At 32.3% G+C, this 72,089-nt stretch overlaps 3 protein-coding genes and 1 long non-coding RNA gene across 4 annotated transcripts; 2 read left to right on the top strand and 2 right to left on the bottom strand.

Moving 5' to 3' along the window:
- The first annotated feature begins 25,045 nt into the window (after positions 1 to 25,045).
- LOC132736882 (uncharacterized) lies at positions 25,046 to 30,694 on the top strand. Its single transcript, XR_009626644.1, has 5 exons — positions 25,046 to 25,137; positions 27,911 to 28,013; positions 28,656 to 28,815; positions 29,435 to 29,543; positions 30,616 to 30,694. It is a non-coding gene; the product is annotated as an uncharacterized LOC132736882 (long non-coding RNA).
- Positions 30,695 to 31,591: 897 nt separating this feature from the next.
- Positions 31,592 to 44,270, top strand: LOC132736885 (kinetochore protein NDC80 homolog). The gene is made up of 12 exons (XM_060724098.1): positions 31,592 to 31,819; positions 32,556 to 32,644; positions 34,163 to 34,173; positions 34,997 to 35,088; positions 35,468 to 35,612; positions 36,354 to 36,559; positions 37,811 to 37,960; positions 38,662 to 38,751; positions 40,212 to 40,304; positions 40,978 to 41,108; positions 42,988 to 43,090; positions 43,696 to 44,270. Exons 1-12 carry the CDS (start codon positions 31,607 to 31,609, stop codon positions 43,777 to 43,779), a joined length of 1,407 nt encoding a protein of 468 aa, XP_060580081.1. The 5' UTR covers positions 31,592 to 31,606; the 3' UTR covers positions 43,780 to 44,270.
- Positions 44,271 to 46,197: 1,927 nt separating this feature from the next.
- On the bottom strand, positions 46,198 to 51,842 carry LOC132736887 (uncharacterized). Its single transcript, XM_060724100.1, has 4 exons — positions 51,709 to 51,842; positions 50,541 to 50,610; positions 50,140 to 50,247; positions 46,198 to 46,330 (listed from the first exon to the last, which is right to left on the bottom strand). Exons 1-4 carry the CDS (start codon positions 51,813 to 51,815, stop codon positions 46,277 to 46,279), a joined length of 339 nt encoding a protein of 112 aa, XP_060580083.1. The 5' UTR covers positions 51,816 to 51,842; the 3' UTR covers positions 46,198 to 46,276.
- Positions 51,843 to 61,917: 10,075 nt separating this feature from the next.
- On the bottom strand, positions 61,918 to 63,222 carry LOC132736886 (uncharacterized; the record flags this gene model as incomplete). The annotated part of the gene is given in 1 exon segment (XM_060724099.1): positions 61,918 to 63,222. A coding segment is annotated over 1 exon segment (1,056 nt). The 3' UTR covers positions 61,918 to 62,081.
- Positions 63,223 to 72,089: the final 8,867 nt, after the last annotated feature.

Here is a 72,089-nt window from a genome sequence, read left to right as displayed (position 1 = left end):
AAGAAACATCACAAGCTGCCCACAAGACATCAAGGCCCAGGCCTACAAGACCTTTGTTAGACCAATCCTGGAGTATGCAGGCACAGTCTGGGACCCACACACAACCACCAACATCAACCAGCTGGAGCTGTCCAAAGGCGAGCTGCCCGATTTGTAAAAGGCGATTACAAAACTACCAGCAGCACCACTGCAATGATGACAGACCTAGCATCGCCGCTCCAATGTCAAGCTAGTGATGGTCTACAGGATCACGCACAACCTCATAGCCATCCCAGCTGCACAGTACTTCCATCCCCTGACACTTGGTTGCCATGGCTACGGACACAGATTCCATGTCCCATTCTGCCGAACAGACACCATGAAGTTCTCCTTTGTACCTTCGGCCATCCGCCTGTGGAACCAGCTTCCAGAGCACCTAGCCACAGCAGTCAACCTTGAGGCCCTCAAGGGAGGACTAGTCATGGGGCCCTAATATGCCGGAGTTTATTTTATTTTTAACATGTTCTTCTTTTAAATCTGTACTTAATCGCCGCACAACACTCTGTACATGCACCCTGTACGTCAATGCTCCAGAGTGGGTTATGAACAGTATTGGAAGAAGAAGAAGACCCCAAATCGCATGATATACTGTCTAATAGCACGATTAACTGTACAACAACAATTAAACACGTCAACATAGGCATGGCTTTCACATACTGCACCAGAAATTACAGACACTTGTGGTGTGGAGCTTAATTAAAACGCCTTTAAAATCCAAATAAAATGTATATTTGTCAATCCCAGCACATATACTGATCGTATATATCAAAAAACTTAATATAAGCCGTTTTGAAAAATAATTTCTTCTGTGCGCAACTCCTACATTCCTCACGGAATTTTGACCAAACATTCACAGAAGCTTTGTCATCAAGTGTCCTGTCTTGGCTTGATCATCTTCCAGTGATTTTTTTGCGATTTGAACACTTCTATTCTCAACTCCTACTACATTTCCTTAGCGATTTTGACTAAATTTTCACAGAAGGTTTATCACGTACCAAGTGTCGTGGTGCGTATTGCCGGGGTTTGAGAATATTTTAGGCAGAATTATTGCCCTTTGTTTTTTTAGACATAGAATATATATGGAAATATAGACACTTGTGAGTGCAACATATCTATGATTTTAGAAAGTATTCAAGCTATTATATATTGGACTGTAATTTCATAGATATCTTTTTATACATTATATAATATCACTACAAATTCCAAAACAGACCAACATTTTGACAGCCTAGAATTTTGAGTTACGGTCGAATCACTGTTATGACACTGATAGCTCCAATTAGATTTCTACTATGTTAACATAATACAAATGTATATATAAAAGCATAATAAATGATGCAGTATATATTGTAAATTATAAATAGGAAAAAGTACAAAGAAAATAAAATAACCAAGCATCATATAACATACAAATGTACTACTATTACGTAATGGATAGATTATGTTTTCTGCATGTTTGTAATAATATGCATCTAATAATTAAGGTAGTATTAATTAGCATTTAGCGAATTTTTTCTCTAATTTGGAAATGGTGCCGGTGTAACATTAAAATTTGACCCTGTTGAGAAATGACCCTGGGGTCAATTTTCAACGGTCACAGGGTCAATTCTCAACGTTGAATTTTGAACCACCTGTTGAATTTTGAACCACCTGTTGAAGGTGTTGAGAAATGACCCCGGTTCATAATTTAACGTTTAAAAATGACCCCGGTTCATAATTTAACATTGAAAAATGACCCTGAATGTTTATTATATTAGAAGGCACAGCATCTATAAATACGTTTTCAATCCTATCTTTTTAAAGGCGCCTAACTGAGCTACAAAAACAGACTTTGAGCTGTCATGGTCAATTGTGAAAAGATAACATTTGAATTGCATAAGAATTGTGAGGAAAATTGATTATTTTTGCACTTCTGCATCAGAAGCTTTTGGTTTTTGGCATTCTTTGCAACATTTAAATTTAGTTTAATCATATTTTATTGCTTTTCTTTATGTACAATATAGATACAATTTCACATGCAATACAAAGTTATTTTCAAGAATTTACATGTATGATGCAGTTTTTAATTATAAAGCAATAGGGTCGGGCCACAAGTTTTAACAACATTAGAGGGTTGGCCCTTCCCAATTAGTCTCAATAAAGGTAAAAAGATGTGCGTGAGTCTCGTTATAGTATTGATATTGATAATAGTATATATAAGCAATCAAAGAAAAATGTCTGGAAATAATTAATATGATGCTAAAAAAACAGTGACTAAACATGATTTTGAAAGAAAAAAAAAGACAATAGAGAAAAAAAATGAAAAGAGTAGAAGAAGCCGTGTGTCGAAGTTCCCGCCCGTCCGTTTTATCCTTGGTATGAATATAGTAAATAAGGACAACAATCAAGAGCACTCTTTAGGAACTAGGATTTAAACATTTTGAAACCTTCTTGATCGTTTGATAATAATTTGAACATGATGGAATAACATGTTATTTTCTTCATCACTAAGGTTATTGATACCGAATAATAATTTATAGGCACTTAAAGGATGGTAAGTACGTGTATTAATAAATAAGGTACACCTCTGATCAGTATACAGTGGGCATTAGAAAAAGTAATGGTCAGCGTCTTTAGAACGAAAACCGCATTCACAAATTGGATTGTCGCGTAAATGGTTATAGTGTAAATCGGCATTAAGATTGCTACACTTATTTCTAATTCTTGTGTGGTAATTTAAAGAAACCTGTCACCTGTAAGAAAGTATGACTGAGCTTGAGGCCGAGAAAAAATAATTCTAAGTCTGGCTTTGAATGCTGAAAGTGACTATTACGAGTATCTAGGTCTAAACTATTCCATACTTTAATAGAAGAGGGTATAACTGATTTCGAATAAATTTCTAATCGTCGGGCAACCGTTGCATAATTCTCGTTGTTTCTTAAATTATATGTACTATTATTACCAACTATTTCTGGGAAGATGTCGCTCAAATAACAGGGAAGCTCGCCTCGACTATGTTTAAAAACAAGAATCAATTTTTGCATTTTCTTTCTGTCGCAGGGTTAAATATTCTGGTGGTACAGAAACAAAACTCTGGGCGTAGGTTCGATATTTTAATCCAAGTAAAAATGGTCTAAAAAGATAATGAAATAATTATACATCATATACAATACATTACATATAAAAACAAAATACAATGAAATAACAATATATACACAATCGACGCGGAATAAGAAATACAATAAATAAATTGGATCTTAATAATATTATTTCTTACCACAGCGTCTGTTGAAGATATTTACTTATCTAAACTATTTCAATATAAATTGAAATAAAGTAAATAAAGATCTATTAAATAATTGCAAATGAATTAACTAAACGTCTGACTGGTAAGACATGACTGTAAAGAGTGAGCGGGACAGGAAAAGCAAACAGTGCGCAGAAGTTAAGAATATTTAAAAGAACCAATAAATATCTTTCTCACATAGAAACATATACAACAAACAAAACAATTGGACAAGTACAACACAGAACGAGTGACCAGTGTTCACGATATTGCACGGGTGAGCTCGACAATGTACATCAGTGACGGAAATTGTCGAGTTTCACCGATTCAATACCGGAAGTTAAACATATACGATAAAAACTAAACGCAACCGAATAAAAACGCGCGTGCACGATGTTTCCGCTTAAACAAAACTATGGAAAGCCACAACTGTCATTACCAAATAATTTCAATCTGTGACACTTCTATCTGCAAGTGAGACCCAGCCAATTTCGCGTATGAGATTTACGATTGATACTGATCTTGTTAGACCAGTCACAATTCGCGCAGCATCGTACTGAATGCTTTCAAGGACATTCTGTTCATACAAAGTACAGCTATCCCATACCAATGAGGCATATTCAATTATCGGTCTTAAATACGATATGTAAATTTGATTAAGCGTTTTCCTTTTAAGTTTAAACTTAAGCATTCGCATTGTACCTAGAATTCTAGAAGATGATGTTGTTATATTCGAAATATGTTGATGCCATGTTCCATCACATAATGTTACTCCTAAATGCTTGTGTGAATGAACGAAATTAAGATGTGTATTTTGAAAGTAGATGTCGGGGGCATCGCGATTATTTTTTGACAGTGAAAAATACATAACTTCCGTTTTGGCAGCATTAAATTGTATTAACCATTGTTTTGCCCAGGCAGATATAATTTCAAGATCGCGGTTGATAGTATAATTTCAATATGATTTTTATCTCGTGAACTTACTGCTAATGATCTGTCATCTGCAAATAATCGTGTGACACTTGTAAGTGACTCTGCTATGTCATTCACATAAATTAAACATTTAAATGTGACAAATTAACCTGACTGGGCACAAGTTGGAATTTTAGCTCATTCGGGCTAAAAGATTAGAAATTGTAGATTTTAATGGCAACAAAAGTGAGTTACTCAACACGTTACTACGACAATGACAGATTGAAGTATTTACTATGTAATTATGGTTATCATGTCAAAAATATTTTGAAGAGGCTTCAAAATAACACCTCCTAGCATGGGATTCGAACCCACTGCCTCCGCCAATGCAGAAAAAATGCTAATTACTGTAAATACTAAAAATGCTTGCTCAGCCTGTTCACATTGATACAGTTACTTACAAGTAAACATTCTTTTATGGTTCCAAGCCTATGCATTTTCCACGAAAAAACTACACATTGAATGTTTTCTTCGACAGACTGAGCTTGCAGGCAGTGGTGGGAATCTTGGCTGCCGTTCATGCGCTAACGGAAGGCGACAGTACGATGGTGACACTACGACAGTACGATGGTGACACTACGACAGTACGATGGTGACACTACGACAGTACAATGGTGACAGTACGACAGTACGATGGTGACACTACGACAGTACGATGGACTATCACCATCGTACTGTCGTGCATCGCCATCGTACTGTCGTACTGTCACCATCGTATTGTCGTACTGTCACCATCGTACTGACAAAAAATCATGCTTCGCGTTTTCCGTCCTCAGAGAAAACGCGACGGCCCTAACAGTACACCGTACGAAGGACAATTCATGTTTGTTTATAGGGGAGTAAGACTCTCGATTCATATATCAAGGAATAGGGGTTGGAATTGATGTCCTCGGAGTAAAGTAGCTTAAATATCATTGAATAGCTGCAGTTGATAAGCTGGGCACCATTTGACAGACGGGGTACACCATTATGTAAAGGTAATCTTAAAACAAGGTGGGTGCCAAATACTTTCTTCAATTTTCCAAACCTTAAATAACATATTTCACTTAAATTTTCACCGATGTATTAAAAATAAGATCAATTTTAAACTACAAAACAAAACACAAAAAAATCAAGCCCCAACTTAGGATGCTGCGTAAATGGGATAAGAGTAAGGGGCAGACACATAATTATGACATTTGCCGTCTGTATAGAGATATCATTTAATGTCAGCGAAATAAAAATGACTCATTTACGCTCGTTCATTAATGACCTGTTTCATGCGACGTCTCATAACTTAAATACTTCGATTTTATTGCACGATTTTAATATATATTCCCCAAATGTTGCTGAACTGTATTTTTTTTTCATTTGTTTTACCTACATAAAGAACGATAAATTAGATTTAAAGTTAATGCAATCTGTGGAAACAACGGACGGACGCACCAACAGGCTTTAAGTTTACCCATTAATGCGTTTTTGACGTTTCATACCTCCATGCACTTTAACCTTAAAACTTACATTCCAAATATCAAAAAATTGGGGTCACTTTTCAACGTTCAATTACGACCCGGGGTCATTTTTCAACACCTTCACATTACTGATCAAAATTTAACGGGTGGGTCAAAATTCAACGTTGAGAATTGACCCGTGACCGTTGAGAAATGACCCAGGGTCAATTCTCAACGTTGAAAAATGACCCTCAGGGTCATTTCTCAACAGGGTCAAAATTTAATGTTACACCGGTACCAGACTTATTGGGAAAAAGATGCGTTATTTTGACTTAAATTGGAATTTTTTATGCATTTTTTCAGCTACAAAAAAGATTTAAAGTCATCATTGATAAAGACAGCTAACAGCTTCCACAGTCCAGGGGTGATTTATATGAATATGTTGGATTTAAATGATTTCAGAGAAAGCACTTGGCCTTGTTGGAATTTTGAACAGCCATTTTGGGAATTTAAACATTGGAAATTGGGAATTTTAATGTCTATTTTCTATTGGGAACAGTACCGTTTTAGGGTAGTAGTTATATAAAGAAAAAAAACACTGTCAAATTTGTAGAAGCATGTACGATACATATCAATATTAATCTTCAAATTATATGTAAAATATTCCATTATAAGGCCACAATCACCTAAAAATGTTCGAATTTCTAAATGTTGACGAAATGCACCAGGGCATTTCATGACGAAGCTTCTATGAAATGTAGAAACCCTGGCTTTGTCGCATTTATCATTAATAAAAATGTTATCATCATCATCATCATCATTTACTCTCTTAATATTCTATAAATATAATTCTGCATGTATGATAATTTTATACACATGATAATCATTTTTGTGCCTACTTGTTGATGTGCTTTTAAGGGTATTTTTTAAACAGTTGCATTTATACAAAAGAGTTTATATTCAGAACAGAGATTCGTCGGGAAGTCTTACATGAAGAGAAAGAAGAAATATCCAGTATATAATTAACTGACATGTCAAAGATCAGAAAATGAAGAACTTTGTAGGCTATGCAACCTTGAATTAATTTATAGCATACAGAATTACTACCATTATAATAGATTTTTTTCTTTTTTCTTTTTTTAGTGCATAATTATGTCACTGTAAAGTATAAAAATTATTGATAGTACTTGCTTTCAAGAAATTTTATGTAATGTTCATATCAAATAATTTTTTATATGTTCAAGAATTTTGGTAAAAGTTTGTAGCTAACGTATACAAATTAACATAACTGTTACCGATTTTTATTTTTTAGCAATGTTCTGACTTATACAGCGTTTTGGTTGATTGGTTTTGTCGGTAAACAGCTTTTTAGCTAATGATTTTTATAATTTGTACAACAGACACTTTCCGTGGTACTCACATAAATGTCATTTAAACAAAGTTATTTTAGTAATAATTGTTATTTATTTAATCTTTGTGCATTAAATGTCGTTGATCATCATAAAAAATAACATATTTGAAAAAAATGCCTTTGTAAATGATTGATTTTGAATAAAAATCCTAAAATTTTAAATCGTCATATCAAAGTCATTTTTTAATTTTTTGTCATCAAACTTTTGGAAAATAACCATACTTATATTATCTAGGGAACCGTGTCTCAAATTTTTTCTATCTTTTCTCAAAAAAATATTACGTAACGTCAAACATTTTATGCGACTTTTTTCACCATACATATTACGTAATTAAAGATAATTAAGTCGCCTATTGAGCAAACAAAAATCCCTGACACGGTTCCCTCCGTAAATGAATTTCCTTTCATGTGCTTTAAACCGCATGTTAATTGCTTGATTATTAAAAAAGTTATGCCGATTCAAAGTTAGTCCGACCCGCATCAAACGAAGTGTCATAAATCGGCTATTCTATCTCGGACCCCTACGTTTCACGCTAAATAATTGCATAATACACAAATATCGCACCAGAGAGGGTCACAAGTTGCGGTAACATACTCTAACAACATTTTATGACCCAGTGACATCTGACCAATTAAAAAAGTGCTGATTAATATCAGTTTATAGCAGAAATTTCTTCAATTCTTAACGTGATTTACTGCCCGTCTGGTATCAGTCGCACATGTCACGTGACTTTCGGTAAAATTTGAGGCACTCAGTGGGGGGAAATGGAACGCATTTGCGCACCGCTAGCGGGGTATTTAATTGTTTCCTTTTGAAGTTTATTATTATTATCATCAGCATTATTATTGTATTATACCAGTGTCACTCTGCCTGTGTATTCGTGTATGAAATTCCGTTAAAATATAAAATAAAATAACAAAAAACTAAGCTTCTGACAGTCGTTTAAAGTCCATGGTAGATGTACAAATAAGAACGGGATATTATATATTTTTTCCACCAAATTGATAATGCTTCACATATTTTAATAGAAATAAAAGGTATTACTCGATCATTATGATCTGGCCTTCTTGACTTCTATTATGAATATCATCTATGCACGGCATAGAGATCCAGTTTCTACCGGGATAGACAATAAATTTCATACTTTGTCCCAGATTTTTTAGTACTGTGTCCGAATTACTGGCGAACAATTTATTTTCACTGAGAATATATTTTAAAATCTTTTTTTTTTTATTTATAGAGAAATAATCATCCTTAGACAATCTAAAATGGGTTAGAAATTTGTCAGGGACACCTTACCACAATTAAGTCACACAGGCGTTCACATAAAAAAAATGTCTGTTTTTGTTGTTGTTTTACTTGACATTGTTAGAAAACGAGGTTGAATGTAAAGTAAGCCCTTGAATCAGTACAAAAGTCTATCAACTCAACGTAATATCTATCAGATTAACGGGACAGACAAATTATTTTCACACATTATGTATATTGTAGCAACTACATTTTTAATCAACCCCGTGGTCGTGCGATTTGCCGCTATGCTTAATTATTTATGTTTCATACATTATGTTACGGACATTGGCCGACAATTTCTTAATTTATAAAAAAGGCTAAATGTTGAGATATTCATAAAAGATGTACGTTAGTTGTACGATACATGTATTACGAGAAGTATGGACCAGTATGGACCTGTAATTCACGGATATATGGAACTACCGATTTCCCTCATTGATGCCTCAACAGGGGGCGGAGCGTTATCGATAATCGACAGGTTACGCGAATAGCAGATACAAATAGTATAGGTTCCGTTTTAAAACACATTTTTTGGACTAACTGCTTCCAAAATTAAATCACGAATGTGTTCAGAAAAGGTTGATAAATCTACTTAGCAAAAAATCTCATTTTAGGTATTTTCAGTGATAATTGACTCCGTTGTCACCTTAACATAATTAAAGCTTCTTTAATTGCATGTATTTATGATGGGATGGATTGACAAAGATAAATAATTATGATAATAATAATAATATAATAATGATGATGATACGCATCATCATCATCACCACCACCACCATCATCATCATCGCGATGACAATGAGAATAAAATCATTAGAAGAAAAAAAAAGAGATTGTATTTACAAACAACCGATTCTAGTGTACTTCGTTCGTTCGATTAAACTAAGTGTACAGTGAATTTAAAGTATAGAAAATCAAGTGTAGAAAGCGGTAAGTTCAAAACATTATTTGTTAGTTTTGTTGTCGTTTAAGGGACATCACGATGATATGTTGTTGAAAGACAAAATTTAAAAGGTAAAAAAAATTTCTAACTTCCCCTATGTTTTTTAGTAATTTCGGCTTTGATCCTTCTTGATGGGAGGCAAAGGTTTCGCTTTTAATGTTACAATTTTTTAAATTTTGATTGTGCACAAATTTCCTTTGCCAATTTATCTTTACTTTTTGAAATTAAAAACAAAGCCATTATATAAATTTTTGGGGTTATGGGTTGCCCAAATTTTTCAAAAAAATAAAAAAATTGGTGAAAATTTTTATTTATTGCAAAATTTCATCTGAAAAGTTTTTTTAAAATTTAGATCCCCTGCACAAAACCATCTGCTTGGGCTCCTCAGTTTCTAACTCTAGTAGGGTACAAATTAAAAAACAAATCCTGGTTTCTTCCCCAAAAAAACAAAAGTATTAAAGGGCCCCGGGATGTTTCGGCCCTTTTTTTGAAAAGGGAACGTGAGCCCTACTATAGTATATTTCAGAAATAATGTATCCCAAACTGTGATTTTTACTGGCCCAGAGCAACAGATAAGGTGCGTAACATACAATTGTACTACTATTACGTAATGGATAGATTAAGTTTTTTGTTTGTAATAATATGCATCTAATAATTAAGGTACTATTAATAAGCATTTAGCGAATTTTTTCTCTAATTTGGAAATGGTGCCGGTGTAACATTAAAATTTGACCCTGTTGAGAAATGACCCTGGGGTCAATTTTCAACGGTCACAGGGTCAATTCTCAACGTTGAATTTTGAACCACCTGTTGAATTTTGAACCACCTGTTGAAGGTGTTGAGAAATGACCCCGGTTCATAATTTAACGTTTAAAAATGACCCCGGTTCATAATTTAACATTGAAAAATGACCCTGAATGTTTATTATATTAGAAGGCACAGCATCTATAAATACGTTTTCAATCCTATCTTTTTAAAGGCGCCTAACTGAGCTACAAAAACAGACTTTGAGCTGTCATGGTCAATTGTGAAAAGATAACATTTGAATTGCATAAGAATTGTGAGGAAAATTGATTATTTTTGCACTTCTGCATCAGAAGCTTTTGGTTTTTGGCATTCTTTGCAACATTTAAATTTAGTTTAATCATATTTTATTGCTTTTCTTTATGTACAATATAGATACAATTTCACATGCAATACAAAGTTACTTTTCAAGAATTTACATGTATGATGCAGTTTTTAATTATAAAGCAATAGGGTCGGGCCACAAGTTTTAACAACATTAGAGGGTTGGCCCTTCCCAATTAGTCTCAATAAAGGTAAAAAGATGTGCGTGAGTCTCGTTATAGTATTGATATTGATAATAGTATATATAAGCAATCAAAGAAAAATGTCTGGAAATAATTAATATGATGCTAAAAAAACAGTGACTAAACATGATTTTGAAAGAAAAAAAAAGACAATAGAGAAAAAAAATGAAAAGAGTAGAAGAAGCCGTGTGTCGAAGTTCCCGCCCGTCCGTTTTATCCTTGGTATGAATATAGTAAATAAGGACAACAATCAAGAGCACTCTTTAGGAACTAGGATTTAAACATTTTGAAACCTTCTTGATCGTTTGATAATAATTTGAACATGATGGAATAACATGTTATTTTCTTCATCACTAAGGTTATTGATACCGAATAATAATTTATAGGCACTTAAAGGATGGTAAGTACGTGTATTAATAAATAAGGTACACCTCTGATCAGTATACAGTGGGCATTAGAAAAAGTAATGGTCAGCGTCTTTAGAACGAAAACCGCATTCACAAATTGGATTGTCGCGTAAATGGTTATAGTGTAAATCGGCATTAAGATTGCTACACTTATTTCTAATTCTTGTGTGGTAATTTAAAGAAACCTGTCACCTGTAAGAAAGTATGACTGAGCTTGAGGCCGAGAAAAAATAATTCTAAGTCTGGCTTTGAATGCTGAAAGTGACTATTACGAGTATCTAGGTCTAAACTATTCCATACTTTAATAGAAGAGGGTATAACTGATTTCGAATAAATTTCTAATCGTCGGGCAACCGTTGCATAATTCTCGTTGTTTCTTAAATTATATGTACTATTATTACCAACTATTTCTGGGAAGATGTCGCTCAAATAACAGGGAAGCTCGCCTCGACTATGTTTAAAAACAAGAATCAATTTTTGCATTTTCTTTCTGTCGCAGGGTTAAATATTCTGGTGGTACAGAAACAAAACTCTGGGCGTAGGTTCGATATTTTAATCCAAGTAAAAATGGTCTAAAAAGATAATGAAATAATTATACATCATATACAATACATTACATATAAAAACAAAATACAATGAAATAACAATATATACACAATCGACGCGGAATAAGAAATACAATAAATAAATTGGATCTTAATAATTATTATTTCTTACCACAGCGTCTGTATGAAGATATTACTATTGGAATTATTTCAATATAAATTGAAATAAAGTAAATGTAGATCTATTAAATAATAGCAAATAAATTACTAAACGTCTGACTCGCAAGAGATGACTGTAAAAAGTGAGCGGGACAGGAAAAGCAAACAGTGCGCAGAAGTTAAGAATATTTAAAAGAACCAATGGATATCTTTCTCACATAGAAACATTACAACAAACAAAACAATTGGACAAGTACAACACAGAGCGAGTGACCAGTGTTCACGATATTGCACGGGTGAGCTCGACAATGTACATCAGTGACGGAAATTGTCGAGTTTCACCGATTCAATACCGGAAGTTAAACATACACGATAAAAACTAAACGCGACCAAATAAAAACGCGCGTGCACGATGTTTCCGCTTAACAAAAACTATGGAAAGCCACAACTGTCATTACCAAATAATTTCAATCTGTGACACTTCTATCTGCAAGTGAGACCCAGCCAATTTCGCGTATGAGATTTACGATTGATACTGATCTTGTTAGACCAGTCACAATTCGCGCAGCATCGTACTGAATGCTTTCAAGGACATTCTGTTCATACAAAGTACAGCTATCCCATACCAATGAGGCATATTCAATTATCGGTCTTAAATACGATATGTAAATTTGATTAAGCGTTTTCCTTTTAAGTTTAAACTTAAGCATTCGCATTGTACCTAGAATTCTAGAAGATGATGTTGTTATATTCGAAATATGTTGATGCCATGTTCCATCACATAATGTTACTCCTAAATGCTTGTGTGAATGAACGAAATTAAGATGTGTATTTTGAAAGTAGATGTCGGGGGCATCGCGATTATTTTTTGACAGTGAAAAATACATAACTTCCGTTTTGGCAGCATTAAATTGTATTAACCATTGTTTTGCCCAGGCAGATATAATTTCAAGATCGCGGTTGATAGTATAATTTCAATATGATTTTTATCTCGTGAACTTACTGCTAATGATCTGTCATCTGCAAATAATCGTGTGACACTTGTAAGTGACTCTGCTATGTCATTCACATAAATTAAACATTTAAATGTGACAAATTAACCTGACTGGGCACAAGTTGGAATTTTAGCTCATTCGGGCTAAAAGATTAGAAATTGTAGATTTTAATGGCAACAAAAGTGAGTTACTCAACACGTTACTACGACAATGACAGATTGAAGTATTTACTATGTAATTATGGTTATCATGTCAAAAATATTTTGAAGAGGCTTCAAAATAAAACACCTCCTAGCATGGGATTCGAACCCACTGCCTCCGCCAATGCAGAAAAAATGCTAATTACTGTAAATACTAAAAATGCTTGCTCAGCCTGTTCACACTGATACAGTTACTTACAAGTAAACATTCTTTTATGGTTCCAAGCCTATGCATTTTCCACGAAAAAACTACACATTGAATGTTTTCTTCGACAGACTGAGCTTGCAGGCAGTGGTGGGAATCTTGGCTGCCGTTCATGCGCTAACGGAAGGCGACAGTACGATGGTGACACTACGACAGTACGATGGTGACACTACGACAGTACGATGGTGACACTACGACAGTACGATGGTGACAGTACGACAGTACGATGGTGACACTACGACAGTACGATGGACTATCACCATCGTACTGTCGTGCATCGCCATCGTACTGTCGTACTGTCACCATCGTATTGTCGTACTGTCACCATCGTACTGACAAAAAATCATGCTTCGCGTTTTCCGTCCTCAGAGAAAACGCGACGGCCCTAACAGTACACCGTACGAAGGACAATTCATGTTTGTTTATAGGGGAGTAAGACTCTCGATTCATATATCAAGGAATAGGGGTTGGAATTGATGTCCTCGGAGTAAAGTAGCTTAAATATCATTGAATAGCTGCAGTTGATAAGCTGGGCACCATTTGACAGACGGGGTACACCATTATGTAAAGGTAATCTTAAAACAAGGTGGGTGCCAAATACTTTCTTCAATTTTCCAAACCTTAAATAACATATTTCACTTAAATTTTCACCGATGTATTAAAAATAAGATCAATTTTAAACTACAAAACAAAACACAAAAAAATCAAGCCCCAACTTAGGATGCTGCGTAAATGGGATAAGAGTAAGGGGCAGACACATAATTATGACATTTGCCGTCTGTATAGAGATATCATTTAATGTCAGCGAAATAAAAATGACTCATTTACGCTCGTTCATTAATGACCTGTTTCATGCGACGTCTCATAACTTAAATACTTCGATTTTATTGCACGATTTTAATATATATTCCCCAAATGTTGCTGAACTGTATTTTTTTTCATTTGTTTTACCTACATAAAGAACGATAAATTAGATTTAATAGATTTTATGCCCACATAAAATAATTTATGTCATTGTTCTGTCCCTATACTCATTACTGTACAGAATATTACGGATCAGGTTTTTAGCCGTTACGGGGCAGGTTTTAGCCAAGTACGTCTTAGCCAATCGATATCAAGACTTAAATCATGTGATGTTAATTAACCAATGATTACATTAGATCTATCACAAAGAAATAATTTTGGCGAGGAATGATTCTCGCCTTTCTGTTTACTAAAATTTATCTATTTTTGAAGTCATAAGCTTTATTTAAAGTGAACTAATTACGTATTACTATGAACAGTTATCTTATTAATCTGCTGGGAGCGAATTTTAGGGACGGTGTCCCCCGTTTCATATTCAATTTCGTGACGAAAATGGCAATTCATTTCACGGCAACACGGGCAGGATATCGTAACAGGATACAATTTATTATCAAAGGAACATTTCTACATTCGTTACTAAATTTCACCTCATTTGAGACTCGGGAATTTAGACAGAACGATTGTAATCTACGATATGGATTTAATTTTCACAGACATATTTTTGTAGAAATGCAACTTTTTTGGGAGCTTTGAAAGTTTGAGACATCATCAGTCGGGAAACAGTTGTGCCGGCCTTTGGACACTGTTGGAACTAATGACATTTACAAATCAGAATTTATCCACAAAACGTTGCTCGTCATATTACAGATTTCGTAGATACCATACTATTTACGAGTCCTGAAAGTTACCATTGTTCAACAGTTCAAGTTTTGTACAGATGGTTTGAAAGTGGTTTCAATCTATTTAGTAGTTGAAGATCTGTATATCATGACGTTTTTATAAATATTTTATGTTTCATTACGCGATTTTCAAAACTGCTACAAAGTTGTATTGATTGCTTTCCGGTAATGCTAAAGTACATCTACTTTACCGAATAGCACTCGAATATTTATATAAATCACACTAATCCTTCACATTAATTATGTGAAAGTGTTATAAATTGATTTATTAAGTTGAACTTATTTTATTTAAAAATATTTTGATTAGTTACACGATTTTTTAATCTTGCTCATACCATATATCTCTAATATTTTATAGGTTATGTGAAGAACAGAAAGATGATGTGTAAAAAGTACCAAGAAGTTATTCAAAGCATTGAACCATATTTTATTATTATGTTTTTATATTTTATGTAAAATAAAGAAAAACTTATAAATTTTCGTTCAGTTATGTCTTTATTTTGACCATACTCTGTGTACCGAAAAGCAATGTGGTCATCAGTGGAGGACAGTAGTTGTTGTATTGTTTATCACACGTGCTAATCCATGCTGATTAAAGACCTTGTATATTGAAGCACATAAAGGTGATGATTTAATCAAATTGTATACAATTATGATAATTGAGAGTACCGACCTGCACATCAAAGTTGCATTATACTCTTGACCAGTGAATGTCTTACCACTAGAAAATGTGAAGTAAATTTCATAAGAGTAACTTGTAAATTATTTCTTGAACCTTTTTACTTTGCCTAAAAGCTTAGTACATCATCTGGAGGCATGTTGATGCATGATATAGTGGCAAGACAATCGTTAAGACTTATATGAATATAGAAATTTATAATCAACATTATTTTCTAAATGTAATCCGAAAAAGAAGAAGACATATCATATCTGTTGATGTATTCTATTCTATAAACCCATTCTATTACTAACTTACGTAATTTATGCGCGGAACCTGAAAATTAAATGGCACATATAACAAAAAATATTTTAATATGTAAAAAGGTTTATTGATAAACAAATTGACAATATAAATCTGGATTTTTTTCGTAATATATGTTGGGCTGTTTTCCAAAACAAACATAAACGATCATACTTATGGCGAATAAATGGTTCATGGTTGACATGTCTAAACAACATTTACCTGTTTACACCAGATGGATGCCACCTGTTTACTCTGATCAGCTACGTCTCCTCAATCATGAGATAAGAACAGCAGCTTGGTCGCCGCCCCGAAGCATTTCATTTGTCAGACAATTTCAAAAAGATAAGTATTTTGTTTACTATGTCTTTAAGTTATATTGTACTAAAGTCAGTATTTTACTGCATTGTCTGCCTGCCCTGTTATACAAACTATGAACAGATGAAGTCTAGGTTTGTTGCTTTGTCTTAACAAATTAATATAATAAGCTTTGATTATGACTCGAAGTAGATCTACTTAATGAATTTATCAGTGAGTAAATTTCTTTATATTTATAATATATAAGGTTATTCATTGCCGGGTTTGTTGTTGGTCATCAATTATTCTCCTAATGATAATGTACAAGAATGCAGTATTAATCAGACATAATTTTTCCTGGACACATAATTGAAATTCTATATTAGTCATGTTAGTTATCACTTATTTCCAATTCATTTACAGTTCACACAAACTTCTAATTAGAGTAGATAATAGTACATGTTGATTTTCTGCTAGTCTACTATACATTTGTACACACATCATCATAGCAGTATTATTTAGCAACATGTTAAGTAACAGTCCAGATTGGAGCGATTTAGCCTTATTTCTTTTTAATTTTACATTTTTTTTGTTGACTCCAACTAAATACAGTAAGTGTGATTTAGTTTATAATTTCCATACATTCATGTTTCACTGTTTTTTTTTTTTGTTTTTTTTTTCAGTCATTGAATTTAAGATTCAAAATTACTGTTCTGAATTCTAATTTTGAATTTATTCTACTATACACTTAATCAAATTTTCTTTAAATTTACACTGACCTGAACTAATTTTCACTGGCCTAGGACCAGTGTTAAATTCTATGACTGGTTTTACAACAGTTTAAACACGATTACAACACAAGGTTAGTTTACAGTCCGTGTTAGTTGCATTTATACATATTCTAGTATACATGGCTTAATATATAGTTTTATGTCTGCGGGACTTAGTTAACATTTAGTACACATTTTCAACACAATATAGTTGACGATCCATGTGAGTGTGATTTTGTTTATAATTATACGCATCGTATGATAAATGACTTGGTTTATAATCCATGTCTGCTTGATAAAGTTTACAGTTCACACATAGTTTTATAATACATGTAAGTGTGATTTTGTTTACAATTCGCACACATCCCATGATACATGGCTCCGGTTATAGACCATGTCTTAGTGATTTAGTTTACCGATGATACACATGGTTTAGTTTACACGCATATTTTCTACACATGGTTTAGTTTACACTCCTGGTGAGTGTGATTGAGTTTAGAGTTCTCGCATATCCAATTATACATTGCTTAAGTTTATAGACAATGTCTGCGTGATTTAGTTTACAGTTCACGCCTAATTTCTACACATGGTTAGTTTACAGTCCATGTGAGTGTGATTTAGTTTACAGTTCACACTTATCATATTATACATGGCTTAGTTTAAAGTCCATGTCTGCGTGATTTAGTTTACAGTTCACGCCTATTTACACATGGTTTAGTTTACAGTCCATGTGTGTGTGCTTTAGTTTACAGTTCACACATATCCTATTGTACATGGTTTAGTTTAAAGCCCATGTCTGCGTGATTTAATTTACAGTTCACACTTATTTATTCACACATGGTTTAGTTTACAGTCAGTGCGAGTGTGTGATTTAGTTTATAGTTCACTCATAATTATCCTATCAGAATTAATTTAATAATCAATTACATTTCATACATTTAGTCTACCTTAATGACAAAATAATTCATATTTTTCAGATGAAACGGCCACAAATTCTCCTTACACCTGTTATTCAGGTCCACAACAAGGAAAAGCCAAATACCAAGAATGTCCAGTAAATCCTGCAAAAACCAAGACTAGTCGAGGGAGCAATCATTATCGTTGAATTAATAGTGCAAGCGGACCTGGGACCTAAGACAATGCTTTCATCAGTACATTAGCAGCCTTTCATTACATATTTCATAGTTTTCAAGGTTGAGTCAGATAATGAATAAACTGATGTTGGCATACATGTTTTACACAGCTTCAAGGAAATTCATATTTATTGCCCAAGACAGTTGAAATAACATAAGAAGTAATGGTATTCAGATTGCTGAGCTAATAATTACACCTTTTATAAACCAGAAATAGATTCTGTACTTGTCTTGTCATCTTGGTTTAGTTACACGCCTTGCTATTCTTTCAACATACCATTATTGTACTATGCATTGCTTAGTTTACACGCTTTGCCATTTGTTTGTCTGTACTTGTCAGCTTGGCTTAGTTTACACGCCTTGCTATTATTTCAGCATATCATTGCTGTATTAGGCATTGCTTAGTTGACACGCTTTGCCATTTGTTTGTCTGTACTGGTCAGCTTGGCTTAGTTTACACGCCTTGCTATTATTTCAGCATACCATTGCTGTATTAGGCATTGCTTAGTTTACACGCTTTGCCATTGTTTGTCTGTACTTGTCAGCTTGGCTTAGTTTACACGCCTTGCTATTATTTCAGCATATCATTGCTGTATTAGGCATTGCTTAGTTGACACGCTTTGCCATTTGTTTGTCTGTACTGGTCAGCTTGGCTTAGTTTACACGCCTTGCTATTATTTCAGCATACCATTGCTGTATTAGGCATTGCTTAGTTGACACGCTTTGCCATTTGTTTGTCTGTACTGGTCGGCTTGGCTTAGTTTACACGCCTTGCTATTATTCAGCATACCCTTGCTGTATTAGGCATTGCTTAGTTGACACGCTTTGCCATTTGTTTGTCTGTACTGGTCATCTTGGCTTAGTTTACACGCCTTGATATTATTTCAGCATACCATTGCTGTATTAGGCATTGCTTAGTTGACGCGATTTGCCTTCATTCATAAATTTTAATAGTGTGCATAGCTTAGTTTAAATGGTTTGCAATTTGTTTTCAAGTCTCAAATTATGTACTGTCTTGTCAGCTTTGTTTAGTTTATTTTATCCATTCTGCACGGCTGATGCTTTAATTTGATATGAAATTGGATTTTAATTGTACATAGATACATTGTTACATCATGCCAGAAGTTCTTTTTCAAATTAATCATGTATGGAACCCTACTAGCCCGCGCAAGAAAAATGTCCAATATCTAGTCAGGAACGACAGCCTTTATAAAAGGACGCGGGAGATTTCCACATCATGTCTTAAATACATAAGTTTTTAATTAATCTAGGTTACAGTTTTACACTTTAATTTTTCGTAATTTAAGATCTGTCGGTATAAGGCAGCAGATCTTTATATATAGAAAAAGCAGTGAATTTCAGCAAACTGAGTGCCATTACAATCTTTTAAATTACTGACAGTTAAAGGCTGCAGTACGTTATACATACTGTAGGTTTACAGTTTTCCACTTTTATTTTGGTTAATTTATGATCTGTCTGTATAAGGCAGCAGTTCTTTAGATATATATAAAAAAGACAGTGAATTACTGCAAACTGAGTGTCATTACAATCTTTCAAATAACTGACAGTTCAAGGCTGCAGTTTTCTCCTTGCTGACGGTGCAAGGCTGAAGTTTATTTCTTTCGTGCCATAATAATGTGTATGACGGTATTCCTATTCATGTATATCTTTGTGGCAGATATGCACAATTTGGCTTCATAAAGGTTTTATAAATCTGACAGTACAAGGCTGCAGGTTTCTTAATTAATCATACATATAATTTCAGATTGTGTTCATGCTACTGCATGATATTAATATCACTAGTTGAATGGATTTATGTAAATGTTATAAGTACATTTTGTACTGAAGGTTTTTTATGTATTATTGTAGAAATGTTTACATTCACATCTTGTTCAAAGGTCTTGTTACTTTATAATTTTTTGGAAGAGTCTAGTCTTGTATAGAAACTTTTTCTATTTATCCTTACTTAATACATTAATTTATATTTTTCATGCAACAATCATATAATGAACAAATTAACATTAGACACGTCAGACTCACATGTATTTAGGTCAAATGCATAAATAAGGTTTAATTAGATATTTTACAATTTTGATTTCAATTCTACATTAGGTCTTAACTGATAATTGGAAAAATGTATAGCGAACAAATTGACATTTACATCTATTTTGGTTTAATGCATTTTAAAGGTTTAACGAATAAATGATTCGAAAGAATTGCATATCCGCTAGGACTTACGCAAATTGAAGATACTAACTGAAATTCAATGTCACATACCTTCATAGGAGATGTGTATGTTTAAATGTCTAAGGTGCCACGCACTGTTGACTTACTCCAGTCTATGCATTTAAAATTTTAATTTACAATCTACTAGCCCAAATTCAGTTTTGAATTCATACTACTATATATTTAACTAAATTTTTGTATATTTTTCACTTCATGAACTAGTTTCACAGGCTAGGGGCCTGTGCTAAGTTTGATGACTGCAACTTGGAAGCCATGGCCATGCAATTTTGGCTGGTCACCATTGAAGGATATCTGGTTGCTGATACAATAATAATCCATTCCTAATTTCTAATTTAAAAAAGAATTTTTTCTAGTTTCATTGTCATTGATGACTAGTATATCTTGTAACAATTTTCCATTACACATAGTTTGAAACTATAAATTTGATTCATACCTCTATTTGTTACAATCAGTTTAGACGTTGAAACAGTCCGGATAATGCATTCTGTCAGATGTCTCAATAATACATATATAATGTAATTGTTTATAAGTATTTTCACAGCTAATTATTTGGTCTATTAACTCAGTTGCTGGTTTACAATAGCATATCCTGTAATGTGCCTGACAGTTTAAGGCTGCAGTCCACATATATTTAAAGAACAAGTCAGGATCCATTTAAATGTTAGACATTAATTCTACACATATTATAATATTGTCATTAGATATATGATTTGTCGTAACATTTTTGTCCTAACATGACTTGATTAAATTAATGGTAACTTCGGCAAATTTAGCCCCTCTGTTTCAATCCTTATTACAGGTCAAGCTCATCCCTAGTCAAGTCTCCCTGGGTGGCGGAAGGTTCCCTTTGTGGCGGTTTTTACCTCCCAGTTTGGTTATTTCGATACAAATATGTACATGCCATGTTTGTTATTATGTAACATTTGTCATGTTTGTTATTATGTAACATTTGTCATTTATGGCATTTAATAAATGCCCTATTTCATTCAACCTAAGTGTTGTGTTTTATCTCATACCAAACAAGTTCGTCTTGCCAGTTATATTTGCTTGACCTGGACAATACATAAAAAGTTAATGCAATCTGTGGAAACAACGGACGGACGCACCAACAGGCTTTAAGTTTACCCATTAATGCGTTTTTGACGTTTCATACCTCCATGCACTTTAACCTTAAAACTTACATTCCAAATATCAAAAAATTGGGGTCACTTTTCAACGTTGAATTACGACCCGGGGTCATTTTTCAACACCTTCACATTACTGATCAAAATTTAACGGGTGGGTCAAAATTCAACGTTGAGAATTGACCCGTGACCGTTGAGAAATGACCCAGGGTCAATTCTCAACGTTGAAAAATGACCCTCAGGGTCATTTCTCAACAGGGTCAAAATTTAATGTTACACCGGTACCCCCAGACTTATTGGGAAAAAGATGCGTTATTTTGAACTTAAATTGGAATTTTTTATGCATTTTTTTCAGCTACAAAAAAGATTTAAAGTCATCATTGATAAAGACAGCTAACAGCTTCCACAGTCCAGGGGTGATTTATATGAATATGTTGGATTTAAATGATTTCAGAGAAAGCACTTGGCCTTGTTGGGAATTTGAACAGCCATTTTGGGAATTTAAACATTGGAAATTGGGAATTTTAATGTCTATTTTCTATTGGGAACCAGTACCGTTTTAGGGTAGTAGTTATATAAAGAAAAAAAACACTGTCAAATTTGTAGAAGGCATGTACGATACATATCAATATTTAATCTTCAAATTATATGTAAAAATATTCCATTATAAGGCCACAATCACCTAAAAATGTTCGAATTTCTAAATGTTGACGAAATGCACCAGGGCATTTCATGACGAAGCTTCTATGAAATGTAGAAACCCTGGCTTTGTCGCATTTATCATTAATAAAAAATGTTATCATCATCATCATCATCATCATCATTAGCATTATTATTATTATTATTATTATTATTATTTTTATTATTATTATTATAAAGATGTATTTACTCTTAATATTCTATAAATATAATTCTGCATGTATGATAATTTTATACACATTGATAATCATTTTTTGTGCCTACTTGTTGATGTGCTTTTAAGGGTATTTTTTAAACAGTTGCATTTATACAAAAGAGTTTATATTCAGAACAGAGATTCGTCGGGAAGTCTTACATGAAGAGAAAGAAGAAATATCCAGTATATAATTAACTGACATGTCAAAGATCAGAAAATGAAGAACTTTGTATGCAACCTTGAATTAATTTATAGCAAACAGAATTACTATCATTATGATAGATTTTTTTCTTTTTTAAATGATAATTATGTCACTGTAACTATATAAAGTAAGAATAATAGTAATTAACAAACCCTTCCTCATTGCTTTCAAGAAAATTTATGTAATGTTCATATTCAAATAATTTTTTATATGTTCAAGAATTTTGGTAAAAGTTTGTAGCTAACGTATACAAATTAACATAACTGTTACCGATTTTTATTTTTTAGCAATGTTCTGACTTATACAGCGTTTTGGTTGATTGGTTTTGTCGGTAAACAGCTTTTTAGCTAATGATTTTTATAATTTGTACAACAGACACTTTCCGTGGTACTCACATAAATGTCATTTAAACAAAGTTATTTTAGTAATAATTGTTATTTATTTAATCTTTGTGCATTAAATGTCGTTGATCATCATAAAAAATAAACATATTTGAAAAAAATGCCTTTGTAATGATTGATTTTGAATAAAAAATCCTAAAATTTTAAATCGTCATATCAAAGTCATTTTTTAATTTTTTGTCATCAAACTTTTGGAAAATAACCATACTTATATTATCTAGGGAACCGTGTCTCAAATTTTTTCTATCTTTTCTCAAAAAAATATTACGTAACGTCAAACATTTTATGCGACTTTTTTTCACCATACATATTACGTAATTAAAGATAATTAAGTCGCCTATTGAGCAAACAAAAATCCCTGACACGGTTCCCTCCGTAAATGAATTTCCTTTCATGTGCTTTAAACCGCATGTTAATTGCTTGATTATTAAAAAAAGTTATGCCGATTCAAAGTTAGTCCGACCGCGCATCAAACGAAGTGTCATAAATCGGCTATTCTATCTCGGGACCCCTACGTTTCACCTAAATAATTGCATAATACACAAATATCGCACCAGAGAGGGTCACAAGTTGCGGTAACATACTCTAACAAACATTTTATGACCCAGTGACATCTGACCCAATTAAAAAAGTGCTGATTAATATCAGTTTATAGCAGAAATTTCTTCAATTCTTAACGTGATTTACTGCCCGTCTGGTATCAGTCGCACATGTCACGTGACTTTCGGTAAAATTTGAGGCACTCAGTGGGGGGAAATGGAACGCATTTTGCGCACCGCTAGCGGGGGTATTTAATTGTTTTCCTTTTGAAGTTTATTATTATTATCATCAGCATTATTATTGTTTTATAACCAGTGTCACTCTGCCTGTGTATTCGTGTATGAAATTCCGTTAAAATATAAAATAAAATAACAAAAAACTAAGCTTCTGACAGTCGTTTAAAGTCCATGGTAGATGTACAAATAAGAACGGGATATTATATATTTTTTCCACCAAATTGATAATGCTTCACATATTTTAAAAGAAATAAAAGGTATTACTCGATCATTATGATCTGGCCTTCTTGACTTCTATTATGAATATCATCTATGCACGGCATAGAGATCCAGTTTCTACCGGGATAGACAATAAATTTCATACTTTGTCCCAGATTTTTTTAGTACTGTGTCCGAATTACTGGCGAAAAATTTATTTTCACTGAGAATATATTTTAAAATCTTTTTTTTTTTATTTATAGAGAAATAATCATCCTTAGACAATCTAAAATGGGTTAGAAATTTGTCAGGGACATCTTACCACAATTAAGTCACACAGGCGTTCACATAAAAAAAAATGTCTGTTTTTGTTGTTGTTTTACTTGACATTGTTAGAAAACGAGGTTGAATGTAAAGTAAGCCCTTGAATCAGTACAAAAGTCTATCAACTCAACGTAATATCTATCAGATTAACGGGACAGACAAATTATTTTCACACATTATGTATATTGTAGCAACTACATTTTTAATCAACCCGTGGTCGTGCGATTTGCCGCTATGCTTAATTATTTATGTTTCATACATTATGTTACGGACATTGGCCGACAATTTCTTAATTTATAAAAAAGGCTAAATGTTGAGATATTCATAAAAGATGTACGTTAGTTGTACGATACATGTATTACGAGAAGTATGGACCAGTATGGACCTGTAATTCACGGATATATGGAACTACCGATTTCCCTCATTGATGCCTCAACAGGGGCGGAGCGTTATCGATAATCGACAGGTTACGCGAATAGCAGATACAAATAGTATAGGTTCCGTTTTAAAAACGTTTAAAAACACATTTTTTGGACTAACTGCTTCCAAAATTAAAATCACGAATGTGTTCAGAAAAGGTTGATAAATCTACTTAGCAAAAAATCTCATTTTAGGTATTTTCAGTGATAATTGACTCCGTTGTCACCTTAACATAATTAAAGCTTCTTTAATTGCATGTATTTATGATGGGATGGATTGACAAAGATAAATAATTATGATAATAATAATAATATAATAATGATGATGATACGCATCATCATCATCATCACCACCACCACCATCATCATCATCGCGATGACAATGAGAATAAAATCATTAGAAGAAAAAAAAAAGAGATTGTATTTACAAACAACCGATTCTAGTGTACTTCGTTCGTTCGATTAAACTAAGTGTACAGTGAATTAAAAGTATAGAAAATCAAGTGTAGAAAGCGGTAAGTTCAAAACATTATTTGTTAGTTTTGTTGTCGTTTAAGGGACATCACAATGATATGTTGTTGAAAGACTAAATATAAGGTATAAAAAATCTAACTTCTCTATGTTTCTAGTAATTTCAGCATGATCCTTCATTGATAGGAGGCGAGGATTCGCTTTTAAATGTTACTAATAATTTAATTTGGATTCGTGCACAAAATGTTCGTGACCAAGTATCGTACTTATTGTAATTAAAACGAAGCCATTATATAATCAATATTAGTTTATGGGAATATGCCCAAAGTTTTCAAAATAAATAAAAACAATTGGAAATGCAAATATAAAATTTATTTTATTGCAAAATTTCATCTGCAAAGTTTTATAAAAATTATAGTCTACTAGCACGAAACATCTGAAAACAATTAGGACTACCTCAGTTTCTGGAACTCATGAGTAGTGGTGACAGAATTATAACAAATCCTGGTCAATTTGGCCCTAAAACTAAGTATTAAAAATCGGCCCCGGGATGTTTCGGCCCTTTTCTGCAAGACGTGTCAGCCCTACTATAGTATATTTCAGAAATAATGTATCCCAAACTGTGATTTTTACTGGCCCAGAGCAACAGATAAGGTGCGTATTTGCGTATTTACGCAATTAATTTTATAAAATACGCAATTGATTTTTTTAGAATGCGTATCAAAACCCATTAAAAAAAGTAAAATACGCAATTGTCTTAAAAACCCGTGCGTATTGTCATTTTTATCACCGCGAAATTAATCTGTCGTACACTCGTAGTTTTGGACAAATTATATCGATATGCATGATATCCGAATATTCCCGAATCAATGCTAACTAATCAACGGTCTCCGGTCTTCGACGGTCCCCGGTCTCCAAAGACAGACTAAGCATAAGACCGTCGATTTTGTCTACTCAGGTTGACGGTCTTTACAGACCCGCAGAGACCATTGATTTTGCAGAGACCGTCAATAGGTAGGTCCCAGCTGTATCAATAGACGCTTTGAAAAGCAATATGGCGTCGTACAAAGTGAAAATGATTTGAAACAAAACAGTCGCAAATAATAAAAAAACAGTCAGAAAATGAACTTGTTAAAAAATATTATGAAATTTAACATGAGCATTTTATATAAAAAAATAAAACAATTGTGAAAAGTTCTAGTAAACTGTTAATCCTATTTTCTTTTTTAAAACAGTTAATATATCTAAATTTAATTTTATTGATATTGAAACCATAAAATTCATATCTTTATAATTGAATACCCAATTGATCTTGAAATCATAGGGTATCGAGTTTTGGAATACCCAATTAAATGGAGCCAATACCCAATTCCAAAGGAAATGATGGAGTAATACCCAATTCACTTTTAAAGCTTTAATATCTGTTGCTCTGACTGCTCAATAAAATCACTCTTTGGAGTTAGGATGCGAGGAATTATGTCACGAGGGCGATATAATGATGCGCATTGGAACGACAAACAATGATTTTATCAATGCAATAAAATCACCAATTTGGAATATATTATTTCGATTCTAACACAACATCAAATAAATGCTGCCGTACCTGGTATTAAGCTATTGTGCCTTTGTTTCCGTACTTATTTTCAATGCATCACATTTTTAGTGGTTACGTCACATGTATAATGATTACGTCACGTGTCTAAATATAGAACATCAAACAGTGATTTTATTTATTGCATAATAACACACACTATCAGTTCTTCTATGTTCAATAGGGAAAAATGCGGGTCGTGTTAGAATGCTTGATTGATTACACAAACATTTTTGACACTTAAAGTCTTAAATTAATAATTCATTATCTTTTGATCTCTTGAACTATAAATACTTAGATATTCTTTAGATATATGTTAATGTTTTTAATGGTGTAACAAACAATTAAGGCACTTTAGTGTTTGAAATTATTTTTTTGTCCAATAGGATTGCAGTATTTCCAATGAATCGTAACTCATTTAACTTGTTTACTTTGGTGAATCGGCTAACTGTTTATAAAATTAATTTAAAACACTAAGCTTGTTAAAATTTATTAGTACGTATTTATAGAATTGAATTGGTCGCGCAGCTGTGTTGGTGCCAAGTTGGTATAGGCACAGATATATAATTATAAACAACGGATAGGAAACTCGGAAAATAGACAAGAGTCTGATTCACTCCTTTGCACGCCTCGGTGTTAATCGGGCTTTCCCGCTAGTTTCCGATTTTCACGCTATCGTTTAACTTCGGCGATATCCGTGAATTATTGCTTACATTGCTGACATGGATTTTCATCGGAGTAATAATTGTGTGGAAAAGTGTGTTTTGTACGTTTTAGAATAAATAACTATTGCTTCTTATATAAGTAAAAAATCTTTAGTCTGTTTTGTTGATGTACCTCCAGGAATTCAGTATGGCGGTATTTTGGCTACTTTTACCGAGGATGCATCGAATCTCGCAAAATCTTACGACATATGATGATAACTTGCGGAAACACAATTCCGCCGAAACTGATTTTAACTTTGTGACGTCACAGTTTCTCTCCATCTTATATTTAGCTCCATGGTATAGGGCCATGATGACTCGGGGCCAAGTTAGTTTCAGCCGAGTTGACCCGGCTTCGTCATCTTGGCCCTATACCAACTCGACCAATATTTTATATTACTCAATTTCCTGGTAATGATGAATGTTATAAATAAAGTCTAAAGAACAAAAATCATAAGGAATAATTTCTCTCACTGGCATAAAGTACTAGTGTACTGTATTTTTATACATAATTTGTTTCAGACCATGAAGCGTTCATCTTCATCAGATAGGTCTTCTTTGGGGCCGTTGAGGATACGAAATGAAGAAAGTTCGAGAAACAGTAGAAATTCAGTATCAAGTTCAGGTATGAGAAAGAGATCTCAATAAAACACTACTGTAACAAGCATTCATAAATGTTGGTGATATTAAGCCTACACCAGTAACTCTGATTAAAGTACTAATGTTTGTTTGTTTCATTTTACGCCTTTTTCTAACAGTATTTCAGTCATATAGGCGGAAGTACTTATGTAATATAGGAGGAACAAGCAAGAAATCTTTCTATATTTTTTTATGCAGCGGCAAGGCTGAGTGGTCCATATGTTAAGACTATAGATATAGGATGTTTAGCTGTGTGGGTTCAAACCCTATTTGGGGGCAAGATGTTTTTTGCTTCAGAAACTTTACACTCATTGCTCTACTGGTTGGTTCCAGGAACAGATTATGTCTTTAAGATTGTGTCTTTAAGCTTAAAATAAATAGCTTCTTACACAATCAAACTAAAATAAATTCTGTGTAAACAAAATTTTTTTTTTTTCTGATGTCTGATATTAATGTATTTTAATAGTTGTAGAATTAGGTGTAGTTTATTTTATAAATTAGATAAAATCATGGAATTATTACAAAAATGCATGAAGTCAAGTTCATAGTTAACATTCATTTCAATACATGATTAATATGTTTTGAAAACTTTAAAGATAAGTGATGTCATTCCAGCAATATTTTGCAGCTCGACCATCTAAAAGTGGCCGATCATTGTCTGGTAACAGAATGTCCACTGGTAGATGACCTTCAATAGGACCATCAATTTCAAACAGTCGACCATCTATGTCTGGTAGTAGAAAGTCTATGTTACAGATTCCTAGGTTTGGTCAAGCACAAAAAAGCAGGTAGGACATTTGAATTAAGTCTATACATGAATTTGAATTAAAATTTGAATTCCTAAAAAATGTCTTTCACATTGTCATGTTGATAAATGAGAAAATATTGTATGTGAATCAAACTTTTTAAATCTTTATTCTTACAGTTAAGTCCATTGATAAAGAAAGTCCAGAAAACTTTATCTTTGTCACAATATTGTTACTATATTGTATAGAGTTATGCCCCCTTTTCACGTGGAAAATATTTTTAATTAATTATATAAATACCAATATCTTGAACATTCAAAATCCCAAACATTGAAAGTTACAGGGCTTCAGTTAATGGAAGTTTGGGAGTCATTTAAATTTTGGCTTGTGACTTCCAAAATCTAATACTTTTCCTTCTTTACCTATATAATGTGACTTCCAATATCAAACATTGTGCAGTCTCTGACTTCCAAATTTTGAAACTTAATGGAAGCCCTGAAGTTACTCATATTAGTTGAGAAATTAAGTGCATAACAACCCATAAAATACCAAAACACTTTGACAAATTTATTTTTCATTGTTTGCCTTTTTCAGGAGCAACAAGTGAAGCATTCATATTTTTGCAATATTTGTGCATTGTGTTTAATATTTGTCATGTTAGGTTGTCTAGAGGAAGTGGTATAGGAATGAGAAGTAATGGTGTCCCAAAAGATCCAAGACCAGTGTCAGACAAGTCTTATCAGCAAAAATCTATAAAGATAGTATTAGAGGTTAGTTTTGATAATCATATAACTATGTAATATATCATACTTTTCTCTAATTCTCAAACAAGATATTAAGAATTTGATGAAATAAAGTACACTCAAAGCCAAACAAAGGACAGCTCAACCTACACTGTAGAATATCTTAAATTTGTGTTGTTTAAAATTTTGCACTTTATGTCCAAAAAGTGTATTTATCTTTGTTAGCATGTTCCTATATTTGTGTTATCATCCTATTTGAAATGAAAAGTGTTGCTGAATAAAATAAGATATTCGCAGTTTGAGGCTATCTTATTTATTTATGTTAACTATTAATAAGAGGTCTGTTTGAGAATATTAACGTAAACTAATCTAACATGAATAAAACCTGTTCTACAGTATGCTGTCAGTATTAAGGAATGGCATTTACGTTTATATTGATTTATAATTTGGTAAATATAAATCTCCCTTTTCCAAAGGACTGGATACCATTCAGCAAAACTATAACTTCAGCAAATAATACAAGGTGTAAATGGTAGTGTAACACATGATGAAAGTCTGTCTGGTCTACAGTAAGCACTGGACAGAAAAAGAGTCAAGATAAATGTTTTTTAAAAAATATCTATATTCATGATTATTATATGAATTTGATTACAGTATGACTCTTATAACAGAATTTTTAATGCTTGTCTTCATGAAAAATAAAAAGATGTTTGAAGAATTATTTTCAGAATTGCTTACAAATGATACTTTCTAAAGATAAACAAAATGCTGATTATGTCTACAGATATGGATTTCCAGAAAATTGAATAAACCAGCAGAAAAAAGTTAAATGATTGTAACACATTGTAAAGATGATTATAATTTATTGAAAAATTTAAGAATATCATTTGTTAGCAATTTAGTTTGAAATCTGTCAAAAATTAATCAAACCAAGTCTGCAATTTTCATGTAATTTTGTTGTGATTACTGCTTCCGAAGGCGGACTCTTCCTCCAGATCTTTGACAGATTATATAAGTTGATTAGCTCTTACAAATGAGCTTTAGTAGTTTAAGGGGAACACATGTCAATCAAACATTGTCATTTCTTTTCTGTCTTCAGTTTTTAACTGAGCGAGGATATCCACATAACATTACATTAAAAACTTTGCAGTCCCCAACATCAAAAGATTTCTTCAAAAATATATGAGGTGAACAATTTATTCTTTCATTTCTTCCTTTGTTTCTAATGTATCATGTACATATATACATGTATGTAAGTATAGAATATTGTGCATCAAGAAAGAAGCATGAATATATATTTTCCTTACATTTACATATCATATATTAAGATAAAATCATAAATAGATCAAAACCTACACAATTTATCAAAAACATGTTTCGCTTTAAAATCAGTTGATCATCATTCTAAACTTTCACATAAGTAGCTGTTATTTTCACACTTGTTGAATTTATTTAATATCATTTGTCACTAATTGCCATATTGAAAAAAGATAATTTTACTTGATTTGAATGAAAACATATTCAATTGTACCTGGTACATGTATTATTTTTTATGTAATTTCCTATTAGTGTAAATGTTTGATATAATGATACTTTCTCAGTGTTGCATCTAGAATTTCAAAATTATGGGGGATTGTCCCCCACTCAATTGAAAAATGTGGGGGATTTGAAAAAGATGTGGGGGACATACATTGACCTTACAATATGACATACCGAATAGAGTTCATTTATTTTACATTCAGGCATTTTTGACAGCTATCGTCCGCTCAAAAACGAAAGTAGAAAAAATAAAATATTGACGAATACTACAAAACACACGCGAGATGACTTAGTCGGCTGCTACACGCGATTTAGTACGTATTTTAGTCATAACCAAGAGTGAAAACAAACATGGCTGAAGCGTTTAAGATACGATGAAGATAAACTGAATTAAGTTGAAAAGATTGTCAGATGCGGGACTTGGCGCGCACTGACTTCAATAAAATGCTCGATCTGCATAAAAAATGCGCAAATCGCGCAATCGCGCGGCCTAGATGCAACACTGCTTTCTATAATTATATATTTATGAAGAGTTATTATGCAAGGTTTACATGTTATTGTTCACTGTTTTGTTACAGTTTATCTATGGATTCATCTCGCCCAAGTACAAGCTCTCGCCTAAACCTGAAGAAGAGATTCCGCGAATCTTGAAGTCAATTGGCTATCCATTTCTGATATCTCGGACATCTATGTTTGCTATTGGTAGTCTCCATACATGGCCTCACATCTTGGTAGCCTTGACCTTTCTCATTGAACTTATTAATGTAAGTATTGTTTATCTTTTGATACTATATATGTGGATATTTCCATGTGTCTATTACTCTAAAAGTTAACGAATTTAAAATTCCAGACATTTCACATGAGGAAATATTAGCGAATCATGCAATGGTAGAATTTAATGACAGGTTGGTTGATATTCACACTAGAGGAAATTTTAGCAACTTTTGTCAATTTGCAAAATTCGCCAACTTAAACACTTATACAGTATTTTATTGGAAACAATAAAAGAGGTAGAAAATATATCTGCTGTTTAAATAGTTTCACATTTTAAGATGTTTTAAGTATTGTAAAAAAAGAACTTTTGAATTAGAAATGTATGTTATTGCAAAGTATATGTAGTCAATATGTAAACAGAGTGACTGGAGAGAATTGTAATGTTCCTGGGGAAAAATAGACGGTATTACCAGTATCTAGTTTTTTGTTTGTCCCGTCCTTTGATTATACATGCTTCGTTTTAATAGCATGTTCTTATATTGAGGATATCTTTCAAAATTTAATTAATGAATATTTCTTTGTTAAGCCAACTAATTGTTGATTATGAAAAGAAAGAAAGAAAAATAGCGATCCTGTATCGTGTTAGTTTTTCAGCATTAAATGAAAAAAAATGGCTGTGTAAGGAACAGAAAAGTAACATGTATCAAAACAGTTGTTTCAGCCAGAATAGTTCAAAGTTTGATATTAGAACTGATATATAGTATGGTATGGCATTTTGTTTTACAGTATGGTATGGCTATAGGGGAGCATATGGAGAATATGATGTTTCCACCAGATGATGATGGTTTTGATAGTGACACTATGTCTGAGGCTCAGCAGACATTTTCACAAAAAATCTTACGATTTATCTTAAGTTTTTCACTTACGATAATCGTAAGTTAAATCTTAAGTCATTTTCACAAAGCCACTCGTAATTTCAAATTTTATCTTAAGATAAAAAATTCACTTACGATAATCTTACGACAAAAACATCCCTAGCAACGTTCATTTGATAGTGATGTGCATGCTCTATATTTGATTCCGGTTTTAAAATCAAGTAATCAAGAGCTTGAAATATCTATTGAACACAATCAAATTTCAATAAGAACAAAAAAATGATTCAAACTGATATAATTTAGACTATATCTTGATTGAAGATAATTATACATATCTAAAAGATTCAGAAAGAAGGTCTACTATGTTATTAATAAATAAAAAGGTACCACTAGTACATGCTGGCAATGAAATCGAACTCACCAATTGTACAAATTATAAGTTTTCAATAATACTAGTCTACAGTATAGTTCACATTATTTTAAACTATTCATAACCCTCTCCATCGTGACGTCATCAAGTCATGACGTCACAAATGTATATGTTGAAAAATAATCATACCTCAATTTGTGTTATTTATAGCATACTGTTTGCTTAATATTTAGTTGTCCTCCAACTTTTTGTTTGTTTTTATTCAGTTTAGGTAAGAGATACATGATATTTTACCCTTAAGAGAGAAAAAATTACACTTACGAACGGGGAAGACCTATCGTAAAGTTACGACAGATTTTGCACTTAAGATTTTCTTAAGATTTTTTGTGAAAAGGAGATTTATCGTAAGATTTCTCTTACGACAAAAAATTGTCGTAAGATTTTTTGTGAAAATGTCTGCTGGTAAACAGGCATTTCTCTTGTCCAGGTTTTCTGTGTCACTGACATTGGTTTTCGTCACAACAAATTGAGAGTCTTGCACTGAGCAATTAAAAAAAAATCTAAATTTACTTTATTTATGACCATAATTATGAACATGTCATTTATTATTTATTTTATATAAAATAAAGCACAGTCTGATTTTATCCACTCCTTGATATGTATTATATTTTAAATAGAAGATGAAATGACACCAGTTCTGTGCCAACTTTTCATTATATTTACAATTTTTACTGCTGAAATATTTAAATAAGTTAAATTTTTACTGACAGTCACAATAAATGATTGTGTAAAAATAACGAAATCTTGGGTTGAAATTTCACACACTTGTTCCTTGTGATTATCTCTTATGATGGGCCAAGATCTTACCTTTTAAGAGAGTTATGCCCCTTTTCTTACTGTCAACCACTGAGAATAGTAAAGCTCAGCTTTTGTTGTTTGTAGAAATATTCTACATTATCTTTGTTTAACTATCAAGAAATGAGATTATTTACACATGGTATTTGTGTTTAATTAAAGAGCAATTTGTTGTGATATTTTTCAGATATTTTACCAGTATGTATGTAGTACATACCACTTTGTTGTAATATTTTTCAGATATTTTACCAGTATGTATGTAGTACATACCACTTTGTTGTGATATTTTTCAGATATTTTACCAGTATGTATGTAGTACATACCACGTATTTTTCAGATATTTTACCAGTATGTATGTAGTACATACCACATATTTTCAGATATTTTACCAGTATGTATGTAGTACATACCACATATTTTTCAGATATTTTACCAGTATGTATAGTACATACCCACTTTCGGGTTAATTTTTTGGAATATTTGGGGGAAAAAAACAAAACTTCTAAACATTATTAAATAAGAAACCCCTTTTCAGTTTTTCTTTGTACATGGGCAAAACTTTAAAATTAAAAAACGGGCCAAATTTAAAACTATGATTTCATGTTCATGTGTTTTTAAAAAAAAAAAGTCCAAATGATGGATGGTTGAAAGGAAAAAACCCCAACATTTTTGGAAACAAAACATTAAAAACAACAAGGAAATTTTTATTATTTTTAAAAAACCCCCGGCCCAAATTTTTCTTTTGATTTTAAGGTATTGCAGTGAAAAACTTTTGAATTTTGAGAAAAAAAAGTCTTACTTGAAAAATTTTTTGGGAATTTTTCCTGGATCCATCTTTTTTTAGGGTCATAGTTCAATACTTTTTAATACATTTTTAACACTATCTGACTTCATATGTCTACAAATAAAATGCTGTATCAGACTAGAGAGTCAAATTTCCGTAAGTTATTACAATAGGAGATACTTGAACGATAGGAGTACATAATGTCCTCATACACCAGTAAAGCAGGAAAGTCACCATATGACATATGAAAAATTTGATTGTAGATGTAGAATATTGTTGCATTTGAGTATTTAGATATGCTGTCAAAATTTAAGATAAAAATTTAGTTTTATTTTGTTACCAGGACACAAGTTTTTAGGGGCAGGTGGCATTGATGGTTTAATAGAAGAAAACAATGCACTAGAACAACAGTTAGAACTCCTCGAGAAAGATCCTGTATGTTACATTTTATATCTAGCCAAAATATTTTAGTAGGTGATTTATCATAATTAAATGAAATATGTTCTCACAAAATAATGTCAACTCACTAGCTTTGATTTGAACTTTGGTTAGCTAAAATCCAATTTCAACGTACCAAAGTTTTACTGTACATGTGTACTGAAACATGAAGCTTTTGCAAGGAAACTGATGATACAAATCTTTCTGCAATTTTTAAATGTTCACAAAAATTTGCAGCACATAATTGAACTATAAATATATAACTTGGTAAGGCCTCTTTAGGCATATGGTTTGGAATCACTTAAAGAATAATTAAGTGAATAAATAAATAAAAAGAGAAACACATGTCAACAAAGATTTCTGTTGTATATTTTAGGACCATTTAAAGGCAGCCAATCAGAGATTACAATTGTTACAACATGATGATGAAAGACTTGTCAGTTACCTCAATGAGTTAGAGACACATAAAAGACAACAGGAACAACAACTGACCGAGGTCGAGGAACTTTGTGCTAACCTGGGTATGTAACACTTTAAAACATAAAATTATCAGTCAGCAATTTCATTTTAACATACAGTTACAACAGTACAGATTTTGTAAGTGTTAATCAAGGATTGGGACAAATTATCTTTGGCAATGAAAATGATATAGAAATGTTTTGATTATTATAAACATATTATTTTCTCCAAAGTAAGCACATGTAACAGTATTGTTCTTGATAAAAGGTGTTGTTTTTTTTCATCATCTTTTCTTTTCTTTTTTCTTTTATGGTAAAGGTTATAAAAAAGGTCCTAGGTGTTCAAGGGCATTTTAGAGTGAAAGTTGTTATAAATTATCAATAAATCAAAATGATTGCCTTTTAATACTGTCTTAAATTCAATCTAGGATGATAATTCCACATGTGTTGAAAGTAGCTTGCTTTCATATGATTGGTATTTCTACCCAGGCTTGAGATATAATATGATAATAAATATACTTTCTTTACCAGTTAGTCTGGATAGCGGATATCTGAATTAAATATTGACTATTAGATTTTAGACAAACTGGCAGCTGATAAAAATCTAAGAAGCATTTCTTCTTCTGTTGTGTGTCTTGAGGTTGAATTGTTGGTTTTCCAAGTTTTATAATCAAACATTTGTTTGTAAAAGTTAGAAAATATTAGATCTATGATTAATGTTTTTAATCATAATGAATTTCTGCAGAAATTAACTTTAAGTGTCTAAGTAATACTCACAAATATTTCTTGAAACTAAAAATGTAGCAATAGAACTGGAATCAGAGAATGCCAAGGTATTGAAAATGCAGTTAATGTACGAGAACCAGGAGTTTACTCAGGAAGATGTGGAACGTATTAACATGAGAACACGAGAACTAGAGCGACAGAAAGCTGACATTGAGAAAAATATACAGGCTGTAGATGAAGATATCTGGAAAGAGGAGATAGGACTCTCAAAAGAAGTTGAACAGGTGATTCTTTATTTTGTTTGCCATTTAATCTGATTGTGTTTAGATTGTTTGTGCTTTAATTTGTGAAAAATTATTTCTTTGTGCTTTAATTCTTGAAAAATTATTGTTTGTGCTTAAATTCTTGAAAAATTACTTGTTTGTGCTTTATTTCTTGAAAAATTATTTGTTTGTGCTTCAATTTGTGAAAAATTATTTGGAAATAGAGTTTTCTGTGTCATTTAGTATTTCTGATGGCACACTAAACTGTGGCAAATTTACTCTATATGGCATGGTTGTGATCAAGTAGAATGTATTTGTATATTTGGCAGGTTCTTAGCTTGGTCTGCAAGCAGGTCATAGTAGAGACTTACATGAAGTTAGTACTTATAGCTACCTTGCTATAGACACAACAGTTAGTCAGATAAAGTTGTTCGAGAAATGATCAGCACACCTGTCTGTCTAATATGTCTAGATGAGCAATAGTGTTTGGCATATTAAAGTGAACAGTTGTTGTGTTGGGCATTGCTCTATCATGTCCTGTATAAGTGGATATTTCTGTGTGTCGAAAAGTTAGTAAATTAAAAATTAAAGACATTTCGCATAAGGAAATATTAGCAAATTGTTAAAGGGTAGAATTTAATGACATGTTAGTTGAGGAAATTTTACCAATTTTCATCAATTGGCCAACTTCGCCAATATTTCCACATGCTAAACTTAACCACTTATACAGTATATACTTGAAAAAAACTTATATCAAACATTCACTTGGTCTCATCTTATATGTTTAGTAATAGAAAGAGTATCGAAACACGAGGCTATCTGATTTGTATGAGGGGGCGTAGCTCCCTAGTATTAATCAGATTGCCAAGTGTTTTATGTTCTTCCTATTTTGTATCATAGTCAAACATAAAAAGGTGCCCTGTTGTCACAATATGAAACCCGGGGGAAAAAGTAACCAATGAACGAGCATCTGAATATGATATTTCTGTCGCTTGCCCTTTGTCTTCCGTCACAATAAGTAAACCCCAGCAAAAATGAGCCAATCAACGGGCATGCTCCGGAGTTCTGGTTACTATAACTGCACTCCAGTTAACGCACTGTGCATGTATATGATTTAACTCTGACACATTTTCAACAGAAAGGTCCCCAAACTATGATACAATTACTAATAATATGCACCATTTTAGTAATTTGCATTCTGTATAATTATGATGCAATAATTAACTTAATAGAATAGATATAATATTTAATAAGCTTTTGTGTTACTTTCAGATCCAGTCAAAGTGTCAAGCATATAATAAATTGGCTCACAGTTTGAAGCTAATACCTATTACAGCTGAAAACTCATCTGGTATTGACTATGAACTGAAGAAAACTGCCTACACTGATGGTACTTTGTCCAACTTCCAAGATATTATAAAGGTTTGATATAAATATATATACATCTGTGCATTTTTTCAAATGAACATGGTAATCTATTGCCTTTAAAAATGCCTTTACTATGATGGTGAACATTAACATTGTGTTTAAAGTACAGAAAATAGATTTTATTTAACTTAAGAAAATGTTTTCAGTGTATTATTATAAAGTATTTCTTAACATTAAATGACTTTTTGCAGTATCTGATATATTATTTGATATATGCTTATATGTCTGAATGGCTCATCATTTACTCTACCTGCCACTCATCCGTACTCATGCGAGATTTAGTAGATGGTCTCTTGCGTAGAAATTGTTAATCACTGGTCAGTCATCCAGGAAAAGTCATTTAGGTGGACCTGTTTCAAATATGTGACAAAAAATGTGTTGAAATTTGTGTAAAGCTGAATAAAACATCATACTATTGCTTGTGTTGTTTAGACTTTAACAATCTGAAGCAGGAAAATTCAGATTACCAGCCTGTATTAGTATAGAGTATGATATTGCTGGTGTAATGATACTATGTTTCTCATGAATATATACTTAGTAGTTGGCAACACAAATAGGTATACAATTGTAGGGTCATTATAAATATAACTTGATCAAGGACTTTCAGTCATCCAGACAATTTTGATTTCTATGTAGGTAAGTCAATGTTTTGTAAGGAATGCATCAGTTATGATTAATGTTATTTTATTGTTCAGCCTGCATTGATAACCCTGAAACAACAGTGTGCGGACACTGCCAATCGTCAAAACTCAGAAAAGATCAAAGTGAAGGAGCAGTTAGAACAGGTAACATTTACCAACTAAATAACAAGGTTTGAAATAGTTTCAAAATTAGGACCATTGTTCTTATCAGAGGATGTCAAGATCCCCTCACATGTTACATACTTAATAAAATAAAATTTGTGGAAGCTATTAGAATGAAAAGTGGTTTTACTTAGGTACATGATTGTATCTGAAATAAAGCACAGAGAGGCATCCAAGGTGTCCCTACACCAGTGTAAGCTCAGCTCAGGGACAAGTTTCAATATATGTAATGGTGTATTGTGACAAAGTGAGAAAAAGACATGCACAAAAGAAGCAAATAATGGAATAAAACTGTTCTATTTTTTTGTCATACTGAAATGCTTTCTATATTTAAACCTAAAGAAAGAGAGACAGTTAAAGCTTAAGTGGTTAATTTATTTATATCAAAATGACAAGCCAGTGTTAAATAGCAGATAAAACAGCTCAGACTAATATTTTGACTCTAACAAGACAAAAATCAGGGAAATCAAGCTATTTTTTCAAGCAGAGAATATTTCGCACCTTACTGCCATCAAGATATAAAAATAGTATAAAATTATTAAAAAAAAAAAGAGAGAAATAAGTAAAAATGTTTCACCTCATTTTTCAAGAATTATTTTACCAATTTTTAAACAGTTTAAAATCAAGACTGGATTGTATTGTGTTTATATCAGTGCTCGATTACTAAATCTTCATCCACCACCAATGTTAGTTTAAAATGACGTCATTCTGGAACCCTTATGAGTTGCATATGTAGGATAAAGTCATTACACTGCTTAGAATTGCTGTAGATTTTTCTTGTATAAATTATAACAACTGATATAGATAAAACTTGTGGCATTAGTGTATGTGAGATGTTATTTTTAGTATCATATGAATAGAAAACATACTAAGAACAGAATGTATAACTTAAGAACTGCAAGGTTTGATGTGTTGCTCTGTGTTATAGAGATTATATAAATCACAGTTGCCTGATTATAATGTGATAACACCAGATAAGCAGAATTTTAAGCATCAAAATAAATATCAACTTTATATCCCTTCATTTCAAATGCTCTCTAAAAGAGTTAGAACCTCTGTGAAATTTTGTCATATTGCTTACCTGCCAACTAGCAGTGTGCTCAATGTTAACTGGTTCTGATATTAGTGATAATGTGACTGATTTTTATAACATTAGTGTTTGAATGCTGTCAGTGATTTGTGGCGCCAGTATAAAGTGCATCCATGTAATATGACTTTTTTACCATTTTTTGTTAGTATATTTTAGCTTAACAGCATTTAAAAATTTTATAATATAATAATGAAAATTTCTATACATTTCTTAACATGTCAAGTCCATTATATGAATGGAGGTGTGTTAGGTTAAGTAAGCATTTTCATGTAAATATAGGTAAATATCTAATTTGTATTTGTTTATTTTCTCTCTATATTGTTATAGACATTGTATATAAAATGTATTACAGGCATCCGAGTATGTGAGTGATCTACAGAATGAGGTTGGTTTATTGGAGAGTAAATATAAGAGAGCAGAGGATGAGGTGGAGGCTAAAAAACAGGTGTTGTATTTGACAAGTAACATACAAATCTCATCTTTATATTACACAAATTATTCTGTTATTATCTATAAACTTGGTGTATTTGTGCATTTCTTTAACGTTTGCATTCACAAAGGTCAATCAGCCTGAGTAATTGATTACAAATCTTTTGAACAATAAACCATGCATTATTTAGGAAAGAGAGATCAGTTATACTATAATGCACGAAAGATAAATATCTATTTCCATTCTAACATACGAATAAAAAAAATTGAAATAAGTTGAACTACATTGTGTGAGGAAGCAATTTTCCTTTCTCAATTTGGTTTATTGCTGTCATATATGACGCAGTATGATGTGTAAGCATTTGTCTTTTATGCTGTCTACATATCGTGCAATAATGCACTTGATTGCCTTATCTGTTTGATAGGCGAATAGTGTGAAGCGTGTTAGAATGTAATGGTCCCAACCCTTGAAGGAATATCCTAATTTAGCACTGCTTTGGGTTGACACTGTATGTATAAATAACTTCATGATTTTTCAGGAAGGTGTTAAAAGTTAATGCAGATTGTATTGTAAGATAAAGTTGTCTTTATCAATATTATAACTGCGTATTCTGTTACTTCACAACATGTGTTTGTCGGGTCTTCACATTCATGATATATAATCAGCTGTTATTCATTTGTATGTACAGATGTATTTGAAGGAGATACAGAGAATGCAGGAGTGTGTAGAAGAGCTTCAGAATGAAATGGTACATTTAGAAAGTGTCATGTTCCTATCCCAACAAGATGCTTCAACCGAGAAGAAAAAACTAGACTCTTGGTTTGTTCTAACAACTTTTATATTTGCATTATTTAATTGAAAACTCTAAAATTTTACGAAACTTCCAAAATAAGAAGAAAATGGAGATGTACAACACATCAACACCAGAGCTTGTTTAGGTTATTAATTTTTACCGGTTTCATTTCTATTGAACCTTCTTCATAATTTGCTTAAATTGCTTATGTAAAAGCCTCTGATGTAAACTTTCTTTACTTGTGTGCAGCTATAGTTAGTCATACATAGAGGATATTGAATGAGTGTAAGTTCAATACTGAATTTATTGCACGAGTTGAATAAAATTAAATTATGCGAGCCTCTGGCGAGCATAATATTGTTATATACAACAAGTTCAATAAATTCAGTAATGAACTTGCACAAATTTAATATTCTATTTATCACATACCCAAAATAAAGACCGTTGAAAGTGAAAAAGAATCATTTTTCCTTGACGCGCCTATAGTATAACGCTAACATTTAGCACGTCTTTACACTATTTTTGTATAACACCAATGACGTCACGTTAAAATATATGCATGGTCGTGCAATACCATATTTACGGAGTCGCAAAATCTGCACGAGTGTGTAATAAAAATGTATACTGTTTCATTTAAAAATTTTATCAAATTTTTAAATGGACTTATTTCACAAATATCCTACTGTAATTTTAAACAGAATATCATCTCCATATTATCCTTAAGGACAGTCATGTAAACTTTCAGGTGAACTTTCAAATTATAAATGTGTTGGGTTTTTTGTTAATAAAAGTTGTCTCCCTTTAGTCATTTATTTGATATAAATTAGGTTACTTTTTTGGTATTACTTAAAACAAACTCATACACTCAACGTATACGATAGTGAATAAGCTTAATTATCATCCTACAAATAAAACTAAGGTGGCATCGTGGAGTTATTTACTCGTCTGACTAATAATCTGAGGATCTCTAGTTACTTCCTTAAAACCCTGTCCGGTTACAAGCCATTGTTCCCTTAAGCAAGAAACTTGACACTTTTTGCTCAGTACTGATTGGTTCTAGGAAAAGATTTGAGAGTGTATCTGTAAGCTTAGTGGTAGTCATAGCTTCCTACACACTCAAACTAAAATAAATTGTGTATAAACCTAAAGGAAACTGTTTTTACTGCAATTTACAAATATTTATCTTTATATGATAATATTGTTCCTGTTCATCTTAAAATAAATACATCATGTCTTTGTTCACCCAAAATGGCCATGAATGTTATATTGGATGTTTATTTGCATTGCTGGGTTTTAAGTCATACCAACACTTTAAACACATGTTGAAAGGTCGTACAGGAATTTCCTAGCTTTACTGATGCAGGAAGACCGCATACAATCCTCCGTGCATTATGTCTTGTACGACCCTCCGTGCATTATGTCTTGTACGACCCTCCGTGCATTATGTCTTGTACGACCCTCCGTGCATTATGTCTTGTACGACCCTCCGTGCATTATGTCTTGTACGACCCTCCGTGCATTATGTCTTGTACGACCCTTCATGCATTATGTCAGACACATGGAACATCTTTATAGAACCACCTTGTGTAAGCTGGGCAGATAGCATATTCACTGGATAGATTCAGGTCTGTAGAGATGAGAGGCATTCAGTTCAAAATATGTGACCTTTATCACTGGGTCATGGAAGACCAGTTTAAGTGCGTATTTTCTAAGCATGCTTGTTAACTAGCACCTTTTATATAGGAAAAATATTCAAATGAATCTGTAACTGTAATTAAAACATCATTTCTATAAATTATCATTAGACTAGTTGAATCTTTGACCATAGTCTCTAGAATTAATGCAAACAAAAATATTTATAGACTTGGATTGTACATTAATCGGTGTATAATTGTTCACACATAGGTCATTACAAGAAAGAGAGAAGGCAAGGAGAAAATTGGAACAGCATAAAAATTTCTTGCAGGAAGCTCTTCAAACCTTTATGGAACATATGGAGAACATGCAGGTAGAGAATCTATTCAATATAATCATCATTGTTAATGGATCTTTTATCCTGGTAATCTACTTGACTCCTATTGAAGTAACACTTTTTCCTTACATTAATAAATTGCTTTGGAAAGTTACTATTATTTTTAAGTCACATAATGTTTCTTTTCGACCGGGAAATAATGAAATAAAGGGCAAGATTTTTGATTTGTAGAAATTCAAGTCATGTATAATTCTTCTAAATAGACTGCAGTTATCTTTATGAAGTTATGGAATTGTAATTCAAAGTATAAGAAATGTAACAGATATCATCATAATTGATTTGTCTGCTTGTCCGATCCATTAGCTAAATAGGGAGAGCATTGGATTTATAATCCAGGGTCCAAGGTTATAAAGAATTTTCCTATGCTCATACTTATAGCTCAGGCATTTAATTGGTCAAAAACCAGCATAAAATTTATATTGACCAATGAAAATCCTGAGATTCGAGACCGATCTCACAAAAAAGTTTTATTATCTACCGACCAGGGGTGGCTGTCTTGATTCTCGGGAGGCGAAATTACTCAATGTCAAATGGTTGCAGACAAAAAGTTTTATATCCATTTGTCACTCTTGAAATTTTAGGCAAAGTTAGCAGAAGCCCACGAAGATTCTGAAGCCTTGAAAGAGAAAGTTAGACAGGAGGCTTCTGCAAAGGGCATCGAGTGACTGAAGACAGGGTGACATGTGGATCTGTTTGTGTCTACATATCCAAAGTGACTCGCCATGAACTGTGTAGTAGATCAACTCTAGTGCTTGTTTAACTTGTATTATTTGATGAATCAAATAAACAAGACTTTGGTCAGCTTGGATGTAATTCAGTAGTCTTGTTATGTTAATTCACAAAGACATAGCTGCAGGCATTAGTGTTCCATTAAGATGTTGCTATTACATTTAGTTGTTGCAAACAGTTTAACAAGTGTAGTTATGGCGGACTGTTTAGCAAGCTGTTAGAAGACAAATGCAGTTATAATCATTATTTTGTCTTTCCTCTGTAGCTTTATATTTAAGAGAGATTTTTTAAAGTACATTTTGAAGTATTTATTGTTAAATTTGTTACCTCATCATAACTGTTAATTGACAGATGCTATCAGTTACAGGTTACCCATACACTCTAGGTACTGTTGTCAAAAATATAACCAGTGTGGGTTTTACGAACTGATCAAGTCGAACATTGTATGTTGTGACAGTATTTTATTGCTTCATGGAAAACATATTGTACATAGTGAAAATTTTTACAGTTTTTGTTTTTTATAATTTAACAAATTTTTGTGCCATATAAGACATCCATGTTTTATGCTGAAAACTACTTTTTCCTAACCTCTTATACTTTCCATAGAATTTAAACACAATAATGCTTGTGAAACTGAGAAAAAAATTCATAGGTGAAAAATTCTAATGTAAAAACATGGCAAGCATTAACATAGAACACTTTATATTTATTAATGCTTAAATCAAAATGACAGATATACAACAGAAAAAAAAACAACAGATGATACTAATAGTATATTTTATGAGTTATTAAAAAATGAAGAATGAATTGGTGAAAAAAGATACAACATACTGCATCTTGGAAAGGAAATCAGAGCAAAAGTGCATTTGTGTTCTTTTTTTGGCATAAATGAAGTAGCAATTGAAAAGTTTCCTGTATGCATATAAGCATTTTGTTAACCTGTTAAAATAATTTGAGAATTTGTATTTGTCATCTGACAAACTGTGTTTCATAAAGTCAGGTACACAGAAATGGAATATGTCAGACTATTATGGTCATCATGAACTTCCTATGTACCTGAATTCTGAATCACATTATATTAGGTGAGATAAGTATGAAGTTGTTTCTCTTGTAAAAACAATTTTTTTTGTTATTATTATATCTGTATCATTGCTCTTTCTTTTTTTACCCTTGTTTGATGAAATAACATATTACATGTAATTCTATCTATCTCTCTATATTTCCCTACTTAACATATCCACATTGTGTCCACAATGTTTTGTCATGTTTTCTAGTAAAAATCTACAGATGAACACCGAGTATTTTTGATTTTATCACTGTTGATTTAAATAGTACGAGGAGTTATCCAAAAATTTGTGGACTTTTTAAATATCTCTTTAACGTTAATGTGTATTGTAATGAAATTTCATCAGCATACATTGTAGAATATTATCAACACATTTTGATAGGAACAGTTAATTGTGTTAATAAATAATGATTTTATATTGCTTTTAAATAAGCACATACACGGTACCCGGCGCACGGTAGAAAAGCGCAATAAGTCATTGTATATTTCTTGCTAAAAAAAACTAAAAATTTAACATAGAAAACCCGCTAAACATTGCATGTTTCTTCTATGATGTCATTTAAGTAATTCTTTAAAATAATGGACGTCATTTCACTTTAATTTTTGTTGATATCGCTAGAAACGCCATACACCTTTATTGTTTACAATGGGAAAATGACTGACACGCAATAATTAGAAAATTGCGTGATCATAAAACAGTCATAAATTTTTGTTGGAATTTGGAAATAACACCTACAAAAACATTTGATAAAAATCAGCAGACGAACAGAGAAAAGAAAATTTCACTATCATAAGTGTTAAAGTGGCTTATGAAATTTTGTGATGGACATTACTTTGAGAAGCAGTAATCGTCATTGACTGCTTAACGTTGAAGCACAAGTTGTACGTTAATATTATGACGTTGACGTCAATAACTTTTTGGAGTGTGCCCCTGTCGCCGACGTGCTTATGTAAAATTAAATATTGTTGTAATGTAAGAAGCTACTCACATGATTTTTTCTGTGTTTATTTGTTATTAATTTTTCTAAGCAGTGTAAGAATTTCAAATTAATATCTTAAACATATTTTACGCAACAAAGAAAGTCCACGAACTTTTGGATAACCCCTCGTATAAAGCTATATATTTACAGCGAAAATAATTAAGGAAAAAAAAGAGAATACATCCAAAATGTATAAACTAAAAAGGATATTGTTTTCAAATAATTTTTAACAGAAATCATGAGCATAATGTTGAAATATTGTCATAATCCCAGAGCTGATCATTTTTTCTCAATGTGTATGATTTTAATGGTTGTTACATTTAAGCAGTGAAGCAATTCAACTGGTTTATATGGCACAAATGGCTCTGGAAAAACTGTTCTTGTCTTTTAACATATGGCACATGTGCAACCAACATTTTCACAATCTTCCTCTGTGTGTAACTGAAATACATGTTTTCAAAAAAAAAAAATTAACAGATACAAATAAAACAACACATTCAAACAATTGGAATAAATTAAAGTGACATTATGCTCATATTTTCATAGTCAAGTTGAGCTGAACTGACTTTATACTTCAAAAGATTGACTGTCAAAATGGTGTTTATTTAACCAACAGGTGATATTGGAAAATGTTTTGGATAAACATATAAATCTCCCTAAAATTTAAAAAAAACTGACCCACTCTTTTTATAAACTAAGCATTATAGGTAAATTGTAATGGATCTTTACAGAAATTTTTATTTGGATCTGTGTTATTTATTGTTTATGTTAACTTAATTACTAATTTAAAAGGATTTATGGCAAATGAAAACTTATTTTGATCTTCACCTGTTCACTCACTATATACCCTTGGATAGGCATAATGTCACTTTAAAAGTTCTATGGATTTACTTATTATCTCCACTTTATGTAGAAAAAGATGACTTTCTGTCATTATTCACTTGTTGTCATTGGTTAACTTTTTTGATATATTTTTTTTTGTTTATGCTCATTTACTTTAACAAAGTTATAACATTAAAACTAAGTATATGGATGCACCTTGATGAGTTCTACATGCCACACCTATTTTCAGATAGAAATAAAATCAAGGTCATTGATACCTGTAATAGATTAGCCCATTTTTTTCAGAAACTGTCGAAGCTTTTTATTTCAAACTTTGTAAACTTGTTAATTTTCAAAATGTGATGCATAAGGGCAAAATTAAAGTTATGGCCCCTTTTTTGACTCAGATTTTTTTGCCCTGATAAATCAATCAAAATTGGAATGTATTTACAAAAAGGCAAAATAAACCCGATAGTCATTGTTCAGAACTCTTCTTTATTTTTTGTTATAAATTTAGATTAACAGGTTGTCAATATATTCTTTGTTTCCCAAAAACCTAATTTATAACTAATTAATTAGGAAATGACAAAACTATTCAAGGCTTTGTATAAATAAAAAGAACATTTTTATACGTATAAGTCAAGACTGCCTGAGCAACCCCCTGATTTCAACGGCTCTTATCTGACCTTCTTTCAGTATGCCCAACATATTTCCCTTTACAAATGCTCTGAATTATAAGACTCCCAGTCATATGTGACAGGCGACCCTAATTGTCTAATCCCAATGTTTTGCTTTTTCACAGCTTTTAATTTTCTGTTTATCAGATAAATTAATAATTGTTTAAACACCCAGAAAGCCAAAATAATTAAGTCTAATTATCATGCTCTTCAAACAAACTACACAACGCTGCCTTAATTACATGGTTTAAATATAATAGTTATCAAGTGACTTTACTGCCATGCCAAATATGGTAAGCATGATGCAATTGAATGAGTGTTAAAATAGGGATACGGACAAAAGCCCCCCCCCCCCCCCCCCCCCCCCCCCCCGCATCTAAAAATGACAAGGTGGACAAAAGCCACCCCAAACATCCCCGCCACCCCATGAAATTTACATACCCCCCCCCCAACCCCCCCCCCCCCCCCCCCCCCAATCCATCAAACAATCGTTATTGAGAATATCGACAATTTAAATCCGGAACTTGATGTATTGAGACAAGTCAAAATCGGTATGTTTAATTTAACAAATAAATGCAATGGTTTTAAAAGATAATTTACATTAAGATGTAAATGTAAATGAATATTTTCAGAGAATTGCTTATCAACGCTTATCAAGGAAATAAAAGTTAAAGGTGCATACTTGTTCACATTTATTTGAAGTATAACCCAAGTTCATGAACACTGGGCATGTGAAAAAAGATAGTAATCAGTCTTGATTAAGGTTCGTGTCAGTTTTTTTTTACTGTTTATGGAGTGCCTATAGAAGATTTTTTTTAGGCAGCATTGTTTTTTATTTCACTCTTCTATGGCTGCATGAATTCTACTGGAAAATTTTGATACCCGTTCCTTCATTTAAGGAGAAAAAACTTTACATATTAATTTGCTGTTTATATTATGTTATGTCTTTTAAAGATTTTGAATGCATCTATTTTAAGTTTATTTTGTACCATAATGTTTAATCATAAATCTTATATAAAAAAGATTTTGTAAAATGTAATTTTATATGATATACATACAGGCATTATTATTTTATTTATATCAAATACTTAAAGTACATGTACTTTGTACTTATATTGCAATTGGTTAGATAATATTTCTTCACACAGTTACATATGTTAAGTCACAATGGTATATACATTTAGATGGTTTTTCTTTGAGACTGTAGTAAGAGACCCCCTGTCATATGTGACTTCTTTCTAAAGGTCCCTTGGAAAATCACATAACAGTCCCGACTGTACTTTAGATTGTCAATTAAGTTTAAAGTCTGTATTATAATATAGAGGATGTTTGTTTGTTTTGCATGTAAGATCAAAATATATTTCACTGAGTGGACACCAGATGCAATAATTTCACGAGTGGCATAGCCACGGGTGAAAATATAATAGCTGGTATTCAGAAGTGAAATATATTTCAATTTTACATGCAAAACAAACAAATTTTCTATTTATTTTATGCTTTTATAGGGATTTTAAGTCATTTTTACTTGTTTTGCCGCCTAACATCATGCGTTCTTCATCACAACGTCATCACATCATGACGTCTCCATACCAATGTTGAAATTTAGTTCTGTAAAATTTCTCGCAATTTGTTACATTTTTAACATAATGTATGCAGGTTTTTACTTCTTTCTCCTAAAGAAACAAAATTTACATGTGACAGAATTTATTCCTGTTGATATTTTTATTTAGTTATGAATTATATTTTCATCCGCATTCAAATATACTCAAGCTACAGTGAAAATTATCAAATATAATTTCACTGTGAAAATTATCGAAGATAATTTGACTTTCCACTGCAAAGCATGTAATAAAACTCATTTATCAAAATAATTATTCAAGATATAGAAGTAAAACATGAAGGGGACTCTTAGGTTACTTGACATGATGGGACTGTCAACATTTTTGAGATAAATATTTCATTTGACAATAACTTGTGTGCAAAATTTCAGATCATTCGCTCATTCTGTTTTTCCAGAATATTTATTACAATTGTGAAAAATGACCCAAAATTGAAAATATTGCAAAGCATTTTACCTAGATTGGGATAACAATTCCACAAAATTTATTATTGAGAATATTTCTATTTATTACATGCTTTTCGGTGGTTTATAGAAATATATAAGTGATATAAAACCGGTAATTTTACTGTTTGAAACAGTGAAATTACCACTTTGATAATTTCACTGTTTTCAATTTAAGCCCCTTGCGTTGTGTAAGTGAAATACCAGCGTGCACAGTACTGGGTACCAACTTAATGACGTGACACCGTAAATGACGACACATTGTATTATTATTTCATTCAGTATTAGGTTTAATGTCTTTTTAAAACGTTTCTTTGCATATAATAAAAAGAAAATTAGTTTAGTTTAGTGTAAGATCGAAATATATTTCTCCTTGTGAACACCAAAAGTTCATATTTCACTTGTGGCTGCGCCACTCGTGAAATATACCTTTTGGTGTTCACTCAGTGAAATATATTCTGATCTTGCACTGAACTAAACAAATATCCTCTATATAATCCTTAGCATATCTCTCAGTTTTGTGTCCCACCTGATCTTTATGAGAAATTCAATTTTTTAATTTTTTTTAGAATTTTTCAACTTAAGTTCCAATAATTTTTTGTTTTGTTTTACTGTCAATAATGAGTTGTTTTTATGACTCACATTGAATTTTATTTGAAAAGAAAATAATAGATTTTTAGGAATATTACCTTTATTTCTGTACTTGTGCCAGCATGTCCACAGATGTTACATGTGAAAATCTCGTGAGCCATGTCCCTCATTGAGGCTTTATCCTCATATACATTTACTTCATTCATCTGAATAATATCATATATTAAATATTTTGTAAATCTTCACTATTTTGGTGAATATTTTCAAGGTTACATTGGGAATTAACAATAGCTTCCTTTTTTGCAAAAAAAAAATCAATGTGTTTATTTAAGGTTTGTAAAGTGATTCAAGGCAGACAGCAATCTAAAGAGTAACAATGCTGTCAAGATAGATTTAGTTTGTTATCATATCGCTAATGTCTGTTTGAAGTCTTATTCTATCATAGCATTACTTTGTTTTAATCAAGAAAGTAAAAATATAAATGAAATATTATCATCACCTTCAATTTGAAACAGTCATATTCAGGCGGCAGGTTGTCCTCAATGCAAAGAGCACATCTTTCAACTGAGCTAAAATGAAATGTACATTTATGTTGTATAAGAAAAAACTTCATTGTAGATGTGTATACAAAACTATTAGAATTTTACACAAGTTGTCATATGAAACAATATTACATTATACATGAGGGTGTCTATGGTCGAGTGGTTAAGATCGTTGACTTTAAACCACTTGTCTCTCACCGCTGTAGGTAAGATCCACGCCAGCGTTTTTGAATTCTTTAATGTGAGACAGCTGTCCAACTAGCTTATGGAACATTGGTGGTTTAGTCAGATGTTCATATGTGCCTGAAATAATGCACAAGGAGGCACTAGAGGTATTTCTCAACAAATAAAGCTGGAAAGTCGACATAGGACCTAACCTGTGTTGCAGCGACATAAAACCCAATTTAAAAAAAATTATACATTTACGACAAGGATGTAATTCTTAACCACATATTAATTAAAATTGCAAACTTGACTGGAACTCTGTTGGAAAAGGAAAATATGCATTGTAATTTCATTGGAATGTTTTTGTTAAAAATTTGATAGCACTGCACATTACATATCAACCATATCAATAGGCTGTTGGTCACCATAGAAAAATTTTGACACATTTTTATGAGAAAATAAAAGAGTAGTTTAAGAATAAAATAATTTTAGAAATAAGACCTGGCACAGTGTGCCAGACTATTCTCATTGCTTGATAGTAAAACAAAGGAAAGTTCTAAAAGGGCCATAAGTCTGTCAAAATCCATGTTAGATGTAAGGGCCTCAGACAGTGATTTTCCTATTATGCTCTCAAATAAGTGTGTGAAGTTTCAACTCGTCAATAGTTTTGGAGATTTGCATGCAATATCTTAAACAAAGTGAAGATGCTGAGGTCTGGGCGAGGAGAATAGTTTTTTTCACTATTCTTTGAATAGTCAGGCCAAGAAGAATATAGGATGCCTCTATGTTTAGAAAGCAAGAACAAGATCTTAATATATATTATAAATCTGCATAAAATAGGTGTGTAAAAGCATCTTTCTTTTACTTCAAACAACAATGAGCATCTGGTTCTTTACAGAAAATGTACTGACATTACAATATTGTCTTGAAGATCGATATGATGATGATAAAGGAACATACCTTTGCATTTTAAAGAAACAGTTCCAGTGGAACTTGTGCCCATTTTCTACTGCCTGGCATACATCAGTTTCTAGCCATTCTTCACATACTGGACATTTCAATTGCATGAATACATTTTTGCAAGTATACTGTTCTTTATTCATTCTATACTGTTCCTTGTTCATTCCTAGTTTCTTTTTCATTCAAAAAACATGGAGGACTAAACATGCACTGCTGAGCATGCGTACTGTAAACTTACTGCGTACTTCTGGTTTCCCATTATATTTTAGTAATCGATAATTCTTGTACCATATCTAGATTTATTATATTTACGATCATTCTACCTGAATAGATAGATCCATAGTTTATTATTCATGTCTTTTGGAATCGGTTCAAAATCAATATTTAAAAGGTTCAATTACAATATTGCGTTTTATTCATAATAGTTGTTCCAGTAAAGAATATTTAACATTGAAAATGCTCAGCAGGTATAGACAGTATGTACTGGTGAAGGAGTAGAAATTTAGCGGTCGAAGATAGAGCATTATAAAACGCTTATATACGATTAAACTTTAGTGCAGTCAATATGTGCCAATGTTTCTGTGTCCTGAATGTGTCGTCCTTTTTTGCTTTATTGAAATATTCAGGCCTACTTTGATCACAGTCATGTTGTGTTTTGTTTTTTTGTAACACTGGTAGTATTTAGTTCGGGAATTGACTTATTAAGTGTACAACTTAGTTTTTCTATAAAATTTTCAGAAGTATGTTTAAAATATATAAAGAATAATCTGAAAGCTCTTTTACCAGTTAACTTATTAAATGCGCTTTTTGTCACTTGCATTGTAAAAACTTTCTTTAATCTGCACCGTTCTGTGCTTTTGTTTCTGTGAAATGACATAGACATAAATCGCTCCGTCCTATCACAATATGATTTAAAAAAATCAAGTTTTCACTAATTTAATCCACTCATTTCCATTTGTACTCCTCAGTATTCATTTTTTTTTATTTGTCTCATCTCATTAGAAAAAATCAAACAAACCCTCTTACAGAAGCTTTCACTGAGGGCCTTTACTCATTTGATTTCTGATGCCATTGTTCAGTTATCTGGTCTTTAATTCTGAAAACTTTTCTTTATGTCTCTCCATGACATGCCAATATTACTGTTCCTAAAATATTTCTTGGTTTGAACGTTACCAAGTAATGTTGGATTCTGAAATAGAAAAATGAATGTTGATATAACATGTGCTATTAATACATCAATAGGAATGACTGTACATTTGATACATCAACAGGAAACCCTGTACCAGTGATAATCAATCTGGAAACACTGTACCAGTGATATATCAACTGGAAACACTGTACCAGTGATACATAAACTGGAAACACACATCAACTGGAAACACTGTACCAGTAATACATCAACATAAATTACTGTACCTGTGATACATCAATTGGAAACACTGTTCCAGTGAAACATCAAAAGGAAACACTGTACCAGTAATACATAATGAGAATAACTGTACCAGTGATACATCAACTAGAAACACTGTACCAGTGATACATCAACTGGAAATACTGTACCACTGATACATCAAAGGGAAACACTACTAGTAATACATCAAAAGGAAACACTATAACATTGATACATCAAAGGGAAACACTGTACAAGTGATGCATCACAGGGAAACACTGTTCCAGTAATACATCAAAGGGAAACACTGTACAAGTGATGCATCACAGGGAAACACTGTTCCAGTAATACATCAAAGAGAAACACTGCACCATTGATGCATTATCTTGAAACACTGTACAAGTCATACACATTAAAGAGAAACACTGTACCAGTGATACATCAAAGGGAAACACTATACCAGTGATACATCAACTGGAAACACTGTACCGGGTATACATCAAAGGGAAACACTGTACCAGTGATACATTACAAAATATCTGAAAAAGGAGTTCCCTGTTAAATTTTGATAAAGAAATTATTTTTAAGAAAGGTTTATAAGAAACTGTTCTAAATTTGTTTATTCATTTCCTATTAAATTAATACTAAGTAAATTACTTGTAGTTAAAAAACCAAAACTGAAAATTTAATTCAGTTCAGTTATTTTTTATGTTTTAACACAATTTTTTATACATACCATTATGTTTTTTTGTTTTTTTTTCTCTATTTACTTAATTAATATCCATGTCATTTTCAAACATATTTTTAACACGTATTGCTGTCCCAGGAGTAGTCCAGACTGTTGAAATGATCACTGTATCTCATTGGAATCTTGCCAAGTATACATACAAGTATACCTGGGTGTTAATAAAACATTGATCCAATATTCAATAAAACTTCAGTACATGTAGGACTAAGTAAATAATACTGTTAGGATTTTGTATTGATTTCATTAGGGTTTTTGCAAAAGATATCAAGTTTCCCATTTTTTTAAACTTACCTACTGTGGATATGCCAAAATAAGGATAGTGGGGTAGATTAATACTGAACACAATATTTAGATATTGAATAATTGTATGTCTTAAGCAAAGAAGTAAAGTGTGATTAAATGTAACAGGTAACAGTACTGTCATTCATACATAATTATGTGTTATATATTGCTGATGAAAATACAAGAGCAATCAGTGATCACATGTGTCAATTCATGATAGAGATGACTTAGCCAAAAATTATTCAACCTAAAAATCTGTGTAATATGTACAAGAACTTGAGCTACCGATTAATCCTGTAAAGTTTCATTGAAAATGCATTAGTGGTATAAGAGGAGTAGTCTAGACAAATCTTAAAAATTAAAATCATTAAAGGGCCATCACTCTGACAAAAATCACTGAACCGAAAAATGTCGATGAGATGCACAACTAGACATGATTTAACTTTATTAACACCCTTTTCTTTCAAGGGCCATAACTCGGCCAAATATCATTCAAGCATAAAACAGGTGTAATATGCACAAAAAAATGACCTACCAATCAATCCTGTAAAGTTTTTTTTTAATTCCGTAAGTTGTATAAGAGGAGTAGTCTGGACGAACTTTGAAAATAAAAGTAATTAAAGGGCCATAACTCCGACAAAAATCCTTGAACAATAAAAAGCCGATGATATGCACAACTAGACTTAGTACTGATCTTGCGGGTCAATGACCTATGAACATTTAGTTGTATTACACATAATACGGGAGTTGTCTCCCTTGTTTTTAGCTCTCCATTTGTTTTTCACAAAAGGACATTTTGTGTTCGTGTTAATAAACAGTTATATTAAGTCTATCGATCGCGTATTCTTGTTTACTGGCGTGGTGGCAGCTGTCGGATAAAAACCCAGACTTCCAGTATATGTGATTACTATCGTCATTAACGAACTGGTAACAAAAATATAGCCAAAAGCTGCTGGGACAGGTCTAGGATTTCATGATATCTATCAGGCTGGTGAAAATGCCCGATCGGGCTTATGTCATAAAAAATTATATTTCGAGAAAAGAATTAAAGATATATATATTTCTTTTAAACTTTGTTTATTTATTGAGAATGATATTTGACATAAACAGAAAGAACTAGAAATGTGTCGTCACGCCACGGATGCCCTAGATCTAAAACATCACATGTCTAGAAGAGTCCTATATTTACACACTATATCTATAAAAACACACACTATCTATAGAATTATAGATATATATAAAAATACGGATGTATACTTTCACTTCGGGTAAAATGGCGTTTGACGTGAGAAGCAACTAATACAGCAAAGAATTTACAGAAAAATGTACTAAAATAAGGTAAAATAACCTTACCTGAAACTTTTAAGTAAGATTCAATTGTACTCTGGAACTTAAGAATGTATCAAATGGCCGAAATTTCGAACACAGCATTTGAGGACCGCCAAACTTGCTATGTTGCATGACAAGTTTTATATATGAAAATGACTTAATGCACACAATTTCTTAGAACGCATAATTCGCACGAGAAAAACATGATTTTGTGTGAACACATCCGTATTTTTATAGATGGTATTATCTATAATTTTATAGATATAGTGTGTGTTTAATAATGTGTAAATATAGGACTTTTCTAGACCTGCTTAAGACGTTAAGTACTGTTAGTATACTGTGCTCCTCTTAGTTCACGGTACTTAACAATTTGAAACATGACATAAAAAATCAAAGCACAGAAGGCGCTGAATTTGTTTGGGTCTCAGAATGTCAGAAAGGTGAAGGTTGTGAGATTATAAAACAATTTGTTTTTGTATAGTGCCACCAATCCTTTCCATCGTTTTAATTGTAGTAGATTGGCTATATAAGACTAATTGCAACACTGATATTCGATCAAATGTTAATTTGACTTAAATAATTTGAAAAAAAAGAGTTGTCGTAAATGGGATTTGAACTCCAGACCTCTCGCTTCATAAGCGAGCGCGCAAACCCCTCGGCCACGGTGAATTTATATGGTATCGGCCTGAAGAAAACCATATTATTCTATTTAGGGTTTGTAACGACGCTAACTTAGGAAATAGATATCAATTCTGAGTGCATTGTTGTAGAATAATGCACGGTTTGAGTTCAATTGCGTAGTAATATAATCACGAAGGCCGATAGGCCTTCGTGATTAATTACAAAGCATTTGAACGAAAAACTTGCATTATTATACAATAATGCACGAAGAATTAATATCTATTTCCATTCTAACACGTCAAGAAAAAATATAAGTATTATTGTAAAGTTGGACTTTATGTTTGGCGGTTAAATTTTTTTTCGCCTCAGAGTTTCCAATAGAAACGTTCTTTAAAGGCCGTTCCAGTGGGTTGAAAAAAACTGTCGTTAAATCTACCGTGTGTAGAAACATTTTGAGAATAACGAATTTTGAAAACGTTGATAAAACTTTGTTTGTTTATTCTATTTCAGTCTATAATTTTCCAAGCGAAATACAAATTATTAAAAGTGAAATAAATGTAAAACTTAACTCGTCTGCGACGTTAAAATAGCGTACTTGATTTTGATTGTTTTGCACGTGCTGTTTGGCGCTACATTGTGACGTCACGTTAACAACACTTTAAACGTCTGTACAGCGTTAACGACTAAATTAAAGATATTGGTGTTCGGATTTATTTTCTTAGGTAGACCATTTTCTATCATTCTAGATAGTTTTCACAACAAAATTCGACAAAAAATTGTTTTTATTTATCAGATTTTCAAACAAAATGGCGCCCTCAATGTGAAAATACACAGGGAGATAATAAGAACGGCGAGTGCATTGTTGCAGAATAATGCACGCTTCGGGCCTTCTTTGTTTATATAGAAAAAATTCCGATAGTGTTAGAATGTTGTATAACACTTGTGTAAATAATCATGGCGCTTACTATAAGCATGTATATTTATAAATAATAAAACAATATTAGAAATCTTCGACCATTCGGGAATTATTTTGCTTGAAAATTAATCCGCCTGTCATGTGACCATATTTACGCAGTGATCTCCCCTAAAATTTTCGGCCTAAGTGTTACCAATCTCCACACAGTGATCTCCCCTTAATTCTTCGGCTTAGATCTCTGCCACCAAGGTCCCCAATATATCAGAATTTCTGATATACTATATTTTTTCAAAAATTGTTTTATTTACTGCTTTTATCTATCAGATAAGTTTTCTAAAATTGATTAAACAATGTTTATGGATAAATAATTAAATAATATGAATATTTAGAAATAATTTTAAAAATTATGAGCATATTTTCTACCGAGACACCGTATCTACAGACGCCAAGTGACATATCCGTAGGCCGTAAAAGTTTATTTTATTATTATTCAACAATGAAATGTTGAAACAGTAGTAATTATATAACGTTTTAGTTCTTCCTTTGCATAGTCCATGGAATCTATGCCTAGCCCCAACTGAAAGTGGATATTTTCTTCAGCCAGTTATGAAACTAAAAGTGAAATAATTTACTTTTGGCTTTGCTCTTAATCAAGTATAAGTTTTCTCAGTTGCATAAGTACCATTCCGAAAGTATCCTGTAAAATTTGTGCATTAATAGATCTTTTGTATTTTTATAATGTGATTATAATAGTCACAAATAAACGAAGGAAAAAAATTCAACAAACCACAAGTAATTACAATAAACATTTTTAAGTTTTATTTGCACACACAAAACAGGAATGTAAATGGGTATCTGTACAATGAAAATAAAGAGTAATAACAATTTTATTACATGCTTTTCTGTGGTTTATAGAAAAATATCAGTGATATAAAACTGGTAATTTCACTGTTTGAAACAGTGAAATTACCACTTTGATAATTTCACTGTTTTGAATTTAAGCCCCTGACGTTGTTTCAGTGAAATACCAGTGTACTTATAAAGGGAAGTAACCGCTGCGAGGAGTTTGAAGTGTTACATATAAAGGGAAGTAACCGCTTCAAAAAAAAGCGGACTACTTTCGGCACTTGCAATTAACAGCATTAGAGTCTGAAATTTCACTACCATTATTTGTTTGGTCTGACGACCCAAACAAATAAAAACAAATGTAACTTATGATAAGTCCTAATGGTGGATATTAATTGATAACAACTATGTTTCTGCTTTAATCGTGTTTACTAAGGTTCCATGTTTTTCCGGAAGTCCCGGTATCATATTACATACAACATACATATATACTATGGTGGTCTCACATACATTATAACATTAGTCTATAGGACATCACATCCCTCCTCAAGTTAGATATAAAACATCAGTTTTAAATTGAACAATCAAAATGCTTAAATCATTAAGATATGAATTATGAAAATATTATATTATAGTTATGTAAACTGATATTACTAAACATGATAAACTATTCTTACAATTATTTGATTACGATGGAATACATATAATAAGTCTAACTGTAAAATTCATCCTAACTTTTTTTCTCTAGAAATGTTCACTCATGGCTGTTAACACATTCCAATCGTTTGTAGGTCAGTTTTATTATAGTCTACAGTATCTAAATATATCCACTACATGAGCAATATCGAACATTTACACTATACAAACATGAATATTTATCTTGATCTAAATCTGATAATTTGTTTATTTTTCTCTTAAATATTTGTTGTTAAATGCATTGTTAATGTCCACACTATATTAGAACTTCAATGTACTTTAAAAATTGTCATTTAAATCATGTTGCCGTATATAAGGTGTCATGTTACTATTGCGCTATTACGTATTAATTTTTCTATTGAGAATCTAATTACATAAAATATATCCATGATGTATACACTTATTAAACTCGCATGGCAGATCGCGTGACCTGCTTGTTCCACTGGGTTTATTATGCCCATTTTCACTGTGGAACCAATAATCTAACTTACAAAATCTTTTAAATATGCGGGCGGACGACTATCTCGTGCTGGCCTTGCCGCATAACTCGTGTTTTGTCTTTCAGCGAGTTCCTCCCCCTGATAGTCCTCAATATCGCTTTCCCCGTGCTGTTTAGGCGTATTCCCCATTAAGTCTGGATCTACTGTTTTCATAACAGATGAGTTCCTGGTGACACAATGCCCTCATCATTTCGAACACTTATCATTGGTCCCTTTTTGTTTATAACTTTATATGGGACTGGATTATACATTGTATTTGACTTTCTTGGTGTTTCGTTTCTAAGTAAAACTCTGTCTCCGACGTTAATGTTTCGTTCTCGTGCGTTCATTCGCTGGTCCTCGTATTGTTTTGATTTTGCTTTTGATAACTCATCATTTCTTCGTGCTATTTCGTCTGCACGCGTGTCCTCATTTTGGTGTTGATTAATGTCTGGCATACGCGTTACCGGTTCCCTTCCGAACATTAGCCGAAATGGCGTAAATCCAGTTGACACGTGCGGTGTAGCTCTGTACTGGCGGAGAAATCTGAACAGTTCTTGTTTGTAATTCCTTCCCTCCATGAATGCCGATTTAACACTCTTCATCAACGGTTTGTTGAATGCTTCTGCCTGAGCATTAGCCCTTGGCCACCTAGGCGTGATTTTGCTGTGTATAAAACCGTAAAATTTTGCAAAGTCCGCAAATGCCGTACTGTTAAATGGCGATCCATTATCTGTTTTAATCACTTTGGGGACACCAAACATTGAAATTATTTTGTCCATAACCGGTATGACCATATTTGCTGAAACACTCTTTTACTGTTCCGTTATTGTCGCATAATCCTTTATAAATCTCGAGCAATACGATGTCATTCCGAGAAAACTCCTCAATTCAGATACGTTTGTGGGCTGTTGCATGTCTCTCACTGCTCGAACCTTCACTGGATCTGGTGAAATGCCGTCTCCTCTGAATACAACTCCAAAGAATGTGATTTCAAGCTTGCTAAATTCACATTTTTCTCTATTTAATGTCAGCCCGTTACGATGCAATGCATGAAAAACTTGATCAAGTGCCTTGTCGTGATCTTTTTGACTGTTTCCATACACTATTATATCATCCGAAATATTCTTGGCACCAGCTATGTCTTGAATGATGGAACTGATTGTTTTCTGAAACACTTCACTTGCAGAGTTAGTACCGAAATTCAAACGTTTATATCTGTATAAGACCATGTGTGTAGAGAATGTAGTGATTGATCTCGATTCTTCATCTAATTCCAGCTGATTATATCCAGCTTTTAAATCTAGTTTGCTGAACACTTTTGCACCGTTCATGTCGTGTATAAGTTCATCTATTGTTGGCATTGGATGCCGTTCTCTTTCAATAGCTTTGTTTGCCTCTCTCATGTCTATGCATAATCTTACATCTCCATTTTTCTTCGGTGGGGTGACAATCGGTGACACCCATGGTGTTGATTCATTTTTAACTTCTTCTATGATGTCATTTTCAAGTAGCTTTTCAATTTCCTTTTGAACTTTCTTTCTTAAATGAAATGGCGTACGTCGATTTCTCTGCGCTACAGGTTTTACATCACGGTTTATGTGTAATTTGACTTTTTGTCCTTTTAATTTCCCAATACCGTCATAAATTCCTTGATATTTATCTTCCATATTGGCCGTTATCCCTTGGTTTATTTTTATTATTTCTAATTCACATGATGTTTCACACCCTAATAGAGCTCCATGGTTTCCTTTCACAATATAAAATGGTGTTACTGTGTATTTTCTGTTCTTTTCGACCGTTAAATTCACACAGCCCTTTACGTTTAATGCACTTCCCCCTCCGTATGGAAGTAAATTTGGCAGCCCTTTTGTTTTTATTTTAGGTTTTCCTAAGTAATCATACGTGGTTTCATCTAGTATATTCACACTTGATCCTGTGTCTATTGTAGCCGTAATCGTTTTATCGTTGACTTTTATCTGTGTTTTGGGCGTTTTTGATCCTTTTTGTTTACCGACATTTTTCACTGTGATGTTATAGAGGTACTCCTCTTCCGAATCGAACTGTAGCGAACTGCTGGCGTTATCGCTGACCTCTTTGACATGCTGATATTTCGGCGCTAAACAGCAGCGCGCGAAATGATTAGGTTTCTTGCATACATTGCAGGTTTTACCTGTGGCTGGGCACGGCTTATCTCTGTGCGGGAATTCATAACCACATTTTCTGCAAGTATTGGCTGACGCACCATCACGTGGTCTACTTCGTTGATTCGATTGGTTCTTCGGACCATATTTCCCACGACCTCCAAAATTTGCATACGACCCTCTACTGTTCCCACGGCCATGAGGCATCGGCGCTCGTCCTCGTGTTCTACTATTGAACTTTGAAACCTTGTGTACAGATCTAGAATTTTCTGAATTTTCCATTGCGGATGCTTGCATATCTGATTGTTCAAACATACGTCCCATTGTAATAATGTCATCGAGTTTTTTTTATCTGGTTCACGTAACGCTCTTCTTCTGAGTTGATTTGAGCGGCCATGTTGTATCACTTGTTGTAAAATTTCATTGTCAATGTCTGCGAATGCACAGTTCTTTGCCAAAGTTCTTAACTCAGTCACATATTCATCAATCGTTTGTGCTTCTAATTGCTTGTATGATCTAAAGTTGTAAATTTCAATTTGAACGTTCTTTCTGGGAGCAAAATAGTCGCTAAGTACCTTTTTTGTTGCGTCATAAGTCGCTGCACTGTCCTTTTTCTCTACGTCATAGATGTCGTACACTTTTTCTCCGGCGTAATTAATTTTCCAATACCGTCATAAATTCCTTGATATTTATCTTCCATATTGGCCGTTATCCCTTGGTTTATTTTTATTATTTCTAATTCACATGATGTTTCACACCCTAATAGAGCTCCATGGTTTCCTTTCACAAGATAAAATGGTGTTACTGTGTATTTTCTGTTCTTTTCGACCGTTAAATTCACACAGCCCTTTACGTTTAATGTACTTCCCCCTCCGTATGGAAGTAAATTTGGCAGCCCTTTTGTTTTCATCTTAGGTTTTTCTTAGTAATCATACGTAGTTTCATCTAGTATATTCACACTTGATCCTGTGTCTATTGTAGCCGTAATCGTTTTATCGTTGACTTTTATCTGTGTTTTGGGCGTTTTTGATCCTTTTTGTTTACCGACATTTTTCACTGTGATGTTATAGAGGTACTCCTCTTCCGAATCGAACTGTAGCGAACTGCTGGCGTTATCGCTGACCTCTTTGACATGCTGATATTTCGGCGCTAAACAGCAGCGCGCGAAATGATTAGGTTTCTTGCATACATTGCAGGTTTTACCTTTGGCTGGGCACGGCTTATCTCTGTGCGGGAATTCATAACCACATTTTCTGCAAGTATTGGCTGACGCACCATCACGTGGTCTACTTCGTTGATTCGATTGGTTCTTCGGACCATATTTCCCACGACCTCCAAAATTTGCATACGACCCTCTACTGTTCCTACGGCCATGAGGCATCGGCGCTCGTCCTCGTGTTCTACTATTGAACTTTGAAACCTTGTGTACAGATCTAGAATTTTCTGAATTTTCCATTGCGGATGCTTGCATATCTGATTGTTCAAACATACGTCCCATTGTAATAATGTCATCGAGCTTTTTATCTGGTTCACGTAACGCTCTTCTTCTGAGTTGATTTGAGCGGCCATGTTGTATCACTTGTTGTAAAATTTCATTGTCAATGTCTGCGAATGCACAGTTCTTTGCCAAAGTTCTTAACTCAGTCACATATTCATCAATCGTTTGTGCTTCTAATTGCTTGTATGATCTAAAGTTGTAAATTTCAATTTGAACGTTCTTTCTGGGAGCAAAATAGTCGCTAAGTACCTTTTTTGTTGCGTCATAAGTCGCTGCGCTGTCCTTTTTCTCTACGTCATAGATGTCGTACACTTTTTCTCCGGCGTAATGTAGTAATAATGCTCTTCTCTGGTCAGCGTTTGATATTTTCATCCCCACAAATAAATTTTCGAGGCGCCCAATCCATTTCTCCCAACGCGTGCCTGCATTGGATTTATCCGTTTCAAGATCAAAACTTGGAAATGCTGGTAAATTGTTCATGGTTAACGTCTTAATCCATCAATTAACACATGAAAAATATATCCAAATATTATATAAGTAATTCCGTTTTGTTTGTTTTTATCCTCGTCGCCAGATGATAAGTCCTAATGGTGGATATTAATTGATAACAACTATGTTTCTGCTTTAATCGTGTTTACTAAGGTTCCATGTTTTTCCGGAAGTCCCGGTATCATATTACATACAACATACATATATACTATGGTGGTCTCACATACATTATAACATTAGTCTATAGGACATCACAACTTATTTCACAAAAATTGTCACAAGCTGTAACATATAGATATTTTCTGCTGTATGACACAAGGAAACACCAATATATTTAGTCAAAATCAGTTTTAATGGGCCAGAAGAAGATCATATGTCGGGCATACTGAAAACAGTATGTGATCATTTAAATCGGGGTAATGGTGTTACACTTCATTTTAGTTAATTTGTACCTGGATCATAACTTTTTTATTTCTTGGTGTATTGTCTTCATACTTGGCCACAACAACCCTTTGGGCAAGACCTTTCAGTAAACCACACTAACCTTGACCTTTATCCATAAATGACCTTGACCTTCAAGATTAAAAGTCCAAAGTTTGCTTGTTCTTGCTATTATTGGCTGTAACTTTGTTATTTTTGAATAGATTGTCTTCAAACTTGAACATAATAATCTTCAAGGATATCCCTTAAAAATAATCAGACAGACCTTGACCTTCACTCATAAATGACCTTGACTTTGAAGGTCTAATTATTGAAATTTTCATTTTTTTGCTATTATTGGCTGTAACTTTGTAATTTTTGAATGGATTGTCTTCAAACTTGAACATAATAATCGTGAAGGATAACCCTTAAAAAAAACCTGACAGACCTTGACATTCACTCATTAATGACATTCACTTTGAAGGTCAAATTATTGAGATTTTCATTGTTTTGGCTGTAACTGACTGTAACTTTGCTATTATTGAAGGGATCAACTTCATATTATAACAGAGCATTCCAAAGGACCAGACCTGATGTTTATCGAACCCAAATTGACTTGGGCTCTTTATTGACCTTGACCTTGAGGTTAAATTACTGAATTTTCTCAGATTTGTGCATTAAATGATTCTATTTATAGAATTGCGTGTTTTTATTTATAGAATTGCGTGTTTCTATTTTTAAAATTACGTGTTTCTATTTTAAAAATTGCGTGTATCTATTTATAAAATTGCGTATATCTATTTATAGAATTGTGTGTATCTATTTATAGAATTGTGTGTATCTATTTACAGAATTGCGTGTATCTACTTATAGAATTAGTGTTTCTATTTATAGAATTGCGTGTTTCCTTATTATAGATTTGCTAGTTTCTATTTTTAGAATTGCGTGTTTCTATTCTACTTATAGAATTGCATATTTCTATTTTTAGAATTGGGTGTTTCTATTTTTAGAATTCCGTGTTTCTATTTATAGAATTGCGTATTTCTATTTTTAGAATTGCATGTTTCTATTTATAGAATTGCGTGTTTCTATTTATAGAATTGCGAGCTTCTATTTTTAGAATTGCGTGTTTTTATTTATAGAATTGCATGCTTCTATTTTTAGAATTGCGTGTAACTATTTTTAGAATTGGGTGTTTCTATTTATAAAATTGCGAGCTTCTATTTTTAGAATTGCGTGTTTTTATTTATAGAATTGCATGTTTCTATTTTTAGAATTGTGTGTTTCTATTTTTAGAATTGCGTGTTTCTATTTATAGAATTATATATATATATATAACGACACGACAAAATAAGGAAAATCACCAATGTTATTTTTCAAGCGGAAATAACTTCCGGTGCCGATTTTCGTATAACGCTGTTCGATTTTCGCAACCCTACTGTTATGAAGATATAGAAATTATCAAACAAAAGAAATATAAGAAAAAAACGTTATTTTATCAAATTTTCAACAATAAAAACTTACGTCGTATTGTGTTTACACCAGTGCCCCATTTATCATTCTTGTATGTATGAAATAACGTCAGCTTGTTTATGAATGAGTTGTTTTCTTAGGATGACGTCATACGCTGCTTACGGATTGGCGCCGTTTTGTCAAAAAATTTATTAACTAATATGGATCTAATATGTAGCGTTAGTGTATGTGAGATATTATTTCGGTATTGTATGAAAAGAAAACATTATACGAACTGACAATATAAATAAAAATGCTTTTTATTATTGCTTTAAAATGCTTTGTAAACTATACAATCGAGGGTGAAAACATAACAGCGCATAAACAAGTAGTCCCTAACCGGTGTATATTGGCAGTTTAACACCAGTTTTTTTCTTCTTTGTCTATAGTGACAAAATCACGTGAGTGTTAGAATAAATGATAACGTATTTCCCGGCAAACACAATATGGTTATTTATACTGAAAAATTATAATATTACGGACATTGAGCATAATCCGTACAATCTGGCAGTGAATTAATGACATTTATTAAAGGGAGGTAATAAAATTCACAAGTTAATGATTTTATGGCCACAAATTGTATGGTAATTAACAATTTTTACTCAATAAATATTGGTAAATAAACGAACAATTGGACTGAATAAAATCGCAATCGTTTCTTTCATAATTAAAAATGAAGAGATTGTAATAAATATGAAGTACTTGTATATATATACCTTGTTAAACGATTATTACCAATGAGCATTTAGCTGTGGTTTTAATAACTTGATTAAAAGTTTTTCTTTTTCTTCTCTAAAATTGTCACTTTCGATTAATATCTTATATAGAGGGAAAATGCTAAATTTACCTCCTGAACAATTATGTAAATGTTTATTTACTTGTAACATTCTGAGTTCTTCAGTGTTTGTTTGTTGCCTATGTAAAGTCATACGTTTACATAATTCATTTTTTGTTTGGCCAATATAAAACTGTTTACAGTTGTCACAAGTTATTGAATATATCACATTTTTTGAAACACAGTTCATACTTTGTTTTATCTTAAATGTCTTACTGTTACAAAATTGTATTTCATTTCCTTCTATTAGAGAAGGACATGTCTTACACCTACTCCTGTTGCATTTAGAAACTGTTGTTACAGTATTATTTGTCATGTCGAACTTTGAAGAGGTTAAGATGTTTTGAAGATTTTTTGCTTGTCTTTTACTGCAGATTACAAGTATGTATTGAAATTCCCTGGTTTTCTCAAAATGCATGTTAGACATAAGCCTGGAATTCATCACGCGTTGGCACTCAGGCTAGTTTGTCATATAGATAAATGACCATAAGTTTTGTATAATCAAATATACAAAAAAAATCATAATGGCATAAATGCGTATTAGATATTATTGTCTCTAAAGCAGATTTTTCTATATTTATACACATTATACAAGAAAATATTAATTCATTGATTTTAAAACAATCTATACACTGTGATAGTATGTTTTTCAACCATGAAATGCTTGCATACTTTTTAAAGATATAAATAATTAAAAAATTTCCATGTTTTTTTTATTTTAATAAAATATCATACATGAGCAGAAAACAGTTACAGAAGATTAAAGTGTCAAAAGTCATGCTGTGTATTGGCGTTTTAATATAGTACCCTGCTGGTAAGAGAGCCCCTCAGGGTAAATAACAAAATGCAGATGATAAATATAAGTAGGCAATGTAAATTCTGTATTCTCTGGATGTTGGTGCAAATAAATTTCATATCAAGTAGTACAAAAAGAAAACTGAAATATTTTTGCATTTTATAAAAAACTATTTTCAGAATAATATATATTATTTAAATTAAACAGAACAGAACAGAACAGAATTTATTGATTTAGGCCACCAGCCCATAACATATACAATTGTAACATTAAAAGGATACAAAGTTATGTGGATACACTCATCAATACATTATAACAATTCACACAAATTACATTGTTAATGATAAAATATAGACGTATCTAAATCAAAACTGCATAATCATCTTTTTTCGAATTGTTGCATGATAAACATTATTGGCAAGACTTTTTATAACATTTTCATTTTTACACGATAATAGTATATTCAATTTGTGCTCTGTTGCACAAGTATAATATTTCTTAGCAATATAGTTTGCTCTTAAATCTGCGTATACAGGACAGACTAGTAGAAAGTGAAATTCATTTTCAAATAATCCTAAGGAACATACTTTTACAATTCCAATCATTCGTGTTAATTTTTCTATATGACTTTTTAGTCACTTCTAAATGTGAAAGCCCTGAACGTAATTGAGCGTAGCAATGTCTGAATTTCCTGATATTTAAGATAGATATATAAGTTTCCTGGTCATAATTGTTTTTAATACGGTTTATACAATGAGAGACAATCACTAGAATCTAACTTGCTATACCATCCTTGCAAATAAATTATCCTTAAGTCTTTGACAAAAACAAATGGAGAAACAATCTTTCATTTTGAACTCCTTGGTTCAACCAAACGTGCCCAAACCCATTACTACATAAAAGATGTTCAATTTCATTTGCCCAATTAAAATATTTAGCACATGTTTGTACTTGAAAGCATTCTATAACAAATTTTTACATATCTGTCATTAGGTAATTTCAATAATTTGAACCAGTACTTTATGCAACGCATGGCAGATTCTACATAAATTGGATAACGACCACAGTCGCCTAATACTACATTATTACTAGATGTTCTATTTACGCATAAAAAATCGTTTACAAGCTAAACGATGAATAAGCTCACAATTTTCACGGGGTTTAAAACCCCATAATTCGGATCCATACAGAAGGATCGGTAATATTTTGGTATCAAATAATTTTAAAAAATATGTTTGAAGGCAATTGTCCATAATCATACAAAAGAAGAAAGTAAAGAAAATAATACTCGTTTAGCTTTCATTGCAAGTTCATTGCTCATAATATTTAACGACATAGTGGATGTAAATGTTACTCCAACATAGGTAAAAGAATTAACTATTTCAAGTTGCTGATTATTATAAATAAAAACATTCATTACGCGCTAATCGACTGCCCTTTTTAAAAACCATGACTTTTGTTTTTGATATATTTACTTGCAAACAACTAGACTTGCAAAACGTTTCTAATACATTAAGTTGATATTGTAAATCTCTAATTGTTTGTGCAATCAAGGCTACGTCATCCGCAAAACATTAGCAGCCATATTGAAATTTCATTTGGCATTATCTGTATACCTTTAATTTTATCGTCATTGTTCATCATAACTGATAATTCATTTATAAAAAGTGAGAACAATTTCGGCGAAGCCAAACATCCCTGCTTGAGGCCCATCGGGCAATTAAAATAATCTGAGATTTGACCGTTAGAACGTACACATGCTTTTACATTATTATACATAGCAATAATAGAATTTAAAAGATTTCCCCTTATATTAGCATTGTAAAGTATTTGCCAAAGCTTGTTACGATTGACAGAATCAAATGCTGTTTTGAAATCAACGAATGCAACATATAATTTTCCCCTTTTCTTTGAAAGTGCCTTAGAAATAAGTGATTGCAGAACAAATGCATTATCTGTTGTACTATAACCAGCTCTAAATCCAGATTGGTATTCGTCTATTTAAAATGGATGTGTATATCTTACTAAAAATGTTAAGCAAAGAGATTCCGCGATAATTCGCTGGATCATTACGATTACCCTTTTTGTGCAATGGTATGATAATAGCGGTACTCCATGAATCTGGAAATTCCCCTTTAGCAAATAGTCTGTTAAATAAAGTAACCATTAATGGCATAATTAAATCAAATGTGTATTTAAAGAAATTTGGTGGGAAATCGTCAAGTCCAGGCGCCTTGGCAGATTTCAATGAACGAATGCTCATTAATATTTCTTCTTCTGTGATTTCTGCGTTAAAAATTTCATTTTCAATTTCAGTTAAATTTCCATCAACTAGAGCAATTTCATCTGCGTCTTCATCAACTAGGCCTTGAAATAATTTCTCAAAATGATCTTTCCAAGAGTCTAAAGGAATACTACTCTGAGCGCTACCATTTGAAGACGGAGACAAAAAATACTTAATTTTTTTCCAAAACGATCTATTTAAATTAATCTTAGGTAAATCTCAGTTTGAGAAGGTAAGAGAGATTATTAATGAGATAAAATTGACAAAATCTAGGCCAATTATAAACATATTAATTCTTTAATGTATTAAAGGCTATTAATGCTTGAAATCATTATCTTTAACTAAAAAAAAACCATAAGTTAAAATCAAAAATAACTAATTGGTATAATTTGCCCCCCCCCCCCCAAAAAAAAAAACTACAACATAAAAACAAAAACAAAAAATGACTGAATTTTGTTTAATTAGCATTTCAATGTTTCATATTTCATCAACAGATTATAATAAAATAGAATCATATTAAATATCAATTAATTTTGTTTATTTACGCACTTATCAACATTAAAGTAATAATTATTTATATTTACTTATTCTAATATTTACTTATTCTAACAATTAAGTTTTAAAGTACAAAATCAGTCAAATTCATGACTTTGAAAAATAATTGTTTTAATATTTTACGCCATATTTTACAAACTCCAATATTCTCAACTTCAAAGTTATTATGAAAAACAATTATACAGATATCTATATTTATCTATCTTTTTGTAAAAGTCAAATTGCTATTCATTGAAATAAAAGGTAACTGCTCAATACATATAATAGGTCTGGTGCACTACAAAGTGCACTTATGAAGTGCACTAGTAGTGCACTTTGAAGTGCACTAGTAGTGCACCTCTAGTGCACTCCTAGTGCACTTTGTGTAACCTTTAGTGTGAACTCAACTGTAGTTTACAAAGCATTTTAAAGCAACAATAAAAAGCATTTTTATTTATATTTTCAGTTCTTATAATGTTTTCTTTTCATACAATACCGAAATAATATCTCACATACACTAACGCCACATATTAGATCCATATCAGTTAATAAATACTTTGACAAAACGGCGCCAATCCGTTAGCAGCGTAAATGACGTCATCCAAAGTAAACAACTCATTCATAAACAAGCTGACGTTATTTCATACATACAATAATGATAAATGGGGCACTGATGTAAACACGATACGACGTAAGTTTTTATTGTTGAAAACTTGATAAAATAACGTTTTTTTTTCTTATTATTTCTTTTGTTTGATAATTTCTATATCTTCGCAACAGTAGGGTGCGAAAATCGAACAGCGTTATACGAAAATCGGCACCGGAAGTTATTTCCGCTTGTAAAATAAGTTTAGTGATTTTCCTTATTTTATCGTCTTAGAATCGAAATAACATCGGCCGGAGAGGTGTATATCGGCTATTTAACACCGGTTTTGTCGTAAAACTCCAAACCGGTGTTAAATAGCCGATATACACCACTCAGGCCGACGTTATTTCTTAAGGATTTAGCTCAATACAGGATTGGAGCAGTACCTCTAGACGCTTGCAGAAATCATGATCACAAAATAGACAAATATCGTTTTTTTCGCCGATTTTTACATTTTTCCTTGATTATCGTACTTGATTCGGTGTGAAAAGATGAATTAGACCTGTTAAAGTTCATTCCGTTGGGTAAAAAGACAAGATTTTAGCATTTTATCATTCAAGCGCCTTGTCCGGTATATACCGGAATACGGTATTTAGTGTGGTGCTCCAATTCTTTTTTTAGTCACAGACATTTCTTAAACGTTCCCGCTTTTTTTCATGACGTTACGTCATTTGTTTATATGTTTATTGTTTATTAAAGTTTCGGCTGAAGATATGCGAAGAAAGCATTGAAGGCGCTACCGATTTTACATAGAGTTTGTTATTTCTTAAACATTATAATTTTATCTATTTCAACACTTCACAAGGAACATTTATCACGTTTTAATATTATATATATATATATATATATATATATATATATATATATATATATATATATATATATATATATATATATATAATATATATATATAAATGAGTATATTTATATATACAAATTATATAGACAAAACTTAATGTGACAAGACAGACCGATTAAATTTATAAAAAGGAAATTAAGATTTGTTCAACCCTTTCTATGTTTGCTGTAAGAAAAAGTAAAAAGTCGAACGTTGCCCCCGCATGGCGGTGGCTCTTGTTATTTTACATTTTCCGTTTTAAAATTGGCATTCGGTATTTTATACACTGCTTCCGTTTATTCTGGTTCCCCCTTTCTATTATGGTTCCTATATAAGTGCGCAGGACACCAGTCTACGCTTCAGTTTTCAATCAGAGTACATCGGCTTTTATCGTTATCTTGTAATTCGAAAAGTTGCGATGTGTCAAATTCGGTACTTCAGACGAAAGTTTTCAAAACCATCACTTAGCAGGTACCCGCGTTACCGTAAAGCTCGCTTTGCGAGCAGGCCCTCGTCGAGTTTGCTATAAACAACACAGCTTACCGGCAACTTCCGTGCCAGTGGGGGTTCATTGACTTTTCTGATATATATTGTACGTACAACGGAAAAACTTAAAAAATCTTCTTTTAAAAAACAACAATTAGCTATTGTGTGGCAGATTTTGATTATTTCCAAAACAATTTAATTTATCTTTTATTCTTTAAATTTATTTCTCTCTAAAATTCTTCTGTTTACAGTAAAACATTTAAGATTCACTTTAATCCATGACTTTTCAAGTGTAAGATTGGTCCTCTTAAATTTTTGGTCATTTCAAGATTAATGATTAAATGTTACGCTTTTATGGTTTTTCTTATTTATTGATAATGCTTTCTTAAGTCACTGATTAAATTGAAACTACCCCTATTTTCTCTACAATCTAGCATGATATTTTTTGTGAGTTGATTTTTAGACAGCCTATATAAGGGAGATTTTTGACCATTCGCATTGCTTGTGTTCACGGACAATAAGGTAACTTTTACCTGTCAAAGGGCTAAGCCACCTCCACCTGTCTCTTTAAAAAAAAAACTTCTTTTTTAAA

This window comes from Ruditapes philippinarum, unplaced genomic scaffold (assembly GCF_026571515.1).
Source record: "Ruditapes philippinarum isolate M1 unplaced genomic scaffold, ASM2657151v2 ctg3142_1_1_1_1, whole genome shotgun sequence".
NCBI classification, from domain to species: Eukaryota; Metazoa; Mollusca; class Bivalvia; order Venerida; family Veneridae; genus Ruditapes; species Ruditapes philippinarum.
Note: the sequence above shows the minus strand (reverse complement) of the source record. Positions and strands in the feature narration are given on the sequence as shown.

What these genes read in the sequence shown, in the direction of transcription:
- LOC132736885 (XM_060724098.1), top strand. Translation starts at nt 31,607, where the DNA reads ATGTTATTGTTCACTGTTTTGTTACAGTTTATCTATGGATTCATCTCG. An exon ending in GGAACTTTGTGCTAACCTGG is followed by an intron (nt 35,613 to 36,353) that starts GTATGTAACACT and finishes CTAAAAATGTAG; the next exon opens with CAATAGAACTGGAATCAGAG. An exon ending in ACTTCCAAGATATTATAAAG is followed by an intron (nt 37,961 to 38,661) that starts GTTTGATATAAA and finishes TTTATTGTTCAG; the next exon opens with CCTGCATTGATAACCCTGAA.
- LOC132736887 (XM_060724100.1), bottom strand. Translation starts at nt 51,815, where the DNA reads ATGCAATTGAAATGTCCAGTATGTGAAGAATGGCTAGAAACTGATGTA. An exon ending in TGTTTCTTTAAAATGCAAAG is followed by an intron (nt 50,611 to 51,708) that starts GTATGTTCCTTT and finishes ATTTCATTTTAG; the next exon opens with CTCAGTTGAAAGATGTGCTC. An exon ending in GCACAAGTACAGAAATAAAG is followed by an intron (nt 46,331 to 50,139) that starts GTAATATTCCTA and finishes CATGTATTTCAG; the next exon opens with TTACACACAGAGGAAGATTG.